The 72,089-nt window shown below is 40.5% G+C and overlaps 2 protein-coding genes across 2 annotated transcripts; both read left to right on the forward strand.

Annotated features, from left to right (window-relative positions):
• Nucleotides 1-27,416: 27,416 nt before the first annotated feature.
• LOC124149458 lies at nucleotides 27,417-33,256 on the forward strand. The gene is made up of 3 exons (XM_048394160.1): nucleotides 27,417-27,533; nucleotides 29,851-29,911; nucleotides 31,537-33,256. The coding sequence occupies exons 2-3, from the start codon at nucleotides 29,891-29,893 to the stop codon at nucleotides 32,485-32,487; spliced, it is 972 nt and encodes a 323-aa protein (XP_048250117.1). The 5' UTR covers nucleotides 27,417-27,533; nucleotides 29,851-29,890; the 3' UTR covers nucleotides 32,488-33,256.
• A 1,870-nt stretch (nucleotides 33,257-35,126) lies between these two features.
• On the forward strand, nucleotides 35,127-51,627 carry LOC124149459 (green-sensitive opsin-2-like). The gene is made up of 2 exons (XM_046521057.2): nucleotides 35,127-35,415; nucleotides 49,882-51,627. Exons 1-2 carry the CDS (start codon nucleotides 35,398-35,400, stop codon nucleotides 50,836-50,838), a joined length of 975 nt encoding a protein of 324 aa, XP_046377013.1. The 5' UTR covers nucleotides 35,127-35,397; the 3' UTR covers nucleotides 50,839-51,627.
• The last annotated feature ends 20,462 nt before the right edge of the window (nucleotides 51,628-72,089 follow it).

Below are 72,089 nucleotides of genomic sequence, written 5' to 3' on the forward strand. Positions count from 1 at the left end.
ACGTTTAACCCAATTTCACCTTACTTCGCCACACTCAGTAGCCCTGAAGGCAGTATTATGCATATGAGTAAATTTCGTGGTGGCACATTACCGAGGTACATATTCTCTCCCTAAAATCCCTCTACATGATTGGATTTGTAATTATTGTAGTAATGGCGAATCGAAAACGAAATTCATTTTCTAGGTAGTTGTGTGTTTTCTTCAGATTTGCGGTGTAATTTATGGAAGTGTCATAGCGACTGATTTACGACAACCATTGTCTGAATGAACATTTGATTCCAAAGCCTAATTACCCTGGATCCATGCCATCTACATGCCTTGAAACACTTAATTGCCGTTATTTATAAGATGCTAATCCCATTTGTTTATCACTACAAAGATATTCCGGGGATAAATGTTTATTCACTTTGTAAAACATTACCAGTTTTGAATTGTATCTTCTGTCTTTTATTGACTTACAATTTGTTTCATTGTAAATCTTCAGATGACTCGTACCCGGACAGCGCCACATAGGGTTCTAAGAGCATCTGAGTGTAATTTTTTTCAATAAGTTAGGGGGCGGTCGGGTAGCCTAGTGGTTAAAGCGTTCGCTCGTCACGCTGAAGACCCGGGTTCGATTCCCGACATGGGTACAATGTGTGAAGCCCATTTCTGGTTTCCCCCGCCGTGATATTGCTGGAATATTGCTAAAGGTGGCGTAAAACCATATTCACTCACTCCAATTAGTTAGCTTGTTCAATAACACAGTTGTCCCAAATATGACTCCAATATACAAAAATTGGTAAAATAAATGATTTGTACATAGTTTCTAAGGTAGTTCGGGATAGACGATATTTATAACTCCTTAAACAATTAACTGGAGGACAACATTTCCTTACAATATCATCAATGTGCATTTTCCATGTACAATTACTTTGTAAAGTAATACCTAGGTGCTTATGGCTTTGTACATCCATTCATATATATAAGTTAGGTTTGCGACTGAGGTTTACTGTACGGGTAAATTGAATAGATTCAGTTTTTTCGGGACTAAATTTAACTTGCCATCTAGCAGCCCATTCTGTTGAAATTCGGTCCAAGTCATTATTGAGATCACGAGCAGCTATATTAGCATCTTCTATGATCACATGCAAAGATGTGTCATCAGCAAGAAGTCTTATACTACTTTTTATTCTTTCAACAATGTCATTGATATAGATAATAAACAAGAATGGTCCCAGGGCCGAGCCCTATGGCACACAGGCTTATTCCTAATACAGTTTCGGAAAACACAAATTATGACTTAAGGGATAAAACTAATCTTCAAACTGTGAAGGTTAAAACAAAAGCTTATGCAGATTCATCTATACCAGCTACAACACAACTTTGGAATATGTTACCAGAAAACCTAACGGGGGACAGAGACCGTTACAGAATTTAAGAATTTGCTTCACGTAAAGGGAGATAATGGCATACAGTGTGATTTAACTTTAATTTAATGGAAGCAGATTATGTCAAATTATTCCTCAGGCTTGGCAGCAGCGATCTTAACGCCGATCAGAATGATAGATATATCTTGGATACAAAAACTTGTTCCTGTGGATATCATACCGAAGATGCTTTACACTTTTTTTTGTGTGTGTACAAATTACTATGTTCTTCGAAATGAAATGTATTTTTACCAACTTGGTTTTTTTACAAACAGTGCTATGCGGAAATTCGTATTTGAGTAAGGAAGCGCAAATCCTAATATTAGATTCTATACAAAACTTCTTATTTAAAACTGGCAGATTTTCCTTTAAATGAATTGTTTAATATAAACTGCAAATAGATTTATTATATTTATTACCCATATGGGCTCAAATATGCAGTGTAATAACTTTTTGATATTTGCACAGTGTGCAATTAGTGATTCTCGAAGCGGATTGGTCAGTGGAACAAAGATCAATTTTCATTGGACAACGGAACTATTGTTTTCTCATCCCATTCATTCACATTCATTCAGATGTTTTACGTGCTACAATCTCACTGATTCGAGATTTTTAAGGCAAGACACATAGTTTCATATTAACAACATGATTTCACATTATCATTTTTTTCATTTATTTCACATGATTTTCATTTTACAGTAAAAACCAAAACTACGTCCCCGTTTGTAAACAAACATGGCTGGCCATTTGAGACCTGTCAAAGTAAATGACCTCGTTAAAGCGGACGGAGATCTGACTGACATGAAAAGTTATTCGTATAATTCAACCTCTGAACACATTTAATGTCTTTGTTGTCAAAACTGCATATGGCCAGACTAAAGTTCCAAGATTCAGATTGTGATGTTGCCAGAAACTGTTTCTAGGGCGCCAAGATCATCACCACCAAGTCCTGGTTTGCGTCTGTGTTAGAGAGCTTGCTGTTTCATGAATTTTTCGACCACCCGGATCCAAAAACCGGACTTTGTATAGACAGGTTTGCCTTTGTGAACGATGATGACATCGATAACTGCCAATGAAAATGAAAACACAATGAAAAAGTCTAAACTTGACAAGTTGACATGAATTTGGTTCACAAATGTATAAAGGTAAGAAAAGCACGAAAAATATGACTACTCACACTTTCAACGATGGCATCAGAATAAATACAAATTCATTTTGCAACGACATTTAGACTTTCCGAAAGACATCATAAAGATACACTATTTCGTACAATTTTGTAACGTTGTGTGAAGAAATAAGGACGTGACACTTGTTTATACAATGTATACGTTTTTCGTAACCGCGACGTCTGCAAAATAGATTCTACGGCGCTGAGCGGTATGCAGGCTGACTGACGTCCGCTGACCATATGACTATGAGGGTTAATGACACAGGAAAGGTGCAACTAAACATTATTATTTGCAAATTTATCATTTCGACATGCACATCAGACAGTTCAGAATTCGAACTGTCTACTTTGAAGGAGATCAAGGGTAGCATAGAGTGTTACCTTAGCGAAATGATTAACAGCATCTGGTTGCGAAATCGATGCAGTTTGCTGAACTCGGAGGTTTTGAAATCAAAACAAAAATAATTAAAAATACAAGGAAAAGTAAAACTTACCCCAGCGAGCTGATCCTGTGTCCGATATTGAACTAAATGAACTCCGTGAATGCGGACAGCTTAGCACCAAGTCTCCAGATACCGTGTTTGTCTATCAACAGGTATTCGACCATTATGAATCACATCAAAATATCAACAAACTCCCGTCATCTGACTGTGTCCACTCCGCGTTTGACAAATCCTCCTGAAATCCCACATGCACATGTTTCCCATCAGTGACACTTGTCTTAAATCACACACGATGTTCATTAAACTTGCAGTCCGGATTAATTTATAACCGGTTCTCTTGTCATTCCTGGTTTCGGCTGTCTCATATCTGGGTCAAGTCGGGTCATTCATTCCGACACTGAGACAGCAATCGTACTTTTCAAAGTTTACCTTCTTTTCGTAACTTTTCTCTAACAAACAAGACTTCTGTACATTCCATCTATGTTGTTGTTATAGGTTTTGGCATTTTTGTCAAATGACACATAAAAAAATTGACAGGTTTTCCGTGTTTCCTCTTCTCAATGTGAAATGCATGTATCTGCCGATGCACGACGGGGGCTGTCTGTCAGTGACGAGATCTTGTCAAAACAAGCTTTGATTAAAAAAACCTGATGAACCTTTTTGGAAACCTGTCTTCTTTATCAATGCTAGATAGTGTACGCTGTGTAAATCGGACAGAAATATAACTGCAATAATTTGATCTTTTAATTACAATTTTTAACAGAACTATATTTTTCACGCGTAACAACATGTTAATTGAGAAATGCGGTTGGAATGAGAGGACGGTATTTTTTCACACGCGGATTGATACAAAACACCTGATTCTTGATCGGCGACAGTTGATTGTTTTTTTCTTGAAACATGTCTTTAATATGAATATGGGTAATAAATAGAATAACCCACTCGGTACGAGTGATTACGGAAATTATGTCACTCGTGAAAGCCACGCCTTTCAAATGTGCAACGTGAACGTGCCATCGGCATGTTACAGACGGGAACGTCCGTAGCTGAAGTCGCAAGGACGATGGGTTGTAGTCGACGGACTGTTTATGATTTACAGACGCGTCTACAGCAAACGGGTACCACCGCTGATCGCCCTCGGCCAGGTCGACCACGTGTGACGTCACATGCAGAGGATCGTCAGATTGTCTTACGTCACCTCCGTAACCGATTTTTGACGGCTACATCAACCCGAAATGAACTGTTTAGGGGTAGACTGAGTGCGCAAACTGTTCGAAACCGTCTGAGAACTGCTCACCTTCAAGCACGACGGCCATACTGCGGGCCGATTCTGACTCAATTACACAGACGTCAACGTCAATTGTGGGCACAGCGACACTTACGATGGACTCAGAGGAATTGGAACCAAGTCGTCTTCAGTGATGAATCCCGATTTAATCTTCGATTTGCTGATGGTAGGGCGAGGGTGTGGAGGCGCCGTCATGAACGTCACGCCCAGTGTTGTGTACAGGAAGTTGACAGATTTCGAGGCGGAAGTGTCATGGTGTGGGGTGCTTTCTGTGGCAATGCACGTTCCAGGCTTCATATCATCCGTGGCAACCTCAACGCTGCTGCTTACCGCGACCAGGTACTGGCACCAGAACTTCTGCCTTTTATGGCAGCATATGGACCCGGTTTGATCTTCCAACACGACAATGCCAGACCCCACACAGCAATTTTGACAAGGAATTTCATTCAGAATGCGGGAGTCAACGTCATGGACTGGCCGTCAAGGTCTCCCGACCTCAATCCCATCGAACACGTCTGGGATTCTCTTGGCAGAAGTCTGCGCACTCTCCAGAATCAACCACAGAATTTGCAAGATCTTGACACCATTTTGCAGCAACAATTGCGTCGTCTTCCCAATCATGTGTTCACAAGCATCACAAGGTCCATGCGGAGGCGTTGTGTGGCAGTTGTCAACGCACATGGTGGCCATACACGCTACTGAACATGTGTGCCATCAGATTCTCGTGCTTGGGTCTTATGATTTAAACTGTTGATGTTATTACCGAATACCGTAGGTGCTTGGAACAAATTATGGTTACCACCGTTAATTAAAATCCTTCTTTGGACATTAATGATTAAAAATTACCTTCTCTGATACGTTTGTCCGTTGTATATCATATATGGGATTACTTTTAAAAATGTTAAGTTTTTAATTTGACTCAGTATATATTAAAGATACTGGAATGTATATAAGGATGATGATGATGATTTATATATATATTAAAGTTACTGGAATGTATAAAATGATGATATACATATATTAAAGATACTGGAATGTATAAAATGATGATAGTGACATGCCATTGTCAGGAAAGTGTTTCTTATGTTGAATTGTTTAACTGCGAACTGGAGGTACTATGAGAACGGGCCTCAAACACCGCTGATACGACTTCCTGAGTCAGAAGGAAGATTGCTCGTCACATTGGATTGCATTGATACGCGTTAATGTGGTTTTACCTCCAGAGAGTTCGTAAAATAATATAGTCGGCAGTAAAATGAAAACAAGTAACATCACGTATCGTTCCCAAAAGCCCATGCACTACGGCAATTGGATGACTTTTTTGAGGCGCCGGTGTATATGTGTGTTCAATTGTAATAACTTTGGAATACTCAGAAAGTATTCATATATGTTATTTATTTAAGAAAAAAAGGTGAGTTGTCTTTCGTGCAATAAAACACTGCAGGGAGAATAAACCACGAGAGGCGACCACGTGTCGTCTATTTCTTATATGAGATATCAACATTATGTACAGCCTCTTTAAGGATTTTAATAATATTTATAAGCCTAAAAAATTACACGTGTTTAAATGATGAATAATAAAATCCGATCAATGTCGAACAAGTCCATTTCATGAATAGAGGGTTAAGTTTGGTATTTCCTGAATATTCTCACAAACACAAACAATTGACGGTCGTTTTCTGTAGCTTTTCTAACATTACACCTAGTTTTACCTTGTCCACATTTGGCTGCGATCCTTCTACCACCGCGTTTATCAGCGCTGCCCAGTTACATCTAAGGGTAACAACCCACTACCCTCTCTAAAAACAGCGTCGTCCCATTTGCGACAACACGTTGCTATCATATATCATATTTTGATTCATTTTCTTATTTACAATTAAAATGAGTTCCGACCTCAATCCAGGTTTGAGCAGAAGCAGTGAGACCAGTCACACATAACATAGTCCACACAGTCAGTGGCAATATCTGTGACTGTCTGCTTCTTGTTCTGGGTTATCATTTGCAGGAAGTATTTCAGAGACACCTGTTGTCGACGGCGGTGAAGAGGAAACGGTGAACACTCAACTGGAAGGGTTGTTGCCTACTAGGCTCCAGTTGAATGTATTGTGTCAGTCAAATAGTTATCGCCCCTTGAAGTTAAGTTTATAATGAACCCAAATGCTATATAATTTGCATAACATCTAACTGGCGAATGACATGTTTAGTGTATTATTTCATTTGAACCTATGTTTATTATCATAATACATTGTTTCAGGATGTGTTAATCGTGTGAATGGCATACACGTTGTCTCGCCGTAACCATTGTCCTGGGTCTTTGTTCACCTGAGCACCAACCCCTGACACAGACCGTGTTTCTCTTATCTCGCCATACGACTACAACAAATCACATAATACACATTTATTGTATTATGATAATTACAGTTGTTACAGTCTTTCATCACATTAATATGTTTCGTGATCTGCACACACGGCCTCGTGACAAATAGCATTGAGCGAGAAGCCAAAACCACCATACACAGGTAACCATGGTGATGAGCCACCACATCCAATATTTTGGATAATATAGAATAGCAGCACGCCAAGACACAGGACACTATGACGACACTGCATATTTGTGCCACAATGGTGAGGTGAGGTGAAATGGGGTTTAACGTCGCGTCCAAGATTATTGCACTTATATAGCGACGTGCATGCACGTGTATGTTTGTGTGTGGCTGCTTGTACTAGTCCGGACTGATGCCGATTTATAGTGCTAGCACACTGAGATACCATGCCGCAGTTTAACGTGAATACCCCACTGAGACACAGTAAACTGACTCAGAGCCGACCTGTCCTTGTTTTAGCCCCTTAATGCCGAGCGCCACACAGGGTAACAACAAGTACCATCTTTTAACGTCTTTTGGTATGACGCGGCTGGGGATCGAACCCCGGACCTTCCGCTCTCCGGGCGGACGCTCTACCTTAAGACCACGGAGGCGGTCGTGCCACAATGGACCCTTACCACCTCACTCATAGATGGGACAAATGACACGTAGACGAGTTAGCACAATCTGGACCACGTGAATCGAAATATGCAATTTAAAAGTATAGATCCTAAAACAGGTTCACTGCAAGCTTTCACTGCACTCAAAACAGTAATTAGATTTTCTCAATCAGCGTTATCAATTTTAAAACACACAGTATACTCATGCTTGAAACAGTAAACTTGCTCGAACTCAAGGTGCCTTGCCTCGGTGATGCTGACAATTACAGTCTATGAATTTACCTTAGTATCTATTTGGCACATCTTTATAATCACCTTTCAATGATCTCCCAACTGATCAATGATGACTTACACATGTAACGGCCCCAGGTACATTAACAACCTCGAAAATCTCTCGCGTTACGTTTATCGTGTCGGTCATTTTGACGTCTTAAACTTGACGTAAACTTATTACGACGCGCTGTCATTGTCTCAAAAGACGTTTCTCACTCAATGATATTATTTGAACACATTTCTTGTATACAAACTACAACAGCTGTTCATGTTAGGCAAGTTGAGCATACATACGCTCATGCCACTTCTCTTTTTTTGGGAACTATTGTATTCCGCGATACAGCTGTTTGTTGTATGACTGTCATTTCTTTGTTTGTTTGTTGTTTAACGCCGCACTCAGCAATATTCCAGCTATATGACGGCGGTCAGTAAATAATCGAGTCTGGACCAGACAATCCAGTGATTGGAATTATGAGCATCGATCGACGTAATTGAGATACGATGACATGCATCAACCAAGTCAGCGAGCTTGACCAACCGATCCTGTAAGTCGATTCTTATGACAAGCATAATCGCTTCTTAAATCATTGCTACATCCCTCGAGGTATAAGATAGTGACGTGAACAATTATAAGCTCCGACGTTCATACAGTTTGGCCCTCACTCTAAGACGGTTCATGCTACAATGAACTCACAAACAGTGAAAGTAAATTCTTAAGTACATCAAATAGATACGTGTAGGAAGCGGATCAGGACACAAGTGTTTATCTCAATTCAACGAGTGGTCAAAGTAGCGGGCTATATAAGTCATGCTTATTTGGGTCTTCATTCTTTGAATGTTAAGATATATCGTTAGAACACAGTAGTGGGAACTTATCATATTCAAAGGATAAATAAGGATCAGCTGGACAGTTCTTTTACCCATTTTCTGCAGAATTGTGTTTTTCTTGTTTTCGTGAGCAATTGATTTCTCGATCCGAAATTTATCAGTTAAAACTTCATAAAGTTATCAAATGAAAACTTTTGTTTTTCAATACTTGATACACGTGTATATTTTTTGTTTATATGATTTAAAAGAACATTGAAGCTGTAGCCAAGCAGAATATGGCATATTGTAAACGCAAATTGTTCGGTAAATGTTGCATTCAGAAAAATTCTACTTTGGTCTAAATTATGCATGAAATAAGCATAAGGATTCAGAATAAGCATAGAATATCATCACAATCTTTCATTTTTAACAGCTCTTTCTTTGGATGAATAATGCGATGAATTCACATGAAATGGATATCTGGTAATTTAACATCTTTATATATTATCTTCATGTTTTATATATGATCATTATTCACAGAAAACTCTTTCGCAACAAGCAGGAACAGATAGGAAGGCAGTGGGGCTCCTTGTTTGCACCCCCTTCGTTATAGAAGCTTGAAGATGCATCTCTATTTTTTATGACTCAAACTCAAGCATCATTTATGAGTATGTATTTCAAATTTAAATATTAGGCCCATAACCCAAACATTATCAGTGTCAATATCGTACATTGTTTTGAAATAGTGTTAAAAATGTTTTTCAAAGTCAATAAGTAACAGAAGGCCAGGCTTATTTGTAATTTTCTTTCCTACAAGATATCATATGGTAGACTTATTCTTCCAGGAATATAACCGGTTAATATTATGACCATATTTATATCTATTGTGAACATAGGTTCGGTACTGTCAACCATAATCACCAACTGTGGAGCTATATATTTGTTTTAATATGAGCGAAGTTATTACAATGAACCACTCTGTTATCAGAACTTGGATTGTATGATAATTGCAACGCAATCTTCTTGTAATATGAGTCGACTACAGATAGTAGTTACATATACCAGTATATCAGTATATTAAACCTCAGTTAACCTCAGCTCAATCGAACAGCTGTTTTCTATCAATTTTGAATTTTTGTATTTATTTTACAATGGGAGACTAAAACATGTTGGTAGGATAAATCCGTTGTAGCAGTTTCACTCGAGAAACATGTGGTTTATGCGTCCCCGTTAGGGGTTTAATACCACTCGCCTCCGGCTCCAGCTCATATTATCGCTGTTATTTATATGAATCTGCATATGGGATGCATTCAAGGTATTGAATATCAAGCATACAAACCTACGGGGAAAATAAAACGTTATAACAAGTACAACTTGTTAGACTTCGTTAGACTCGAGGGAATTGAAGTTTCAGCGGCCAAAGGAGTGTGCATGTAGATGTACACTGATACCGAGACAGATCTTAAAGAAAGTTAGTATAAACAGATTGCTTTGTGAAAGATGCTGAACCTAACTCAAATAACAGACTTGTGAAGGGCCATGGCAAAATTACTGACATGTACATACCTTGTCACCCATGATGCCTGTGTGCACGTAAACAAAGAAACAACGTAGTGAGTGAGGTGTGTTTAACGCCGCCTTTAACAATATTCCAGTTATATCACGGCCTAGAAACAACGTAACGGATGGTTGTGTTGTACTTGACCATGCATATGGCTCAGGAGGCCTACGGCTGGAAACAATAATAATATTGAACATTATTCATTGACAGCATTTGTCAAAGGACAAACACCCGGACTTTCTATGATATGGGGTTAAACGTCGCGTTCAAGAATAGTGTACTTATATAGCGACGTGCATGCACGTGTGTGTAGGCTATTTGCACTAGTACCGACTTATGTCGATTTAATAGCGCCAGCACACTGCCGCAGTTTAACATGAAAACCCAACTCGAACACAGTATACTGACTCCGAGCCGACCAGTCCTTGTTTAAGCCCCTTAATGCCGAGCGCCAGGCAGGGTAACAACAAGTACAATCTTTTAACCCCGGACCTCCTACTCTCCGGGCTGACTAGACAACAAACTGAGTGAGTGAGTGAGTGAGTGAGTGAGTGAGTGAGTGAGTATGGATATACTTTTAGCAATACTCCAACGGAGGACACCAGGCCACAGAGGCGATCGTCACAAATGTAAATGACATGCAAGTCTTAAGAAGTTTGTCACAGGTGTGACTGCCAGACAAGCCTTAAGAAACTTGTCATAAAATTGACGGAAGTGTGACGCCTCAAAGGTTGTCAAAGCTAACGCGCAATAGCGAGTTCATAGTTGGATGCCAAATGGGTGAATTTACACACTATATTTTGTCAACACTCCTAATTTAGATTATTTGCCACTCCACAGAAGATTTCTACTTCATGTCACTGCTTTAGTTATGTTACATACCTCTGTACGAATAGCCATTATTTACATAGTCGTTATCATGTTTGTTGTGCCGCAATTCCTTCGTCGCAAGTCGCTCATTTTTGGCAAGCCTAACTCCACATTTATTCGTATGTGTTATTTGTCGAGACTCTAATCTATTAGGTCAAACCCCGTATGTCAGATACCCCAGTTGTCAGACATTCAGCTTGTCAGACGGTGGAGTAGTGATGGCTTGTCAAAACAGGAGGTGTACCTTTTGTGGTAATGCACCAGTCCTAATAGACTTAATCTTCTGTATAATTAAGATCAAATGAATAAAGACGTATAAATTTTATGGGCAAAACTACTGATTTCCTGATTTAAAGGTATTTCATTTTACCATGATATGAAATAGCGATGTTAAACACTTGATCTACCCTGACACAATAGGATTGTATATTTTTTTTTAATTTTCTACGAGAGCTCGTCAAAAACTTCTAAGCCTAACAAACAAAACCAACAATTGTGAAAGTGTTTTAAATCATATTTTTCAACATAAGCTCCGTCCTTTTCACAACACTTCTCATATCGATAGTGAAGCTTTTCAATTCCAGTCTGGATGATGTTTTCTGAAGCCACCCTGAAAAACCCATTCACGGCAGCTTTGAGGTCATCGTTGTCGTAACAGTGCTTTTCACGAAGGTGCTCTTTCAGTTAAGATTAGTAGCGGGTGATGAAACATGGGTCTACTACTAAGTCAATCCGTGGAATGGCACCATTCCACTTCTCCGGCACCAAAGAGATTCAAGTCTTCAAGATCGGTGAAGAAAGTTATGGCCACTGTATACCGGGATGTAAAGGGTGTGATCCTTGTTTATTACTTAGAAAGCCAAAAGACGATTACCGGTACCTACTATGCTGATTTGCTGCATCGCCTGAGAGATTCTATCAAAGAAAAGCGTCGAGGACCAAGACCAAACCATCACGTTGGAGTCAGTGAGTGAGTGAGTGGGTATAGTTTTACGCCGCTTTTAGCAATATTCCAGCAATATCACGGCGGGGGACACCAGAAATGGGCTTTACACATTGTACCCATGTCGAGAATCGAACCCAGATCTTCGGCGTGACGAGCGAACGCTTTAACCACTGGACTACCCGACCGCCCCCCATCATGTGGGAAGCTACCTACCCTATCCAACTGGATTCCATTTGTCAATTATTAATCACCAAACAGCGCCATTTCATTGTTGGTTTCCCTTAAGACTTCTTATTACTTTTGTTTTTTTTACATGTACATATATATGGTCTCTGCATCCTAGCATCCATTCACATGATGAAGGAGTAACCATATAATCCGAAACGTTGTGTTCCTCACAAGGAAGTTGACATCCATCAATTTTCCTCGATTATTTCCAGGTAGTTCCTATAAAGCAGGAATATAGCTGCGTGCGTCGAACAAAAGAAACAAAACAATTCTTATCCATAAAAAGAATGCAGTAATCAGAGAGGACTAATGCAAAAGTGTGGCATCGAAGTGGATAAAATAAAACGATGAAATTCAGACAACTCTGAGTTATACCTGTTTCGGGATGGAGTCCGTGTCACTCTACAACGATATAATTTTGATCGTATTTGGTGATATGCATCTCATGTGAAGGGAAGATCAGTCTGACACATTTTTCTTGACTGTACAAATATATATAAGTTTGAATAAAAAAATGAAAATGGTTTCAAAGCGTCATCTCTTAAGTAGCTTAGTTAATCTAAGAGAAGAAGCTTGCGTTTACTAATGCAAGAGAAATTCAAAAGATCATAACTGTGGTTGCGTTTGAAAGATGCGGTTTAATAATGAGTGACTGTCTTAGTTACATTCTGTTCCGTAGAAACGGACGCTATTTCGCCACGGTTGGGGGAAGAAAATACATTGAACCAGTCACGATGTGTATTAACGTCGTTGATTTGAGAGAAAACAAACATTTAAGGATATTCAGTTGACGATGTCCCTGTTTGATCGCAACAGATATAGTACATAACAGTTTCTTTATTTGTTCCTTCCACGTGACATGTTGGGGTTATCCAAATATTTTAATTATAAATAAAGTCACTAAACACGGACGAAACTGAAGAAGAACAGTTTTGTCCCCCGCCCAAAAGAAGTTTTGCAAGGGATATTGAAATAGGCGCCGTCCGTCCGTCACGTTTCGTTCAACGATCATAAACCGTTCAATATTTCAGGGGGCACGGGTGGCCCAGTCGTCTAAGGCGCAATGATTCGCTGTGCAGAGTTGCGTCCCTTTGGCGCGCCAGAGATCTATGGTTGTGGGTTCGAATACTGGTTCGCCCCGACGTGATGCAGGTGTTAGACGTTTTAGACGTTTACCACTTCGGTGAAACCCACGAGCACGGGTATGGTGCTGACAAACCTAGAAACATAATCGGGGCGAACCGGGATTCGAACCCATAATCAAAGGTTTCTGGCGTGCCCAAGGGACGCAACTCTGCACAGCGAATCGCGGCGCCTTAGACGACTGGGGCACCCGTGCCCCCTCGTACCCTGAGAGTGCGGGAAGTGGCTCACAGTGCAGTATATATATATATATATATAAAAAAGAAAAACACAGCATCACACATCATGTGGTTGAGATGCGGTGAAATGGCGTTTAACGTCGCGTTCAAGCTTATGATGGTGTGAATGGTTGCTTGTACCAGTCTGGACTGATTTATAGCGCTGGGCCCCCGATATACCATGCCGCAGTTGCACATGAACACCCACTCAGACACATTTTAACGACTCCAAGCCGACAGGACCGTCTCCGTGGTCTAGTGGTAGAGCGTCCGCCCGGAGAGCGGAAGGTCCGGGGCTCGATCCCCGGCCGCGTCATACCAAAAGACGTTTAAAGATGGTACTTGTTGTTACCCTGTCTGGCGCTCGGCATTAAGGGGCTAAAACAAGGACTGGTTGGCTCGGAATCAGTATACTGTGTCTGAGTGGGGTATTCATGTTAGACTGCGGCATGGTATCTCAGTGAGCTAGCACTATAAATCGGCATCAGTCCGGACTAGTACAAGCAGCCACACACACACGTGCATGCACGTCGCTATATAAGTGCAATAATCTTGGACGCGACGTTAAACCCCATTTCACCTCACCTCACCAAGCCGACAGGTCCTTATGTTAGCCCCTTAATGCCTTAACAACATGTAACATCTTTTAAAGTCTTCGGGTATGACGCGACCGGGGATCGAACCAAGGACCTCCGCTCTCCGGGCGGACACTCTAACACAAGACCAGAAGTGGTTGTATGGACAAAGTAAGTAAATAACTTTTCAAAATGATGCCATGTCGTTACTTGAATCATTATAACAATAAGTGATCATTATTTATGCAACATATATTTGAATATAACATAACACGTGTGTGTCTTCGTTGACATTTTGAACTCTTTCCTACGTATCCAGGTGAGCTACAGCGCGACGGCACTACTGTTTATGAACAACATCCATCATTTACAATTCTTTGTCCGGTAAATCTTGACTAGAAATTATTTTTTCTGACAGTTTCGGGAAGAAACGCAGTCGTCCCCAGAATATCACATGGTTCATACCCGCTTTGATAGTATCACCGGTCATTGTTCACTGTACCTTCAATATAGGCCCCCCGATGCTGAGCCCTCTTATGGTATCCTGCGCACCCAGTGAGGATGGAGCCTGGAGGACACTTCGCCTTCATCAGTCTGCGCCTAATCGGTGGCGAGCCGATGGTGTACACGACATGAGAGACCCGGGGCTGTGCAGCAGCTGGTAGTGAAGGCAATCACCCCTGCAACAAGAACACTTGCGATTAGTGCCACACAGTTGCGTTCTTGTTTGATTAGGTGTCACAACGTAGCTTTTCTGTTGTGGCAACTTTTGAAATAACGTTTCCACAACGTTATGTTGTACGGTTTTCTTAATGTTGCGACAACGTTATAGTGTTACGTTACCAAAACACTTTCCGGCAGCATTCCTCCAACATTACATCATTAAACACTTTCATAAATAAGTGAGTGAGTGAGTTGGGTTTAACACCGCTTTTAACAGTATTCCAGTTATATCGCGGCGTGTCAGCTCAATGTTGGAGGAAAGCCCGAAGTGGTGTTGGTCTCAGAGGTTTACCACTTCGGTGAAACCCACGAGCACGGGTATGGTGCTGGCAAACCAAGAAACATAATTGGGGCGAACCGAGATTCGAACCCACAATCATAGGTTTCTGGCGTGCCCAAGGGACGCAACTCTGCACAGCGAATCGCGGCGCCTTAAACGACTGGGCCACTCGTGCCCCCTCTTTCATAAATGATTGACATGACTCTCATATATTCTCTTCATCTCTTGACAGAGCTAATATGTGTATCGAGTTCGTATTAATTTCCATTTAATTACTGTTGATTAAGTAATCTTGTTCTCTGAGCGGTCTCTCTGTACTTTGAAACTAGCGGTCATGAGACAGCTGTTGTCCTCTGTTTCGAATATCCGCATTGTTTTCACCTGTAGGTTTTTGGTTTGAAAAAGTATAATTTCGTACCCAGGACTTGATACCAAAGCTAAATAACGGCCTTCATTTTCAGTGATATTAGCGCTTGTATTGCAAGCTCGGCACAAGGTTACTGAACGTTGTGCTACGTCACATTCCCACATTTATCCACAACGTTGTGATAACGTTGTGTGTTTCTGGGAACATACATTATAGATTCACGAGTCTAGAAAATTGAATCATCTGTGTGACCAACTTGACGGAGTTTTTGGTTTGTAATTAGGCACCAAATCTGTTTCCCTCACCTACAATTACACAGGCGTTTATCTTATGCTGGTGTTTCCTCTGCTTGCTTGCTTGATATGCTGTTTACGAATGCTTATTTATTGCATGTCGCATGTTATGACACACAGTAAGCCAATAAAGAACAAGCAGTCTCGATTTCATTGAGCGTAAAAGGCAAAAGAGCGGTGAACATTACATGCATACGTCAGTGATGACATACCGTGTTTGCAAAAAGGGAAAGCTAATCCTGCCCTACCATTAGCACCCGCCACTCACACATTGATTTGAATGCCCTTTCTGTTTCCATGAAAGAAAGGTAGTAATGTAAATAAAGTCATATTGTATAGTGTCTCTTGATACACCTTGAAATACCATCCGTAAACTTATTTTCTAAACTAACAACTAATTCATTGATAAATATAGAAAACAACATTAGGCTAAGCGTGCAGCCTTGTCTAACACCACATGTACTTTCAAAATATGGACTTAATTTGGTACAATAATTAAATGTTACAGTTGCGTTAACGTTTTTGTACATACTTTTCAAAACATTAAAATGTTTGCCATGTATACCATTTTTGAGGAGAGTGTACAACAATTTCTTCCTATTTACCATATCGAACGCTTTTCGAAAATCATTGAAAGCACAATACACTTTACCATTTTTCTAGAAATATATTTTTGAATTATAGATTGAAGAATGAAAATACTATCGATTGTTGAGTGGTCTTTCTTGAAACATCCCTGATATTCACCAATGAGTTCATGCACGTCAAGACAGAACTCATTTTTTTAGGATATATGCAAAGATTTTACTAACAACATTCAACAGAGAAATCCCCCGATAATTATTCGGATCATTTTGTGGGCCTTTCTTATACAAAGGTAATATAATAGCACTACTCCATGATTCTGGATAGTATCCGCAATGGAGAATTTTATTAACAGTTTTACTAGGTAAGGCGTTATAAGTTCTTCTGCAAATTTAAAGAATTCTGAATTATGTCGTCATCACCGAGTGATTTATCATTTTTTAAATGTCTAATGGCATTCACTACATCTTGTTCAGTGAAATCATCTGATAGTAAGTCGTCCTGAGAAAGACACTTATCACAAAGGGAATCTCCATGATTGCTTAAATAGGCTTGTATGTGTTTGGAGAAATCTTTATCTGCAGATACAGATGGATTAAGAAGTTCCTTGAAATAATCAGCCCATGTTGATGAATCGATATTCGGTTCTTTTGATCGCGTCACCAGATATTTCTTAACTAAACTCCAGAATCGAGTACAGTTACTATCACCAGCTGCTTCATGAATATCCACGATGACACCATGTTTATACTGCTTCGGTTTAAGTTTACAGATTCTCCTGAAGTCCTTCCTAACTTCGTTATATCTTTCATAATTATTAGTGGATGAATTACTTCGGAATATTTTGAGTAGTTTATATTTTCTTCTCTAAAGGTTTTCACATTCGTCGTCGAACCACTCAGGTTGTTTGCATTTAGTTTTGTTATAACAGTTTTGCCGCATACAGTCGCCACACGATTGTAATATGAATTGTAATGTTTCCCTAGATTAATCAATGTCAATATCTAACTCGCTCAAAAAACGATTGAAAAGTTCTTGCGTGGCCGAAGATTATTTAATAAACAGTCGCTCTTGCTACCATTCCATTTGAATCTATTTCTATTAACACCTCCATCAGCCTCCTTAAATATCGTTGTTGGGTTTCAAAAATGTCAATGAAGGATGCACATAACGGCAAGTGATCAGACTCTGTGCGAGAAATTCCAATAAAGGCTTTCACGTTTCCAAAAAGGGAATCAGATACTGCAATATAGTCTGGGGTACTAAAACCTGATGGTCCTACATATGTAAGGTCTCCTTTATCAGAAAACCTTCCGTTAAACAGATAAAAACTAAATAATTTACACAAATCTAAAAGTTCTTTTCCAAAATTGTTGATAACCGAATCTTTGTTTTTACGGTCTGGATATAATGAACATCAACCCTGTCATATACCGCATCATCAAGTGGGAGATAGTCAGAATTGTCAAAATATATAAAATCAGCTTCAACGCATGTCCGACCATTAAAGTCTCCACAAAGGATAAATTCACTGTTTGGATATACATCTTTTAAAACAGCAATTATATAATTTTCAATAATTTCTATGCCATCATTCTTGTACTTATTTTCTGGTTTGACATAAACACACCCTATGATTATTCTTTTACAAACATTAAATGGAACTTGAGAAATTACAAAAACAACATCAGTCCATTCATGATGGATTTGCTGAAATAGTGAGAAAATATTATTTTTCAAATAAATGGCGACACCTCCGCTGAATCTACCAACAGCCTTTTCACGTGGACGGATAGAAAAGTTATTAATTATATGTTTAAATTCATCAACTGACTTAGCCCATATTTCTGTTAAACAGATAAGGCTGTATTAGAAAGCTTTTTATGTAAACAGTTTACATTCCAGCACAACTGAAATGTCTCTTCGGCGTGATGCGCGTGCTGAGACGAGTGATGTCAATATCAGAAACTGGGTCACGGCCGTGTTGCTACAATTCCGTACTGTCAATGGAGGTTTGCGATTGTTGTCCATCCCTTTTCTTCAGACGGCTTTGATAGTCACTTTTGCTTGTAACTCGAGTTAATGTATCTGTTGACTCTTCTATAAAGTACTTTACAATATCAATGAATAGATAATCTTCTTTAAGAAACGATGTTTAATCCATCTCCCGAGCGCGCTTCAAAAACGGAATAAGTAGTTTTCTTCTTGATCTTGTTCTAGGTGAAAAGTCCTCCGCAACACGAAGATTCTCATTTCCTCATTGCCAGCTTTTTTCTGGCTGTCTTCAGAACGTGATCCCTATCATCTTTAGAGATAAACCTCACCAAAGATTGGAGGACACGTCGAATTGTTGTTGTTTTCTTCCCCAATCTATGTACTGTATCGAACTTGTTTCTATAGTCCACATATAGTTCTTCATCGAAAAGGGGGCACGTCTAAGGCGCCGCGATTCGCTGTGCAGAGTTGCGTCCCTTGGGCACGCCAGAAACCTATGATTGTGGGTTCGAATCCCGGTTCGCCCCAATTATGTTGCTAGGTTTGCCAGCACCATACCCGTGCTCGTGGGTTTCACCGAAGTGGTAAACGTCTGAGACCTGCATCACTTCGGGCTTTCCTCCCACATTAAGCTGACACGCCGTGATATAACTGGAAAAATGTTCAAAGCGGCGTTAAACCCAACTCACTCACTCACTCTTCGACGAAAAACTGTTTCACTTTATGAATAGTGTCACTATTATCTTCTTTATCTTCCATGTCTATTCTAAATATAAGTAGGTTGTTTTCCCTAGAAAAAGTTTCACTTCGATCGAGTCTATCTTCAAGTGATGAAATGGTCACAGATTGTTGGGCAATTGTCTTTAGCTCGTTGTTTTCTTTTTGGATAGCTTCTAATTTACGACTTTAAAAGGAGAAAAAACCAAATTACTAATACGGTCCTAATGGGCTTTCGTACATATCAAATCGGCCAAGTTTTTCTGTTTTTCAAGGAGAGGTTATTCAGAATGACCAGTGCATTTAGTTTAAGTGTTGACAAAAACAGCAACCCTGCAGAATTCTTTGCTTGGATGAAGTTGGCTGGCCTGGCCTCAAAAGACTAACACTGTTTGGACTTGTGACGTAACATTTCAGTCGCCTCATGATTATTTGCATCATCGGCTGCCATCTTTGGGCTTCATTCGTCACTACTCGACTCTTTCCGTTACCTGCAAGAAGACTCGTACCCTCTATCGTGAATGTTATGTGCGAAAATACGACAAACCAATCGGAATGCTTCTATGATTTCAAATTCTTCGTCAAATCCCTCAGGAATAATTTTTGATTTAACATATCTTGCATGTTCATGCTTTTAATCAAGATGCTCACGTGATTTGATGCACTTTGCGATGTAAGACCCATTTTATCACATGATATATCTTTATTATCGATCAGATCATCTTGATTAGGCGCCGCCATTTTGTTTGACTAAAATGCAAGTAAAACGATAGGTGGAATCTGATTGGTTCATAGGAGAGGACATAACTCGTAAAAGCCACCCAGAAATTCCAGCCTGGTCGGCAAGGGTGAAAACTGTACTTCTGTTGTCAGTGACCTCTCTTCCCTCAGGAAGATGGTAAAGTAGGAGAACCAGATAGGACATGTGTGAAGCAATATGCACTCACAACAGCTAAACAAAGCGTTACGTACGATAGCCTTACGTGTACAACAATAAGGATCGATTGGTCAAACGTGTAACCTGACTTACTGTCGGTCATCATACACCAACATAAACAATCAATCTGTGTCCATGAAAGAGATGGGTCTGACATTAAAGTGCAACCAGTAATCCGGCGAATAGGTCTCCATTCCTCACCCTTGTTGTACGACCCGTGCACTGGCCGCCAAAATGAGGTGAGGTGAGGTAAAATGGGGCTTATAGCGTCGCGTCCAAGATCCTTATTTAACTACGAGGATGCACTTGTGTGTGTGGCTCCTTGTACTCGTCCTGACTAATGCCGATTATATAGTGCTAGCCCAATGATATGTCATGCCGCAGAAAAACACGGGCACACCACTTATACTGACTCTGAGCCGACAGTCCTTGTTTTTAGCCCCTTAATGCGAGGCCCAGGCAGGGTAACAACAACTTCTGGCGTGACGCGGCTGGGGAACGAACCCCGGACCTTTCGCTCTCTGGGCGGACGCTCTACCACTAGGCCATGGAGGCGGTCGGCCGCTATGATGAAGCTGTGGTAATGCTGACTGCTAAATAGCTCACTCACTCACTCAGAGTATCAATAGACTTCTCAAACACCTTGGGTATATATGATATGTGAATTTACTGTGCACAAAGTACTGCCTATATTCTGCTGTGTTTTCAAGTGTACGGGAAAACGACTGATGTGTTTGTTTGTATAAAATTATATATTCCACATTTTATTATAAATGCCTATCAGGTTATGTCTACAGGTGTAATCGTGTCTGAATACCTCCTAAAATATAACATGCTGTATGTGTAGTTAATATTGCCTACGCACTATTTTATGGTGTGCGTTGGCCACACACAGAGTGCTGTGATCTAACTGTAGATTTTATGAGCGCTTACCGCAACAACAGCTTTCGGAAGAAATTGAAACACGCACTGATCATTTTGTGTTTAATATTTTCCATATTAGTACATACCTGTGCAGTTGTGACAGATGGGTTTACCTTAAAGGTGAGATTATCTTGAGGTATTGCATAGTGTCAGGTAAGATTATCTCGAGGCTATGTAAAAGTGTCAGTTAAGATTATCAAGCACCTTGGTCCACTTGCTCAAAGCGATCTTAGCGCTAAGATGATCGTAACTCCTATACTTTAACATAAGCTCACGATAGTCTTAGCGCTAAGACCGCTTTGTGCAAGTTGGCCCCGGTACCCAGTGTCACTGAAAACAGTCCGTTAGGTGAACATTAATGGTGTACACGTAGGGAGCCTCGTTGAAAGTGTGTACTTGCTTTGTTTTCAGATTTAATAAAGAATTAACTTGTGTGTGAGTTTGAATCTTTATAGAGTTGGGGCAAGACTGAACGTCGGAGCTTGCAATGAACGCATACAAAGTGAATTCAATTCATATAGGTTTTTACATGCACGCTTTGTATTTAGAAAGATGTATAGTAACGCATAATTTTATTTTCAACAATTGGTTATCCACCGGAACAGATTCCATTGGGCGTAAAATGCATAAAAGCCGTGAACATTGAATGAAAGGATCGCTGGAAATCAGTGATGAAACCAGGTGTTCGTAGAAAGGGTAAGTATGTCCTGCCCTCACGGTTGCTCTCGCCACTCACATAATTTGCATAAAAAAGTAAACGTTTGTTTGTTGCCTGACTCTGCACATCAGTTCACCCACCAGACAGCAGCCCGTAAACAAACCAGACAATCAGGTGATTGAGCAAACAATGTGACAAAGACATGTAATTCATTCAACCATGCAGCTAACAATGTGACAAAGACATGTAATTCATTCAACCATGCAACTAGCAATGTAGCAGGGATATGTAATTCATTCAACCATGCAACTAGCAATGTAGTAGGGATATGTAATTCATTTAACCATGCAACTAGCAATGTAGCAAGGGTTTGTAATTCATTCAACCATGCAACTAGCAATGTAGCACGGGTATGTAATTCATTCAACCATGCAACTAGCAATGTAGCAAGGATATGTAATTCATTCAACCATGCAACTAGCAATGTAGCACGGGTATGTAATTCATTCCACCATGCAACTAGCAATGTAACTAGGGTATGTAATTCATTCAACCATGCAACTAGCAATGGAGCAAGGGTATGTAATTCATTCCACCATGCAACTAACAATGTAGCAAGGGTATGTAATTCATTCAACCATGCAACTAGCAATGTAGCATGGATATGAAATTCATTCAACCATGCAACTAGCAGTGTAGCGAGGAAATGTAATTCATTCAACCATGCAACTAGCAATGGAGCAAGGGTGTGTAATTCATTCAACCATGCAATTAGCAATGTAGCAATGGTTTGTAATTCATTCAACCATGCAACTAGCAATGTAGCATGGGTATGTAATTCATTCAACCATGCAACTAGCAATGGAGCAAGGGTATGTAATTCATTCAACCATGCAACTAGCAATGTAGCAAGCATATGTAATTCATTTAACCATGCAGTCAGCATTGTAACAGGGAGATATCATTCAATCAACCATATATTCAGCAATGCAACGGGGACGTCATTTGTTCAACCATGCAGTCAGTGTCAAAAGGAATTAGAGCGCGACAATGTGACAACGCGACATTTTGACCATTTGTGGTATTGTCGCGCTGTCACACTGTCGCGCTTTGAATACTGTTTTTTTTTTTTACTTTACCAAAGGTCAACAATGCGAAATCTTTCAAGGTCAAAATATATCGCAGGGTCGCAGTGTCGCCCCATCTAAAATGTGTAGAAAAAGTAAACACCACTATTGTTGTAAAGTTCTGAATAATCAGCATTGTGACGCGTTAGGCATGGCTTCACAGCACTTGGGAAAGTAGCGCCAAGTTGAGACAGAGACAGACGTTGTCAAGCCGTGTTGTGATGTTACCGAATCGTACAATACACTCTCTAAGTATTTGTTCACCCCCAAAAAGCATGGCAAATGTAGCCTGCTCATTTCACCACTTGCGGCGTAAAACAAACCAACCAACAATTTCCCCACTTCTTAACATTGTTGTACACCTGTATCATGACTAGTCAGCTAAACTTTGCTGTCTGCTGTACAGGTATGTAACCTCCATCTAATAGGTAAATAACATTGTATGTTTCTTTATCTGAAAATATGTAACATCATATTGTGAATTGAATAAAAAATATTTTAAAAAATAAAAATATATTTGTTCGTCATGTCTTCCGCCTGAAATATATTGCCACACTTACTATAAATAATTCGAGAATCACAAGACAATATTTAACAACTTTATAGAGGTAAGATCACTACTGAAAATTGCCCAAAGGGTGGGCTTACGAAGGAGCTGATTTTGAATAGATATCTTCTTTTGCGTTAATGTGGCCATCAGCAATATCATGATCTAGAGTAGCATCGATACCTCTGGCGGACCAATCAGAGTGAAGGATTCTACAATACCATGGTAGAATGCACAATAAACGGATCTTTGTTATGGAATTATGGTATGGTTATGAGATTTCATCATGTGTTCATTATGTTTGTTTGTTTATTTTGTTGTTTAACGCCGCACTAAGCAATATTCCAGCTATATGATGGCGGTCTGTAAACAGTCGAGTCTGGACAAGGGAACTCAGTGATTGACATCATGAGCATCGATCCACGCAATTGGGATACGATGACATGCATCAACCAAGTCAGCGAGTCTGACCATCCGATCCCGTCAGTCGCCTTTTACGACCAGCATGGTATGCTAAAGACCTATCCTACCCCAGATCTTCACGGGTCTGTTCATTATGATTAAACTTAAATATGTATAAATGATGAAGCATCATCCTAATTTCTAGAAAGTGTATGCACTTGTGTTACATAAACTTCTATGTTGTGAAAGTAAATGTTAAATCGCTAAATATATGTTTTACACTTAATGCTTCCCCACCCCTCCAAAAGAAATAGAAACAAAAAATAAATAAAAAAATAAAACAAAATATAAAAAATATATTGTGTTTCAAACCTATCTAACGACCAAAGCAACTGTAGTAATTTATTCCTCACGCACGTTTTCCATGTTATCTAATTAAACCTTGAAAATGATATCAACGGTACACGGATGGCCATGAATATCGTGGCTGGGGAGTATATCACTGACCGCTCATTCTGCGACCAGGCAACATTGTGTCAGCTTTCCCCGGGCACTCCGTGTAGTTGCACACCACGTGTCCGTTTGCATCAAGCTAGTTTCCTTCTATAAGAGGTGGCACTGCCTGACGATCGAGTCTTGTTATTTGGGATATTTGATTTTCACAGCATATGATGTGAAAGTTATGACATTTCGCCGTAAATACCTTTAAGCAACATTCATATTGGAGCACCAAGATTCACGAAGCAAGTTATACCTCGGTAAACACACACATCCAGGTGTTCCATTAAGCACATTTATCCAGTATTTCAGTGTCTGTTGAGACTGCAACTGCCTGCGCTTCAAGATGCGTCAGTCTGTGTTATCATGTAACCTGTCCAGGTGATAACTTACAACTGTGCACTTACAAGTTACATCTGTCGGTGTTACCAGGTAGTGTGTCTAGGTGATAACTTACAACTGTGCACTTACAAGTTCCCTCTGTCGGTGTTACCAGGAAGTGTGTCTAGGTGATAACTTACAACTGTGCACTTACAAGTTACATCTGTCGGTGTTACCAGGTAGTGTGTCTAGGTGATAACTTACAACTGTGCACTTACAAGTTACATCTGTGGGTGTTACCAGGAAGTGTGTCTAGGTGATAACTTACAACTGTGCACTAACAAGTTACATCTGTCGGTGTTACCAGGTAGTGTGTCCAGGTAATAACTTACAACTGTGCACTTACAAGTTACATCTGTCGGTGTTACCAGGCAGTGTGTCTAGGTGATAACTTACAACTGTGCACTTACAAGTTAAATCTGTCGGTGTTACCGGGTAGTGTGTCTAGGTGATAACTTACAACTGTGTCCTTACAAGTTAAATCTGTCGGTGTTACCAGGTAGTGTGTCTAGGTGATGAGGTACAACTGTGCGCTTACAAGTTACATCTGTCGGTGTTACCAGGTAGTGTGTCTAGGTGATAACTTACAACTGTGCACTTACAAGTTATATCTGTCGGTGTTACCAAGTAGTGTGTCTAGTTGATAACATACAACTGTGCACTGACAAGTTATATCTGTCGGTGTTACCAGGTAGTGTGTCTAGGTGATAACTTACAACTGTGCGCTTACAAGTTACATCTGTCGGTGTTACCAAGTAGTGTGTCTAGGCGATAACTTACAACTGTGCGCTTACAAGTTATATCTGTCGGTGTTACCAAGTAGTGTGTCTAGTTGATAACTTACAACTGTGCACTGACAAGTTATATCTATCGGTGTTACCAAGTAGTGTGTCTAGGCGATAACTTGCAACTGTGCACTTACAAGTTATATCTGTCGGTGTTACCAAGTAGTGTGTCTAGTTGATAACTTACTACTGTGCACTGGCAAGTTATATCTATCGGTGTTACCAGGTAATCTGTCCAGGTGATAACTAACCACTGTGCACTTTACATGATATATCTGTCGGTGTTACGACGTTATCTGTCTACGTTATAACTTACAACTGTCCACTTTACAAGCTATATCTGTAGGGGTCAACAAGTAATCTGTCTGTGTGATAAATTACAACTGTGCACTTTACAAGTCATATCTGTAGGGGTCACCAAGTAATCTGCCTGTGTGATAAATTACAACTGTGCTTTTTACAAGTCATATCTGTCGGTGTTACCAAATAATCAGTCTAGGTGATAATTTAAGTTTCAACTGCCTTAGCTACACGGTACAACTGCCTACGTTTCAAATTACATCGCTCTTTGATTTCTTCTAATCTCCGACCTGCGTCACTGCGGTCTTTTCCTTCCACATTAATATTGCACACAAAGATATAACAGGAAATCTTTCCGACGACGTTAAATCCAACTTACTCAATCACATATCAATCCACAGCGAGGAAGTCCAATACGTTCACGTCGTAATTTCAAGCATCAATTCTCCATTCGTGTATGTTCAAGGAGTGTGAGAATTAGGTTTTGCTCCTGGCAATATTCCAACAAAATATCTGGCGCCGGGGGACACCAGGGATGATGTGTTTTTCTTATCGTGAACTCCGGTTCATCACTGAGCTAGCAGGTGCCCCATGGGAACGAGCATTAAATATTCTGAGCGGGAGACTTTTTGTTAGAGACTGTTTAAAAATATTTTACTGGCCCTTGCTTCAAGATGTTCAGTTGTTTCTCTGAAAGGACGAGCCTAATAATTTGTTTCGGACCCACACCATGACCCCTTGTTTGCTACTGATTGGGCAGGACAACCTTTCCTTTTCCCAAGACCACCTGTTGTCATCGCGGATTTTCAATGATTCATTCATTTTCGCGGCTATATTCCTTCTTATGCCCAGTGGAATCTGTGTCGTCGGATAATCACAACTGGTTATTCTCATTTTATATTTTTCATAATATCCTTAAAATATCTTCCGATGAAAACAGAGATCAAAGTTATATTTTGAGTATTTACTGAAACGAAACAATTTTGTTTCCTTGAAATATGACAGGCAGCAAATAGTTCGACAAAATGAAGCGGGTGTATGTATTTATTTCGGTGATGAATGGAGGTTCTCGACCACACACGTCATACTTCAATATTGCAGTTTGACTTATCGATAGAATCTGGTGTAGCATTTATAAAGAGTGAGTGAATATGGTTTTACGCCGCTTTTAGCAATATTCCAGCAATATCACGGCGGGGGACACCAGAATTGGTCTTCACACATTGTACCCATGTCGGGAATCGAACCCGGGTCTTCGGCGTGACGAGCAGCGCTTTAACCACTAGGCTACCCGACCGCCCCGCATTTATAAAGAGCCCCGTGCAGTCTTTGTGCACGTATGATTGTTTATATAGAAAATCTCACCCAAGTGTCTTTTGATATCAACGAGTGTTGATATATTTGATATCAAAATAGACGAGGGTGAGATTCTATTATCATCCAACATCATTGTTCCAACTTTTTCAGTTTTTAGACAGTAAAAAAGTGTATTGAGTGTAAAAAGTGCTGCTAACAGCTTGAGTAGCAGAGCCATTAGTGATGTCATTTGATTGCGACGTCATGGTAACCAATGACGTCACAGTGGTCTGCAAAGCATTGTGATGCAATTTCATTGCAGCGTTATCTATAGTGTAGATATAGCTTGATCTCACCCAACCGATATCTAGTGTGGGACCCAGTTTTGGGTGATAAATGTCTCTATGCTCCATTTTGTTGGCAGCACATTTGCCTGTCGGCTTTAAATAACAATTGGTAAAAACATGTGACACATAAGCAAGTTATTAAAACTGTATTTTGTTGGGTCGTCGGCATGGATGCAAAGGTAAGCAACGTTAAGACACAGACTAAGAAACAAAGCTGTGAACTCTTTTTTCTAGCTCTGTATGTATATTTAATCTTACGAGCTGACATGTAGAAGATGGAATTGCAGCAGCCCGGGCTTGCGCTCCAAGTATTCATTACAGTCACTTTTTTTCACGGTAATCTATTTGCACCAACACCGGTACCTAAGGCTAAGTGGGCCATGTTGAAGTGTTTCCAGTTGCGACCCGAGTGACTAGGGGCAGATCTTCGCCACTCACACGATGCTGGGCAAATGTCAGGTAATTTACTCATCAATTTGCAAAAGGTTACGTTTGTACCGCTCGTTGTTTTTTGAGTTAGAAGTGGCTGTTGTATCCCTGTTCGCCTGTAACAGAGCGGCTGATGCATGGGGAATTGGGATCTGGCGGCGGGGAGTCCTCTCTCGACTGTGTACTGAGAAAGACCGCACTAAAGGAAGTATTCTGACATTTAAATATAATACAACTGATTCTATCCTCTGACTTAAAAAATAAGCATTTATCAAACACTGTGGACTAACCCAAATGTCATGATATAAATCAAATAAGCAATGTAATTGATTTTACTTTTATGACTGATTTTGACTTATCGATTACAGGTGTATATGTCTTGTAAAACAGTTCATTCGTAACATATATAGAATACTAAACAATTTCCTGTGTAATACCAATTTTATGAAACGAGTGAATAGTTGTGGTATCTGACGAGCGAAAGCTCGTCAGATACCACAACTATTCACGAGTATTCATTGGTTTTACACGGGATCGAGTTTAGTATTTTATTTATTACTTGCCATTTATAACGTTTTTAGAATAATACTGTTGAGTATGAATAGGCTGACACCTACACGATCCACGGCATAGTCAAATTTAGTTTAACAGAATAATACTTCAAACACGTCAAAAGTTGAAACGTATGAATTTAATACCATACAACGGTCCACCTTAAGAATTCACAACATTTTCGTAGGGCTAAGAATATCGCAACTCTCATACTTTACCTTAGACTAACGACTGTCGTTGCGCTACAATACGATCGCCTTGAACGGGTCTTGCACCTCAAAGTTTACAATAACGTCACAATACCCGATCTCGTTATTTGTGGAATTTTGTTGCAAGATCCATCGGCGAAACAATGTCATGTGACGTTGGCCTAGCAACAAGGTTGCTGGGGTCATCGTGTGTGCATAAGCTCCTCTCAGTGATCTATCAACTCCACACGCAAGGTCGTTGAATAAGCCAAGGGATGCTGAGAGCTTTCAATATTTGTTCATGGAACGTGTTCCGAGAGTACATAAGCACGCGTTTTGGTTTTACACAATGTGTAATACAGCTGTATGTTTATTAAACGGGTGATCTCTTCACGGGTAAGTGAATAAATTGAAGTTATCATACGGGCGATGTATGCATCCACCCGATAGAATTTTACAACATGGAATTGAACTAAATGTTAAGGAATGTATATTCTTGTAATATTCAGAGCTGAAATTCATGAAAATGTTATCAGACCAATAGTCGGAAATCCATTATCCGAAGTAGGTTATTTCGAAATTCCTGACCGCTGTGTCAGCTGTGTGTTGATATGGTTGCAGACAAATGTGTAAATAATACGACAGATGTCACCTTCGATATCGTTTTTTATATTATTTGCCTTTTGAACTTACCACTGTAAAATAACAATCAGCTGATATTACATTTGTTTAACACCAAAGCGCATGCTTATGCACTGCCGGAACTTGTTTGTCATGAAATATTGAAAATTCTCAACATCTCTGCGCTTATGCATTGACTTGCGCGTGGAGATGCTAGATTACTTTGAGAAGCTTATGCACACTCGATGACACCAGCAGCCCTGTTGCTAGGCTGACGTCACAGGGCATTGTTTCGCCAGTGTAGCTGGAAATGAAAATTTCACAAATTACCTTCATAGGGTGTTGTGACGTGTTTGTAAACTTTATACGGAAAGCTAAACGAGCTGCCGTGTAATACAAATTGAAACACGTGAATAGTTCTGGTATCTGACGAGCGAAAGAGAGTCAGATACCAGAACTATTCACGCGTTTCATACAAATGCTCAATACGTGTTGCATACAAACATGAATACTGTTGTGTGATACGTGTTATATTCTAACAACGATATTGTTGTGTGATACGTGTTATATATATTCACTTACATTTCACGACTGTTGATTCCATTTTTCGCTGCCCCCAGTGAATTCGTCCTGGAAACTTTATTTTGAGATGGTATTTGGGTGATGTTATGCATACAGATGTTGCAAAAAAACCCCGGCCTTACGCTGTATACATTAACATCTGTATTGCTGAATGATGTGGGTTATTATTTTATTATGTTTGCAATGAATACTATGAATTCGGTGTCCTTCGGAAACCGGACATAAACATTTTCATTAAATATAACACGTGCGTTACTCGGGAGAATGTTACGTCCGCCTCGATGACAATGTTGTTGATACGCTGTAGAACATCGACCAGTTGTCTTCGTTGTCAAATGACTGATGCCGCCACATGATATAACAGTTTGGTCGCTCTCAATATCGCCGTGCGTTGTGTCTTCCAGAGACTCCGCCTCTAAGGGTAGATGACCTAAGTCGCCTGGCATGGATCTCACCACAACCTCGGTAAGTACTTGGTGTGACAGATTTTCCACAACAGCCTAAGTAGGTCATGGGTGTAGCATGCATCCCACCACCGCCACAATAAATCCTTGGTGTAGCAACCATCCCACCACCGCAACAATAAGTCCTTGGTGTAGCAACCATCCCACCACAGCCTAAATAAGTCCTTGGTGTAACAACCATCCCACCACAGCCTAAATAAGTCCTTGGTGTAACAAACATCCCACCACAGCCACAATAAATCCTTGGTGTAGCAACCATCCCACCACAGCCTAAATAAGTCCTTGGTGTAGCAACCATCCCACCACAGCCTAAATAAGTCCTTGGTGTAGCAACCATCCCACCACAGCCACAATAAGCCCTTGGTGTAACAAACATCCCACCACCGCCACAATAAATCCTTGGTGTAACAACCATCCCACCACAACCACAATAAATCCTTGGTGTAGTAACCATCCCACCACAGCCAAAATAAATCCTTGGTGTAACAACCATCCCACCACAGCCAAAATAAATCCTTGGTGTAACAACCATCCCACCACAGCCTCAATAAGTCCTTGGTGTAACAACCATCCCACCACCGCCACAATAAGTCCTCGGTGTAACAACCATCCCACCACAGCCTTAATAAGTCCTTGGTGTAACAACCATCCCACCACCGCCACAATAAGTCCTCGGTGTAACAACCATCCCACCACAACCACAATAAATCCTTGGTGTAGTAACCATCCCACCACAGCCAAAATAAATCCTTGGTGTAACAACCATCCCACCACAGCCAAAATAAATCCTTGGTGTAACAACCATCCCACCACAGCCTCAATAAGTCCTTGGTGTAACAACCATCCCACCACCGCCACAATAAGTCCTCGGTGTAACAACCATCCCACCACAGCCTTAATAAGTCCTTGGTGTAACAACCATCCCACCACCGCCACAATAAGTCCTCGGTGTAACAACCATCCCACCACCGCCACAATAAGTCCTCGGTGTAACAACCATCCCACCACCGCCTAAATAAATCCTTGGTGTAACAACCATCCCACCACAGCCTCAATAAGTCCATGGTGTAACAAACATCCCACCACCAATAAGTCCTTGGTGTAGCATGCATCTCATCACCGCCTCAATATGTCCTTGCTCACACATGAATCTGGAAATAACCTAAATAACGCCTTGGTGTGGTATGCATTTCACGACACCACAAGTTGGTCAATGACACAGCATGTATCTTACCACAGCCTTTGTGGTTCCTTGGTGTAGCATGTATCTCGCCAAAGCCTTAGTAAGTGTTTGCCTAAGGAAGCATATCACCAGTCTCAATAAAGATCTGAAGGACGAGGATTCTCATCTCGACGTTGATGTTGTGGGATAGCAGAAAACGTTACCAATAATCCCCGTATTTCCTCTATAATAATCTCAATTGCATGTGTAATAATCCTTCTTTGAGCCATTGTACTGTCATAGCTTGCAACACAAGCCCGTGCAAGAGCCAGACAGATATTAAACCTGACTGTTGCTTCTCTTACCTTTTCAAATACATTCCATTCGCACGTTCTCTACGTTATCTACGTTTTTATTGTTTCCAAGCATTATTACTTAATACAACTATGATATCACGATTTCAGTCAGATCCGATCACGGAGGACTCATTCGGACCGGGGCTCTATGACGTCATCCCTCGTAGCGTCTTTATCACATTTGGGGTGATCTTAGTCGTCGCCGGCTTCACCGGCAACATCTTCATCATCCTTATCTGCTGTCTTGACGCTGAACTGAGACGTTCATCTAAGCATTTTATCATCACCAGCCTTAGCCTTTTGTGTCTCTTGGAGCAATGCCTCAGCGCCTTCATCGTGCACACTCACATCTACAACATCGAAAACATTGCTGGGACATACGGATGTGCTGTGTCCTACTTCATCAGTGCCGGTAGCTATATCTCCGTGTCTGTCACCGTCCTTTTGGTCGCTACTGTTGCCTTTGACTCTGCCCTAACCTTATGTTTGAACCCTCCAGTGAAAGATACCCTCAGAGTCTGCATCGCCCTGGAATGTGTTGTGTTCATCGTCATTGGATCAACGTTCATGCTGCTGCCGTTGATGAACGTCAGCGCCTACAGTGACGTATGTAGTGTGCACATGAAGGAACACTACATGCTGGCGTTGAACCTCATCCACTTCATCCCCCAATGTCTGATCCTCTTCCTTGCGAACCTCATCCTGTTCATGTGCTACAGCCGTAAGGTGAGGAGCTGCCCTGACGCGACACTGCCTCATCCCACGGATGTCTATCTGGCATCTGCCCTCGTGGTCCTGCTGAAACTACCGGACTTTACATTCTCACTTGGGTTCAAAACATGCAACGACGATGATGGTAATGGAATGTCTATATTCTGGATAGTGGCGACCTACACAAGTACCTCCATCTATGTAGCACTCCCCTACCTGTGGCTTTCAGGCCAGGACACCAGGCAAGGTGCTAAAAGGGTACTACTAGGGCGGTGTCTCAGAAAGACCTGCACACAGGATATGTACATCCTCACGAGCCCGGAAGAGTTCAAGGAGCCATATTGCTGACATTATCTATCTTATCTGTCGGAATAGTAACTATAGTAACACCTGCAGTAGTGGCATTACTATCCATACACCGGTCTGCTCATACGCATTAGAGTGTGTCCTTATAACGTACACAGTTGCATGTACATAAACTTCAGCAAAAGATAAAAAATACTAGATATTTACAGTCATTTATAAACACGTTGTCTGTATGAACAACAAAGGCGGCACATAAATTACCCATACACCAGCAACGAAGACGTTACATGCATGGACTGTGTATGCTCAATTCTAGCAACTGTTTTCCTGTAACAAATAGTCAGTGTTGCTTATCATATATAATGAAATTGGCTTGATCAACAACAGTATTTGGAGTATGTCATCAGTCCACTTTTAATTTTGTGACTTCAAGTGGAACGTTACAAAAATCCTTATTTTGCAAACAGCCATTTTCCCGGACATTAGACTTGAAAACATTATTTATAGAAGCGTCACGCTAAGAACTATCTTTATAAATACATACTAAGGCCACGTTAACTGAATGTTAAGGGCTTTTGTGTAATGTTTTAATATGTAATCTTGTATATTTTTATACATATAAAACTTATGGTTGCCTTAAGAATAATTTAATTCATTGGTAATAACATTTACACATAGTTTTTAGTATCATTATTACTGTATCGGTGCCTGGTGTTTTCATATAATTATTTATGTACGCAACTTCTTCTTGCCCAACTAAGCATAGACCCTACTACACTTGATGGATATTACAATAAGAATAAAGTCGTGATAAAACTGAAAAATGTGCTTTTGAGGTTATTATTTCTGTTTTCTGTTTGAATCGGAAAATATCACATTTCCGTTGTGCTGCTGTGAGGCGTCGGGCAACAAACACATTCTTCTTCATGCAAATTGTGTGAGGGTGGGTGCTACTAGACTAACATTTAGTCTCTGAAATCTTATTTTACACAATATCCTTCTTGACTCTAAAAATATAAAAAATCCCTATGCTGATTGGAATAGAGCTAGCTTGAGCTGGCTAGACTTGCTTTTGTATGCATTTCTAGATTATTTGTTTCATAAAATAAATATATTCCACGGTCATGGTGCAGGACTAGGGTGCTATCGGCATTGCAGGATATGTTTATCCTTTCCGCGGACATCTGGCGTCGTCATTGGTTTTCAGTGATCCATTCATATAATTTCCTACGCTGTTTTGCTTGTTACTCCCAATGAAATTCATTGGCGTTGACCTTATATATTTGGAAGGAATTGAATTGACCAAGGAACATATGCAACTTAAAATATTGTATTCTACATTCCACGTGTGAGGTTGGATGGGGTCTGGTGGTATTAGTTACAGTAGGATATTTTGCTGCTGGAATGTATGTAATTAACCTTCGATAATTCTTTGTATTGGATGACATAAGAAAGCGGTTTACCACCTGACACAATAAAGCATTGTACCGAATGGAACATTAGTTTCCGATGACATCACCAAACATTGTATGCGATGACATCATGAAATATATTATATAACGTCTACGCCAGAGAGCACCCAGTCTCGATTATCCACCGAAACAGATTCCAATGGGCGTAGAATCCAAAACATTGCAGTAGATGATATAGTGAGTGAGTGAGTATGGTTTTACGCCGCTTTTAGCAATATCCAGCAATATCACGGCGGGGGACACCAGAAATGGGCTTCACACATTGTACCCATGTCGGGAATCGAACCCGGGTCTTCGGCGTGACGAGCGAACGCTTTAACCACTGGGCTACCCGACCGCCCAGTAGATGATATAAACAATATTGTATGAGATGACAAAATGAAGCTCTGTGTCGGATGATCACAAAACCAAAGTTTGCAGCCGATGATGATATAAAACATTGTGTCCGATGCATATCAGCATACTGCATCCGGAGACAAAACAAAACATCGCATCGGATGGCAAAAAAATCTCTTATCAGGAAGATTACAAACATGTTTTTTCTTATGACACAGTAAACCACTGTGTCTAATGATAAATACATATTGAATATTGTGCCTTAACAAAGCTTTGTATTTTGTCTCACTGATAACTACTGTTGAATGTGTCGAGTCGTACATTATGCAGACTGGCGGTTAGATGCCATAGAAAACACACAAACTGCCGGTGCATAATGGATGAGGACACGACGTCTGTCAGCTTTAAATTCACAATCAATACACGGTCTGAACTCGGCCACGGCAGACTGTAGCATTGCTTTGCAGATAAATGATAGCGGTTCACTGTAAACAAACCAATTTGTTTGTGAATATTAAATATTCCAGTAATGGGTTATCGTTTCAGCTGACAGGACAGGAAATTACTCGTCAATTAATATAATTATCTTTAACACCCTCCGTATACCCCAAAAGCACACACACTATTTCCATTAAATCCAAATGAACCTACTAACGATAAATAAAACGTTTGTTTACTATTACTACCGAATACATGTTAGACTGCGGAATATTCGTAATGGTACATACATGTAAATTCGCTATGAATAATATTATTGTTGTTCAACTAATGTCACGCCTTATTGTCTGTTGGTTTATTTACATATTGCTAACCTGTTAGCATTTTACACCACAGCTGTTAAAACACTACAGCGCTGTTACGCGTCTGGGAGTGGAAGCTAATTAGACTGCAACTGTCCTGTCAGGGGCAGCGGAGGACCATCAGCCGCAGCGAACTCTTTGCCAGTACACCGCCTCTGTTTCCTCGCTCACAACGTTGGGCTGTACAGTCCGTCAGTGGAGCTGAATATTATTTGACAATTTTGAGAGCGGATAAAAAGCCAGGAAGTGAAGCTTGCGTATCTAGTCAGGGAGATTATGGAGCCGCCATCTGCTCCCATCGTTATCTGCGAACAGAAATAGGACCATCCTCAGGACCGTTCAGCATGGCGGAATCAACAGAGGTAATCTGATGCGGTAGTTTATCGTATTAATGTGCCTGTATATCAGTATGCTTGTCAAGGCTGTTATCTCATTACTGGTGGTGGAAACATCGTTTATCTTTTGGGGTTACGCGTAGGACGTGTGTGTGTAAACATGAAAGAAATGTGTATTTTCGATAAATGTTGAGAAGCGTGTCTAGCGTTGCACCTGTCCTCATACTGAAGCTCACCTGGTCTGGCGCCGCCGTCGACTTTCAGTGATGAATTCAAGGTGTCGCAGCGCGTCTGATTCAATCCCAGTTTAAAATTACGAGGGAACGTTTAAAGGTTACTGAAATGAGAGTAGATATAATAGCGTGAATTATTATCAAATGCAGCTGTAATGGGGAACATACCATTATGAGCCTAATAGGCTAATTTACAAGCCAGGTAAACCAGTGCTAAACTTTACTGTCATATACAGACAGGTGATGCTTGTTTCTGCATTTCTACTTTCTGATTGAATATTACCATTCACTGTGTTTTGATGATGGGAGCCCAAAACACCCATGTATCCGGTACAGTATTTAATACTGGCATTCATATAATATTTTTTAAGGATTTGAACACCTTGGATTGTCTGAAAGGATATAATGCAACGTCCATGCAGACAGAAAGCCTTAACCATACGGCGTGGAATTAGATTTGTGGTATGCAATCGACGTTCTGCACATTTAGACGTTTAAGGTTCTCATCTACCACGCAGCATTATTCTCATATCGATTTTTGTGTTTGAACATTGTCAGTAAGACAGGATCCAAAACTTTCTCTGCATCCTTACATATATATACACATATATAGAGTTGTGACTTCCCTGGAATAATTCAGTACAGCAAACATTTGTAATTTATTAAAAGCCATGGACAAGAGTTTCAGAAACACGTCAAGTCAGACACAGGTCCGGGCTTCGCAGTTTGATTAGGAGGATAAACTCGGAATGACATTACCGACACTTATGAGTATGTTTTTTTGTTTGTTTGTTTGTTATCACATGCTGCATTCACTATATATGACCTGCGTGTAATCGAGTGGTTGTTATTGTCAGCAACTATCACATCGTCGGAATACGATGACATCAAGTAACCAAGACACGGTGCCTGGTCGCCCGATCCATTAAATCGTCTCTTCCGACTGATAATTATGATAGATACAACACGGGTCATGATGCTAAGAAATTCATACATGTTTCTAGTACATCAGGACGTTTACCTTGGCATTATCAGACATTAATGTCACGTTGCTTTCAATTTAATTTATTTATTTTCTGTTTTGGTTTTTGATACTAACACAACACGTTTTGTTTTGCAATTTGTAGATTCTACCTTCGCGCAAAGCTTGTCACTATTTTAAATGTGAGTTTGAATTAATTTGTTTGATTGTTATAGGTAGTGTGGTAAGTCCATTGATATCTGACTTCTTGAATTCCACACTCTAAGGCTGAAATGATCTACGTGTATACCGACGCCGTGTCAAGTGACACCGATTGTAAACAAATAAGGGGTTCTTGTTACCACCTACCTCTATTATATCTGCAAATTTTGAATAAAAATTTCCTATGACTTGTGAAACAAATACTTTAAATACTTCATTCAGCAGTCTTGGCGTTAACTTAAATTGAATTTATAAATTTGTACTCCAGTTTCCGTCAAAATATATCATATAATAGATCTGTAAAAACTGAGCATTCCTCATTAACTGAAGTTTGGGCCTATTTGTCCGGAAACATATTCTTCTCTGAAGCGACTGGCTTAATCAAGATGAAACCTGGTATCTACGTTCTTCTTAAAGAGTATTCAAATTGATTTTCCATCTATTAACGTATTTTAAGTATTCACAAATTAAAGTTCAAATAACCATGCATTGCTCGTCATCTGTCCGTTGGATACAATCTCAACATGATATTTGAAACCGCATGAAAATGATGCTTTGCTGTTAATGATTCCTGCAAACGTATCTCCTAATTATAAATGTGAACACACAATTCTGATCCGATTATGAATATGCCCTTAGTAGCAGCCTATTTGTTCATCGTTTTTATTGGGACTATGCGTGTCCATATTTGCAATATTTTATGCTCTGTTATTAACTTTGTGTGTAATAGTGCTCCAAGCTATGTAACAAACGTGTTTAGATGTTAACATACAAACATTCATGTTGACACTGTCATAACATTTGATAGCTACTTGGGAGAAAAGGGTACTATATTTTCAATGCCAAAGTGTCAAATGTTGTAAATTTGGCACCGTTATGTCTATGTACATGTAATGGCTCCACATTAAGAACACGGTATATGCATCTCTACACTGGCATGACAAAATAAAACGCGAAAATAATAACAACTATAAGTTGATTGCCGATTTGAATGAAGGAATTACTGACAATTCTCTCTGAACAAAGTACATGTTTGTCGCTAAACATTTACTCAAATATTAGTCGTAGTTAATAAATGTATTGGTGCACGTTTTTTTCTGATAGTTGCAGTGTGTACATTATGTTGCATACATTCTAGGCATCTGATTAGCTGATTGTGAACAATAACCCCAAAGGGACAACTTTCGTTCATTCGTTCAAACCTTCGATCAAACCAACTGAAATGATTATTATTTGAAAAGTTACATTTTGATCAAATACTTAAGTACTTCAGCAAAACAAACAATATCTCGCATGCATCTGATGATCTCCATCGCTGAATTAAAGTGCGCCTGTTCATGATCAAAGAATGTGGGATGAGGCTACTCACATGATATGACTGTTTCTTCTCAACAGACATTATGAAAATTACCCAATCAGAAACCAAATTGTTTCTTGAAATGTTCTGAAAAGTACCAAAGAGAAATATATAAGTGTTGTTTGATATTACTGTTTTTAATACAGCAGAACCGGGACTGTCGCCGCTCCAAGTTCACTAGACGCTTCGCGTTCAGAATGAAAGGTCGCAAGTCACCTTAACGATAAACCGTGTACAGCGCATAGTCATTTGGGCAAGAGGCGACTCAATAGATCGGGTGGTCAGGCTGGGTTGATTGATGATGTGTCAACGTAGTCCGAAGGTTCAGATCGTTGCTCATAACATACTTTAACTTGATTGTCTGGTCCACAATCGACTACTTACAGGCCACCGACATATAAATTAAATATTGTGAGTGTAGCGTTAAACACACACACACACGCACACGTACACACACACACACACACGCACACGCACACGCACACGCGCACACGCACACGCACACGCACACGCACATGCACACCTTGATACATGGTCGTTTTCAGTCGGCCATGCAGCGGGTAAAATTGGCAGCGTAAGACATTTGTGCGTCATTTCATCTAGTACTAGGCTGAACCACAGATATCCTCTTGAACATCCAACCGACCGTGAAACACATTTCCGAGAGTTCATTCTGTGGTAGTGTGTACTGGCACAGTTGTCTAGTGAATGAGTGAGTGAGTGAATGAGTTGAAATTTTAAATCACATCGGCAATATTTCAGACATATCGTGACTATCAAATGTTAAACATAATAAATACTTTGAGGCTTACATACAAACCTGCCAACGAAAGACAGTAAAATGAATAAACTTATCACAGAAAAATATTTAAAACTAGTATGGAATCATGAAATGGATACATAACATCACATACAAACGGGCTATAGATCGCCAGCAACTGAAGGTAGATCACCCTACTGGGGACAGAGTTGTCTTGTCTACAAAGCACTTGAGCTTTGACAGATAACTAGTTTCAAGGGACAGCATTAAAGAGAGATACGTACATTCTGTAAAAAGGACGTTTCGTCAGTTCTGATAAGGCATTACTGCATTGTTAAAACACTTGAACGCCCTTTACTGGAAACCTTTGTTCAACTTTACTGGTTTGTTAAACACAATGACGTCACTGACGTCCTCTGTGGTTTGGTCAGCAAACGTAACCCTTGACGTGTGTCTCGCAAACGTTAACCCTTGATGTGTGTCTAGCAAACGTTAACCCTTGATGTGTGTCTCAGTTGTGATATAAACTGTTTGTCTATGTTGAATCACCTTCAAATTATATATGTGCTAATAAATATAGAAAATGTGTGTCCCTTGTGAAAATATTTCCAGTTTGCCTTCGTTAAACGTCGGGCAGACTGAAACTTATTTCCCTCGGAATATGATTTAGTTTTTCAATTTGAAGTTTGAGTGATATTTTACATACTGTTATAATTTACGCGTATTATGCACGTATGTACGTTTTATGCATTGATCTTGGAGGTGTAAATCATGTCCGTGATGTTGTGGAATCCGAATTAGAAGATTAACATACTGTAGCTTTATATTTGAAGATGGACGTGTACATTCAATACATGCACATTTAATTCGTAACCGATCACGTCAGCCTCTGACTTCACAATTTGAAAATATAACAATATTCATAGAAGGTTTAATTTCCGAATTCAGGAATCAATGGAGACTTCTTTTAAACCACATATATTAACTTTCATATATTGAAACCATTTTTATCATTATACATAATGGCTTCAACAAGATAGTTACAAGAAATCACTCTATGCACAAATGATCCTCCTAATACTCGGAGAAAATGAAGTGAAGTACATACGATTATTACGACAGACTGATTGTTTGTTTTTAACGCCACACTCAGCAATATTCCACCTACATGTATATGTTAATACATCTGGACATCAAATACATCAACTCTGGACCAGACAGTTCAGTGACTGACACCTTGAGCACCTGGGACGTAATTATGATACGACGATATGCATCAACCAAGTCAGCGAAGCCTGACCACCCGATCCCGTTAGTCGCCTCTTATTATCATAGCGTAACGCTAAATGGCAACTCCTGTTAATGCTAGGCAGAATTCAAGACTAATGTGCGTGCTGTGCATGGGATAATAATTAAATTTTCGTTGTGTTCATTGAAATTCCTGTATTCTGATTAGCTGAATTGGTCACGTGTTATTGCATTCATTTCCCAATGAATGTAAAAAATTAAGCCACGCCCACCGAGGCGCACTACTTTTATTACCGGAATGTCGGGGAATCCCAATATCAAAGCCGAGGGATTCCCTTTCTGCTCACGTGTATCGTCATGCACAGGACATTTAGCGACTTTCATGCATATGCATTGTCCAAACTACCCATTGAAACCGATGGCCGAGAATGAATGAAACAGCAAACGTGCAGGCTCGCTCGCCTGTTTTTTTCTGCTCGCCTCGGTTCAACTTTCATGTCTTCGGGTTTCCTTTCTAACTAGCATTTTTCCAACTGTGTTTTACCGTTATCAGGGAAGTAATGTTTGAATCTGGCGGTAACTGACCATGTAATTTGAAACAGCCGCCTTCTCCCGGACATATTTCTTCCAGTTCGTTACAGTCTGACTGTTGCAGTTCTTTTTGCCTCTTGTCTTAACTGACAGGTCCAATGAACATTGTTTTGATCCTGCTCTCCGTTGATTGGCTACTGACAGTGTAGGCGTGTCAATTTATGTGCATAAATTAAACAATCACTATTCATGTCACGCACAGTATGTATTCCTACACCTGGAATGTTTATCAATCTCGTCATTTTTGTCTGTTTTGATATACAAAACTGTTTTTGGTTAAACTATTGTAGATAAAACATGTTTTATGCTGTCGAATTTAATTATAAGCATTGACTGTGTATTTTTTTCGGTTCATTGAGGTATGAATCGAAAAACCAATGTGCAAACTTTTGTAAGAATCCGCTACGCGGATTCATACAGTTTGCACATTGGTTTTTCGATTCATACCTCAATGAACCGAAAAGAATACACAGTCAATGCTTAAATGATAAATTATGTTTAACATCAGTGTTGTTCAGTTGCAAACTTATGGTTTTCCACTGAATGTGTGCTTACAAAATACCAGTGTGAAGGGTTAACGTCGCGTTTAATATTGTTGCACTTATATAGCGACGTGCATGCATGTGTGTGTCCAATTGTATTAGTACGGTGAGGTGAGGTGAAATGGGGTTTAACGTCGCGTCCAAGATTATTGCACTTATATGTATGTATGTGTGTGTGTGGCTGCTTGTACTAGTCCGGACTGATGCCGATTTATAGTGCTAGCTCACTGAGATACCATGCCGCAGTTTAACATGAATACCCCACTCAGACACAGTATACTGACTCCGAGCCGACCAGTCCTTGTTTTAGCCCCTTAATGCCAAGCGCCAGACAGGGTAACAACAAGTACAATCTTTTAACGTCTTTTTGTATGACGCGGCCCGGGATCGAACCCTGGACCTTCCGCTCTCCGGGCGGACGCTCTACCACTAGACCACGGAGGCGGTCGTATTAGTACGGACAAATGCCGGTGTAATAGTGCCAGCCAAGTGAGATATAATACTGCTGTTTAACATGGATTCCCCACCCAGACATAGTATACTGATTCCGAGTCGACCAGTCCTTGTTGTATCCCCTTAATGCCGAGCGCCAGACAGGGTAACAAGTACCATATGTCAACGTATTTCAGTAACACGCGCCCGGGGATCGAACCACCAACCTCCCGCTCTCCTGACAGACGCTCTATCATCTTGACCATGGAGGCGATCTCACATACACCTCATCCTGTCTTTGTTTTCGTCAAAAAAGATTTAAGCTTTTAAACACAAGAGAAATATTATAATTAAGATCATATTAGATATTGTTTGTATCATGATCGGGATTAAAGTTTTCCCCTTGCATACGATGCTGATGACAAAATCTTTTCTACATCTTCTGGGAACATGTGTTGCGAACATACACGATAACATTGCTCACCATAGGCAAAGTGAATTTTGAACGACTATAAAACAACTGCCCGTTCTGTAAATACATAATGGGATTAACATCTTCTGTGAATAAACTGACACAAACAGATGCTGTGGGAATGTTTCAGGCTATATTCATGTATCAATGTGTCAAATCAACCTGGAACAGAGTTTGCCTGTTTGAAATTACGCGGGCATCTACGGCAGCAGTAACTTCACGCAGGAACGGGTACTTAAGGGCAGTGCAAGGCAGGTTTTAATAAATCTATTGGCATCGTCGGCAGCGATTACTGAAGCTGCGGTCATTTACGGACATCTTAGGGCAGTTTTTAGTCGGGATGTGGGCAGCTACTCAAGGCTTTCAGTGGGTTGCTTTCGGGGAATTTAACAAGCATCCCCCTAATTTGGAACTTGGATTAAGTATAGTCCCCTCCGTCAGTTCTGATTAAGGTGGTTACATACGCGGAGTGAGTGAGTGAGTGAGTTGGGTTTAACGCCGCTTTTAACATTATTCCAGTCATATCACGGCGTGTCAGCTTAATGTTGGAGGAAAGCCCGAAGTGATGCAGGTCTCAGACGTTTACCACTTCGGTGAAACCCACGAGCACGGGTATGGTGCTGACAAACATAGAAACATAATTGGGGCGAACCGGGATTCGAACCCACAATCATAGGTTTCTGGCGTGTCCAAGGGACGCAACTCTGCACAGCGAATCGCGGCGCCTTAGACGACTGGGCCACCCGTGCCCTCTACATACGCGGATGTTGTGCAACGTCCATCACGGCATCAGTAACAGGTGCTATGTTTACCCCTGCATCGTCTACTGCCTCGATCAATACAGCGAGCTACATGCACGCAAGTTATCCTTTTAATAGCTACAATTGAAGCAAAACATGCTGTTTGAGTAATTCAACACTGCAGTTCTACTAGTGTGATGAAGTGTCCCTCGGAAAGTGCCGTCACGTGGCACAACGTGTGTTGGGTAACAGTACAATGCAGATTACATTTCACTGTCGATATAATGAATCATCTGTTGCAAGCCTGTTCTTATTGCTACACCAATGGATCATTGCTTTGCTGCACTGGCGCCGATTATATTTGCATTTTAAGTTTCACTTGCAAAACACAATTGAACATAGTGTATTCTATACGAGTTCCACGTCGATCAATACCTCGCTCTGTGGCAGGACCGTATAGCGTTAATACCTCGACGCTAACGGCCAACAGATAAAATTCGAAACGATGACTGCGTTTTCCTGGCACCAAAAGGAAATGGTATTGATTTATTTCTCCTCTAGTATGTCTACATAGATGGAAGATAATCACATCTACTGGCCTCACGGAATAGCTTGTTATATGCGGCATGTACTTCCACTGATCGGTTTGGAAATTCTTAGTAAGTGCAGAGTATCGATGAGGTTATTCGTTAAGGGTGTCAATATGTTATAGGTGTCTACATGTATAGCAGGTCTTGATGTGTAGGATGTTTACAAAAGCATGATGTTCACATTTGTATGGTGTTTGCAAGTCTCGGGTGTCTATACGATTAGGATGTCTGCATGTGTAGGGTGTCCACATGTCATAAGTGTCCACATGTACAGGAGGTCCAGATTCAAGGATGTTTACATAAGCAAGATGTTCACATGTGTAGGGTGTTTACATAAAGAAGATGTCCATGTGTAGGTTGTTTACAAGTATCTTGTGAATACATGATTAGGATGTATGCACGTGTAGGGTGTCCACAAGTAATAAGTGTCTACATGTATGGGAAGTCTAGATGTGTAGGATGTTTACATAAAGAAGATGTCCATGTGTAGGGTGTTTACAAGTATCTTGTGAATACATGATTAGGATGTATGCACGTGTAGGGTGTCCACATGTAAGAGGTGTCTACATGTATGGGAAGTCTAGATGTTACAGGAACAAGGTGTCCACATGTATAAGGCGTTAGCATTTACAGGTTTTCGACATGAATAGGGTGTCTGTCATATGAATGGGGTGTCTACATGAAATGTGTATTTACATATACATGTGGTCTATGTGTAAGGTGTGCTTACATAAACAGGGGGTCGACATGAAAAAATGTCTAAGATGTCAACAATGTAACTGGTGGTCTGGTGGACTATCTCCCGAAAGGTCAGACCATTAATGGTCAAAACTATGCTAAGCAAAAATTACACAGTTAAAAGTCGTGGAAGATCACTAAACGTGTTGTTCAAACAAGGACAATGCGCATGTACAACGGTCTGTTGTAGCCATGGCTGCAATGCATGGCATGGTCTTTGAACTCGCCGAACATCCTCCATATATCGTCAGATGTCCACCTCTTCCCAATCTTGAGGAAATGACTGTATGAGAAGCATTATGCAAATGATGTTGAAGTCATTCCGCTTTAATTTGGTGGACGTTTTACACCACCAGGAGAAAACCTTCTAGTGGGATACAGGCACCACAGAGGTGCGTGGACCTCGGAAGGGATTATGTCGAAAAATAATTAGCAACCAACTCCATCAACGCATTTCATCATAGATTCGCTCAGAAAGTTTCAGCCTCCCTGGAGGTGCTGTAGGGTACGTGTGAGTGTCTTAACTGTGTTTCTTCTCGAAAGGTAGAAGAATAATGATACCTGCGTGCGTACCGACATGTTGTTGCATTTGTTATTCAATATATCAACACACGTCGTCCAAAGTGTAAAGCTTCGCGTAATGCCGAGGAGTTTTGATCTTTTCTCGACGAGTATTGATATATATATATATATATATATATATTTATTATTTACATGTATCATCCAAAAGCTTTTTCCCTACTCTTTCAGTGTGTAGGCAGTTATAACCACTTTCTTCATGGTCATGAGTAAAATCTACAACTACGACTTAAGTGGCAGATAGGTTAGTGATGTCAATTGGTTGTGACGTAATAACGATGACGTCACTATGGTCTGGAAAGCATTGTGATTTAACTTCTCAGACGAATGATACCTAGATTTTAGATGATCATTTCCAAAACTGTCAGTGTACGGTGGTGCGTGTGGTTCCAATTGTCACTGTAATGGGATGGTTTCAATGTTCAAAGTCGTGTTACGCGGGCGTGTTAGTGTGTGTATCTTGGTGTGGTAATCGATACGTGGCAATCGTTAGTGATTTTATAGGGATATATGTGTTTTACATCAAGAAACGAATCAGAGGTGATGTGCTGGGAATACAGGAGTTCTCTCTCTCTCTCTCAAGTGTTTGAATGGCGTCTCCGAGTAGGTTGTTCAATTTACTTAGAGACAACACACAACTGAATGCTACTCGTTCGAGATTGGATGCCATATGGTCATTATAATGAAACAAAAACCCTGTTACCATGGCGTTCGGCAACTTTAGACAAAAACTCGGACAGAAAACGATTAACGTCCTCCCAGATGCTACTATTATGTCGCTAATTCAACGTGGGCTGTAAATATATCACGTGTTCCTCTCCTTCAGTCGTGGTTGTCTCATCATCATGTAACAGAATATCTCATGGTTTTACTGTAAGAATCAATTACTTCGCCTAATAGCGTTCCTATTAATGTTATACATAATGGTAGTATTATACTGATATTGACTAGTGCATTGTTCCTAGACCTAACTCATAGCATATTGCTGTTGTTGTGATTGATTGTTGTGTTATTTGTGTGTGGTTTTATATGCCAATGAGCTTATGCTATGCTGTATCCGTCTTTCTGCTAAACTACAAAACATGCCAATGTCATTTTCACATAACATGTCCCTCATGCATGGCTACAATAAGACAGCTTTAACAGCTCATGAATGTTCTTCAGGACATTCATAGCTCCAACCTTATGATAAGTGAGGTTTGAATTGTGAACAATATAAAATTGTTTAAAAAGGTTGAATATCAACATTTGTCTACCACATGCCCACTGTACTTTTAACAAGCCTTGTACAATGTATAGATGATCATTCGGCCATATCATTGGTTAACTTTGCTTATAAGATAAACCTTCCAATTCTATTAACTAGATCTTTTTAAGATGGTCTTCACTTTCCAGTCGCATTGGCTTTAGTTCAAGGACAAGGTTATCATATTTAAGAGGGCAATTATCATAGGCAATTATGTAAGAGTCAGTGAGTGATTTGGGTTTAACGCCTCTTTGACAGTATTCCAGTTATATCTCGGCGTGTCAGCTTAATGTGGAAGGCAAGCCTGAAGTGATGTACGTAAAGGTCAAAGCTATGGCTCAAGGTCAGCATCGCCGCAGCGGCACTGCCACAACATCTTGACTCGACGAAACCACTTGTCGGTGGTTGAAGACATTTTGCACTCGATATTTGTCAATCATCTGGCGTGTTTGTATGTTCCTAAACTTATTCTGCCAATTTCATTCCTATTGTTAAGAAAAATATACCACATACCAGCTCGAGCTTATGGCGTCTATATTTCTCAGTTGCTTTGGTACGTTTCAGCATGTATAAATTATCTAATTTCACGGAAAGACTTTTGAGAACAACTAAGCATTCCAGTCAATGACTCACCACATAAGGCCTGGTTAACTTATTTCAGAAATTGTATTTCTACCCTTTTCGCGAACACCTGGTGTCATCACTGAATTTCAGTGATCCATTACGCCCTATTGAAATCTGTTTCGGAATATATTCAATGCTGATTATTATCTTGAATTCTCTTTTGATGACACGCTGAATGTTAACAAGCGGCTGCAGGTATGTTTGAAAATTACGACTGATCTAATTTCAGTACATCAGTTCGCTAACAACTGCTTTATATTGCAATTTGTTAGACTTTCTTACGCATCACATACTCTTCAGGTTATGAATATCTTTGTCACCAGTTTGAATCCATCAAATAATTTTGCAATTTTTGTATACCATTTCCCGCAAGTCTTTAAAGTTATTTTTTAATTTTAAATTTAATTTTATTCGTATGTAAAACCTGATATGAAAGTGTTTCGATTCGAGCACTCAATTTGAAAAGTATGTTCACGCAGAAACAGCTCGAATTTATCTTACATAATTGGTATAATATTTGACAATGATAAGATACGTTGTTTCTCTGTAATGTGGTTAGAATTGGTATTTTTACCACCATTAAATTACCTCCATACTGTATATTCCTCTTAGCTAACATTTTAAGATTATCGGAAAACACCTTTGTACGTTTGATCAGCATACATGTAAATGATTACGCTCATTAATTTGGCTATTTCTACAGCTGAACATCATTACATTTAGACGTTAAATACATTGAAGCATATAACAACATTGATCGAGACAAGTATAACTTGTGATAAAGTATATTTTCACTGCAAAAGGGTCACTCTCATGTTTAATGGTGATACATATTCTCCGACCCCTCTCTCTTGTTTGGTTGTACAGTAGTATCGAAATGAATATGTTGTATAAGTTTAGAAACGCGTTATTGAACTCTGCCTCTCATTTTCATTACAGTTATTTTTTTTGTATAATTTAATTACCCCGAGAAGCTCCTGGCTAGAACGAGTCTTCAGCAACCCATGCACGCGGTCATCATCGTGTCATCGTATCCCAATAGCGGAGATCGATGTTCGTGATGCTAATCATGGAATGTCTGGTCCAACCTAGATTATTTCATATAAAAAGTACGTTACGTCAAAATACCCGTGAAGATCCGTGTCAGAATACTTCTTCAGCAACCCATGCGTGCCGTAAAAGGCGACTATGTTTGTCCTAAGAGGCGACTAACGGGATCGGGTGGTCAGGCTCGCTGACTTGGTTGATGCATGTCATCGTATCCCAATTGCGTGGACCAGTGCTCATGATGTCAATCACTGGATTGTCTTGTCCAGACTCGATTATTTAGAGACCGCCGTCATATGGCTGGAATATTGCTGAGTGCGGCGTTAAAAAATAATCAGACAAACAAATAAAAGTTATATTTTATTTACAAACCTTCATATGACATGTTGGACCAGGGAAAATGTTAATAAAAACAAGAAGAAACACAATCAAGCACTTCTTTCTCGTGTTGCATGGTTGTTGTTGTTTTCCAAAAATAGCGAATGTCCAGCAGTTGCTTCAAATATTCTCCATAAAATGCCAAATATCTGATCCTATATCACTGCCACTCTGTGTAATCTGCGGAAGTGCAGAGTTCAGAAAACACTTTTGATCGTTTCAATGAGATTTCACCACGCGACAACTAGTGAAAATGACAGATGGCGAGCCATATGATTGATTGAATCCAGTATCTCGCAGCGTGACGTCGCACGTCAACTTAACGTCCTCAGGAACACCCTAAAGTTCTTGAAAATAATAATTATGCTTCAGACTGGTGAAAAGAAAGAGAAATTGCCTGCTACAAAACAAATATCTGATTGTGTAGCTGTAACTGTAACTGAAAAGATAACTCAACGGGTACTATTCTGAATATTTTAACGGGGCAATTGTTACTATCACATTTTGTTTGATATATCCGTGGCTGTTTTTCCTTCATATGGTTGTCAACGCCATGAGGTTAACTCATTGTTAGAAACTATTTCACCGATCCAACAAATTATGTAGATGCGCCATCATGATTGACAGGAATGACAAGACATGAACAGGGTTACCAAGGATACGTAAGATCACCTGGAGGGGGATAATTTGAACGGTATCAATACGTCAGCCCTTTATGACGTAACTTGTTTGTTTGTCTGTTAATTAACGCCGCCCTCAGCAATATTCCAGCTATTTGACGGCGGTCTGTAAATAATCGAGTCTGGACAAGACAATCCGGTGATTGACATCATGAGCATCGAGACACGCAATTGGGATACGATGACATGCATCACCTAAGTCAGCGAGCCTGACCACCCGATCCCGTTAGTCGCACTCTTAGGACAAGCAACAAGCACGAGTTGCGGAAGACCAATTATAACCCGGCTCTTCACGGGTATTTTGACGTAACTGAAAAAGCGTACTTTCTTCCTTTGATCTTTCAGAGAAGCATTATGGTAAATAAACGTGATAAGGTCCTATACAACTTGAATTGCCCCTGATATAGTGAATGGTGTGAATACTACGTGGAAAGTGAATAGCTAGGACAACATCGCCTTCATGTTGACTAGCGGCTTGTCATCGGTCGTAAATTCCTCTGAATTCACATCATCACCTGTTTATATCACTGTTTAAAGGACCGCCTCCGTGGTCTAGTGGTAGAGCGTCCGCCCGGAGAGCGGAAGGTCCGGGGTTCGATCCCCGGCCGCGTCATACCAAAAGACGTTAAAATATAGTACTTGTTGTTACCCTGTCTGGCGCTCGGCATTAAGGGGCTAAAACAAGGACTGGTCGGCTCGGAGTCAGTATACTGTGTCTGAGTGGGGTATCCATGTTAAACTGCGGCATGGTATCTCAGTGTGCTAGCACTATAAATCGGCATCAGTCCGGACTAGTACAAGCACCCACACAAACACACACACGTACATGCACGTCGCTATATAAGTACAATAATCTTGGACGCGACGTTAAACCCCATTTCACCTCACCTCACTGTATAAAGGTGAGCTTCTGTACATGTGGTATTCATGCTATTTGTTTCTTTAGTTGTTTAACGCTGCTGTTAGCAATATCACAGCAACGTGTAAAGAATGGAGTCTTGGCTTGGCAACCAAATCAGATCGTGACATAAAATAAACTGTGTTTTGTTTCAGCACTTTGGTGGCGAGGACGACACACCTGTAAGCATGTTCCACTACATCAACAGGAAAGCACTGGCTTCATTCGAGCTCATCTTCTGTATATCTGGCCTCGTGACAAACTTTGTAGTAATCGCCGGCATCCTGCTGGAGCCCAAACTACGTCGATCCTCCAAACACTTTATCATAGTGAATATCTGCATCGTTTGCCTGATCCAGATCGGGGTGCTCGGAACGACCAACACATACAGCTCTATTACAAACCATTACATAGTGGGGCCAGATAACTGCTTCTCAATCGTATTAGAAGCTATCGGTTACTTTAACGTGTCAGTGGTATTAATGTTGGTAACTGCTTTGTGTATTGACGCATACCTAGACATGCTCCTCCCGCACACGACGGGCAAGAAGATCCGAGTGTGTGTTGCCACCGAGTTGATCCTGTGCAGCTGGTTCGGGAGTGCCATCCTCATCGTGCCCCTCGTGGTGTACGGAAAGATCCAGCCGACTTCCTGTGACTTCGACCTGAAGGAGAAGTACCGCACCATGCTCGGCCTCCTCCACTACCTACCCCAGGCAGTCATCGTATTCTTCCTAGGCATGCTGCTCTTACTCTGCACACTAATCAAACGTGGCCGGGATTCGCTTACACAACGACCTAACGAGTTCCCGATCGATATCCTTGTGGCTTGTCTTATTGTTATTACTCTCAACCTCCCATTCTCTGTGTTCTCCACGGCCTTCAACTACTGCTCCAAGGAGGAAGGCGACGCTTGTGCATCAATGTACACATTCTGGGCGGTGTCCTCCAGGCTAAGTTTCTCCACGTTTGTGGTGCTTCCTTATGTATGGATGCTCAGCAAGGCCATCAGACAAAGCCTACATCGTGTTTTGTGCTGCTGCTCCAAACAACCCAACGTAAACAGAAACAGCTACGTCAGCGTTTACACTGACAACGACCTAAGACTGTAGATATATTAGCAACAACAAATGTAAGATCATGATTGACCATACAGACTTTACATAAGGTAGTTATATGAGGCAATGACTGTTCTGCTGTGATTCCGAACATGCTATACTGTCCGAAAGGAATCTGACAAAGATCACCCTTTGGCATGGCAAGGTCTTGCATTGACAGACATCATTTTTAAATATACACCCCTCATCATACCTTTATGGTTTAGAGCTAAGTCGACAATGAATTACTGAAATAGTGAGCCTTTACATTAACAGCCACTCAGCATTGTCTTTATACACACACTAACCTATGATTGTGGGTTCGAATCCCGGTTCGCCCGATTATGTTTCTAGGTTTGTCAGCACCATACCCGTGCTCGTGGGTACCGAAGTGGTAAATGTCTGAGACCTGCATCACTTCGGGCTTCTCCCACATTAAGCTGACACGCCGCGATATAACTGGAATACTGTTAAAAGTGGCGTTAAACCCAACTCACTCACTCACTTATACACGCACTGCTTGTCTATCAAGATAGCTTGGACTTAGGACAAGAAAAAATGTTTTTCAGGAAATACTGGAAGATATATTAAACTGTAAGTAGTCGCGGTCATCGGATCCTGGCACGCAACGCTGTACAGCGAATTGAGGCGCTTTTGGTCACTAGGCTGCCCTTGTCCTCAAGTGCAAAACTATTGTTTATTGTTAAACGCCGCACTCAGCAATATTCCAACTTTCTGATGGCTGTATGTAAATAATCGAGTCTGGACCAATTAATCCTACGAGTGACATTGTGAGCAACGATCTTGTGTTTGTTTGCACTCAGCAATATTCCAGCTATGAGACGGCGGTCTGTTCAGACAATCCAGTGACTGACATCATGAGCATCAATCTACGCAATTGGGATACGATGATATGCACCAACCAAGTCAGCTAGTCTGACCACCCGATCCCGTTAGTCGCCTCTTAGGACAAACATGGTCGCCTCTTACGGCAAACATAGTCGCCTCTTACGGCAAGCCTTGGCTGCTGAAGACCTATTTTCTCCCCAGATCTCCTCGGATCAGCGATCTACGCAATTTGGATACGATGACATGCATCAACCAAGTCAGGGAACCTGACCACCCGATTCCGCTTATCTCAGCATTGGTTGCAGAAGATCAATTCTAACCCGGATTTTAACTGGGTCACATGCCTAAATGAATTATGGTTGGGAGCAAAGTGAATGTACAAACAACGGGGTACATATACTGTTCCATTTTGCTATTTAATGTGTCTGTTGTTCAGAAGTTTCAGTGTGTTTAAGCGATGTGTACTTTTAAATATTCATATTTAACCAATGCTATTTTATCTTATAGCAATCGTATTTACGCCATCGAATTTGTACATATTGTCGACAACTATGTGTCATCTCCCACAATGTACAGCCATATGTCGTTTCATACAGTTCCGATTATCATCCTCTAGTCTCCGGGGCTCGCATTTCGGTTAACCTACTTTAACCCTTGGATCCATTCACGTGGTTCTCGCTATCTTAAATTACCCGCCCTTGTCATTAACATGGTACCGACCAATCCAACGTCGAGATTAGGAAAGAGGAAATGGGTACCGGAAGTGGACATGAAGACATCCTTTATTAATGACATTGTAGATTTTTTGCAACAAGATAAGCAATGGTGTATTAGTATAGGTACTCTACAGACTGAGTTATTTATGCTGCTTTTTACAGATGACATCGTAGTAATAGATAGTACAGTTATTGGGCTTCAAAAGAGATTTGATAAACTTTCCCAATTTTGTGATAAATGGCAGCTGCAAATAAATAATTGTCTTTCGCAAAGGTGGTCTATTAAAGAAATATGCAATATTTTCTCTGAATACATGTCCGCTTGAAATTGTTTCAGTGTATAATTATTTAGGTGTACATTTTTCAAGCTCTGGTTCATGGTTTAATACACAGAATACTTTAACACTTCAGTTTTGCAGTCACTAAAAACAAACATTATTGATTTTCATAAGTTACCTTTACATGTTTTGACTCATCTATTTGATGTCAAGCTTCTACCAATCTTCTTGTATGGCAGTGAAGTCTGGGGGTTTCATCCTTCACCTGATATTGATACATTCCATGATAATTTCTGTAAACAGCTTTTACATTTAAGACGGAGTACCCCTAATATTGTTGCAATGGGGGGATAGGTCGTTATTCACTAAAAGTAAACCAATATATGAAAATTATTAAATATTGGACTAGATTAAATATTGATATTTCAAACTGATAATCCTATTTTGAAACATGTTTACGATTATCAAGTATATATCCTTGGCGGATAAAGGTATTGAATGTTGGGCTCTTCATGTAAAAACAATTATTATCATCATATTGTTTTGGTTCTGACTGGTGTAATCACGATGTTCCAAATGTAAATAAGTTTATTGTTTGTCTTAAGCCAAGATGTATAGATATAGACCAGCAAACTTGGTTAAGTAAATTAAAAACATTTTCCAAACTAACAATATATATTAATTAAAAAATTAAACCATGCATTGTATTAGAAAGATATTTAACATCAATACCTGTTAGAGTATATCAATTTGCTCTTAGTTCTTTCCGTTGTTCTAGCCATAACCTAATGCTTGAAGAAGGCGCAAAATATATTTTTCTTTCTTTTAAGAAACGACAACAGTTTTTTCAAATGTATGCAATAATTTAATTGTTTCACTATGTATATCACTTATATTATCTGGCGCCTGCTATTGCTGTAATCCACTGTGTCCATATTGTATAATTGGCGGGCGGCCTCTTCACTGAAATAAACTCACTCTCATTTGTAAATCAAACGTCGAGATAAGGAAAGAGGAAATGGGTACGGGAAGTGGACATGAAGACATCCTTTCCATCAAAACTATTTTTTAGGGCTTTCATTTTCATGTAAGTTTGTCAATGTTGAATTTCTCGCAAACTTCATCGTAATTATGTGACTAGCTGCCATGTTGTTGATTTACGCAACGCAACATCGAGGCTGGTATGAAATTCGCTTTTTGATTGGTCCGTTAGATTGAGTAGCGTACCAAATCCAACTTTCTAATGAGATCCATGAACGGGTTATTTGAGATTGCGAGAATCACGGGAATGGATTGGTTAAGGGTTGGTGAAGGTTTACCAAAATGCCAGCCCAGAGACTATAGAGTATGGGACAAGTTTCACAAACCGATCTTAGCGCAGCGCTAAGATGATTGTAACTCCCATACTTTAACATAAAGTAGCGCTAACATTGCTTTTTGGAACGGGACCCAGTACCGTAGCTCGCCAGTCTGCATCTAAGTACTATTGTTGTGAATTTGCAATAATGTATATGTCGGAATGAATTAATTTGACACCTCAATATGTCTTGTCCTCGGTCACAACAGCAGTGTCACATGTTTGTTTGTTTGTTTTTTAACGCCACACTCAGCAATATTCCGGCTATTTGACGGCCGTCTGTAAATAATCGAGTCTGGACCAGACAATCCAGTGATTGACATCATGAGCAGCGATCCACACAATTGGGATCGATGACGTACGTCAGCGAGCCTGACCGCCCGATCCCGTTAGTCGCCTCTTGCGACAAGCATAGTCGCCTCTTACGGCAAGCTTGGGTTACTGCCGACCTTTTCTACCCCGGATCTTCACGGGTCTGTCACATACGTCGAGACCCGTGAAGATTCCGGGGTAGTATATGTCTTCAAAAACCTTTCAGGTGTAAGGCAGCGGTGTGTAAACCAGACAATCCAGTGATTGACATCGTGAGCATCAATTAGGATACGATGACATGCCTCAACCAAGTCAGCGAGCCGGTCACCTATGTCGCCTCTTACGACAAACATAGTCGCCTCTTACGACAAGCATAGTCACCTTTTACGGCAAGCATTAGGTTGACCTAATTTTACCCTGGATCTTCACGGGTACGAATTGATTTCAATACCTTCATTTCCCTTATGTATATCGTTGAACATTTTGTTTAGAACAGTATCTTTTCTACATTCAATACTGAACTAATCCATTATAGTGTTGTTTGTTTATTGAGGAAGTGAGCATGGTTTTACGCCGCCTTTAGCAATATTCCAGCAATATCACGGCGGGGGACATTCACTCATTGACCCATGTGGGGAATAGAACACGGGTCTTCGGCGTGACGAGCGAACGCTTTGACCACTAGGATTCACCACCGTCCTGTTTTTTAATTGAACACCCTGAACGTTTTGGTATACTCCCCTCTCAATACCTTAGCGAAGCCGTAATGACAGTTACATCTGTCTTGCCTTTGGAACACAGTGAGTGAAGTGAGGGCAATGTCATTTCATGCAGCAACACTACAACTGTATCAGGGCGGTGTGACAATAATCTGGACCTGGATTCACACAAACGGGGTACGATGCCAAGCAATGAGGCAAGTCAATCTGACTAACCGATCACCAATTTATTCGGCTCCAGGGACATACAAAACGTAACTGACCCGCACTCCCCAGAGAGCAACTACACAGATATATGGTCGAAAATAGACAATCAGCGGCCATGTACTCGTAAAGCCTTTGATTCCGTTAGCCGTTTAATTTGTTATTGGTTGTGTTTTTACGCATCTGCAAACCGTAAGAAAAAGGGTAATATTAAAAAAAACATCTTCCAGTTTGAAACATCTTTTATTAAGCCGAGTCTGATAATCACGCTTTTGCATTTTGTTACCCTGTCTGACTACGGTAAGTGGCAAATTCGACCAAAGATTATGATAAAATGTCCGTAAACCAACTACTAAAACACAGCCTTTATAGGACACGAGTAAAAAATCAAATATGCGAACACGACATGAGCAAATACATTGTAAACATATTGGAAGCCTTACAGTCGGAGTGGTAATGGTTCCCTGCCACCCAGCGACAATTAGAATTCAATGATTGTTAATCTAAACCTCGTGGTAGTAGAATGACTGGATTTGGCCTCAACACAGGTCCATAGTAGTGCTGGGTACATCGGTGTGCTGACCTGGCTTTGCTCTCAAAACAGTGTCATAGTTTCGGCTAGGTACATCTAGGAACCAGTGCACTGACCTGGCTATGGCCTCAACACAACTCCATAGATTCGGCTAGGTACATCTAGAAACCAGTGCACTGACCTGGCTATGGCCTCAACACAGCTCCATAGATTTGGCTAGGTACATCTAGAAACCAGTGCACTGACCTGGCTATGGCCTCTACACAGCTCCATAGATTCGGCTAGGTACATCTAGAAACCAGTGCCCCAACACAGCTCTATTGTTCGGCTACCTACATCACGGAACCGTTGTTCTGACTTATCTTGGTCTCAATATAAACTCAACAACAAAAGTCCCTGTGACACCAATATTTTAGTGTATTTTCCAAACAAGTAAAGTTTGGTTTTCAATATTGTAGTACATGTATGGAATCAAGTCACAAAAAACGCAACAGTTACTGCTACAGAAAAGCATGCATTCCATGCAAAAGTTTACTTTTATGCAAGCCCCATGCATTTCACTACCCAAGAATGAGTATAAAACCATGTGCGTTAACGGGATTCCATATGCATTGTTAAGCATCGTGCTGACAACAACCACTCAGAAAAACAACAAAATTACGCAATTATTCAACATTACGAAATGCCACGCCTGTCTGCGAGCCATTGGTATGCTTGAAGCAGGATCGAGTCAACGTGATGTTGCAAGACAATTTAACGTCCACAGAAACACCATTTGGTGTTTATGGCAACATTGGCAACAGACGAATGCAGTCAGAGACCATCCTCGGAGTGGCAGGCCACGCGTAACCAATAATCGACAAGACAACTGGATTCGAACAACACACCTACGAAATCGATTCCAGCCAGCATCAGTGACTGCAAGAAGCATCCCTGGCCTTCGACAAATATCTTCACAAACCTTACGTCGTCGCCTCAGATGTGCAGGGATTGTCGCACGAAGACCCACCAGACGTCCCATTTTGGGGAAACCACCGTCAAGCACGTCTACAGTGGTGCAGACAGCGTCTACGCTGGACGATCATGCAGTGGGGACAAGTTCTATTCACTGACGAGTCGCGTTTTCACCTCCGCCACAGCGATGGACGGATTCGAGTGTACCGACGCCGAGCTGAACGTTACGTCATCGGTTCGGGGGCGGCAGCGTTATGGTATGGGGTGGGATTACAGCAAGACAGAGGACCCGTTTGATAGTGGTAGAGGGAAATCTCAATGGACAGCGCTACCGCGACGAGATCATCGGCCCTGTTGTTCTATCGTTTTTGCGTCGTCATGGCCCAGGCATTACCTTTCAACATGACAACGCCCGGGCTCATATTGCTCGACTTGTTAAGGATTCCCTTCAACAAAACAACGTGAATGTCATCCCCTGGCCGGCTCTCTCACCAATCGAGCACATGTGGGATGAGATGGATCGGCGCCTTCGACGTCAACCACATGTTCCACAGACACTCCAGGAACCTCGAAACATGCTCCACCAGATATGGACAGATATCCCACAGGACTTTATGCGATGCCTGGTCCATCCCATGAGACGAAGATGTGTTGCTTGCATCGCAACCAGAGGTGGACACACACGCTATTGATTTGTAAATTGACATTTTTGCATGTTCATGGTTTTTTTATGAAATCAAAATCAAACCACTTGAACACTTACAGGACTCTTTTGTCTGATGCAAACCGAAATTGTTTCAGATTTGGCACAAAACATAACTTTGCATTAAATCTTATTCAATGTCACAAGAACTTTTGTTGTTCAGTATATATGTAGCTCCATCGATTCTGATAGGTTAATCGAACAACCGCTGTACTGACGTGTCTTTGGTCTCAATACAGCTCCATTATTCGGCTACGAAACCGCTGTACTGATAATCTAACGTTGGTCTGAACATAGCTCCATAGATTAGCCAGATACATCCCGGAACCGCTATGCTGAGCATCTGACTTTGGTCTCAAAACAGTTCATAGTCCTTTAGATCACACCACGGATTCCCTGAACTGATCATCTGGTTTTTGTTCTCAATACAGCTTCATGGTCCGACTCGATACGGAGGCACGGGTGGCCCAGTCGTCTAAGGCGTCGCGATTGCGTCCCTTCGGCATACCAGACACCCTGTTCGCCCAGACTATGTTTCTTGGTTTGTAAGCACCATACCTGTCTGTGCTCGTGGGTTTCACCGAAGTGACAAACGCCTGAGACCTGCATCACTTCGGGCTCTCCTCTCACATTAAGCTGACACGCCGTGATATAACTCGAATACTGTTAAAAGCGACGTTAAACCCAACTCACTCCCTCGGCTGGGTACATCAACCGTAAAAAGTTTAAAACAAGCAAATAAACTAATGAGTATTGAATTTTGGCTGTCTCTCCAACTACACATCAGTTTGTTATTCACGAAATCTGCATACAGTTCCGTTGGAAATGTTTTAATAACTGTGTATTTAGAGATTCCTCAAGAAGATATTCCTGTTAAACCTGTATATGCAGGTCATTTATAGAAACGACATGCTTAAGCTTCCTGCACGTTACACCTGACTGTTAAAGATGTGATTGGTTTGGTTTGGTTTGGTTTGTTTGTGGTTTAACGCCTCACTCAGCAATATTCCAGCTATATGATGGCGGTCTGTAAGTAATCGAGTCTGGACCAGACAATCCAGTGATTGACATCTTGAGCATCGATCCACGCAATTGGGACCGATAACATGCATCAACCAAGTCAGCGAGCGTTAAAGATGTGAGCGCGGATAAGGTGTCTATTCAGTGTGAAACACTTGTCAACAGCAACATATCAACACTGTTATCATTTGTTGCAAATAATACTGACCTGTTCGACCTTCCAGAGAAGGAAAACAAAGGATGTTCAATGTTTCACTTAGTCTAAGTTCTTGCCAACTGTTTCAGTCACTGGTCCACTTCAAATGACGATTCGTAAATATGCATATACAATTCCGAGTGTGGTTATTATGGGAAATATCAGCCGAGTCTTCGTTAATACGTATTTGCCGAGCCCTAGCCTTAACTCCCACAAACACGAGTGGTATATCCTATTGATAATTTTCTCCTTAAAGCTACCCCTTTCAGATACAAGTTTGTTTGTTTGTTGTTTAACGCCGCACACAGTAATATTCCAGCTATTTGACGTCGGTCTGTAAATAATCGAATCTGGATCAGACAATCCAGTGACTGACATCATGAGCATCGATCCACGCAATTAATTCTTTGTTTGTTATTTAACGCCGCACACAGTAATATTCCAACTTAATGACGACGGTCTGTAAATAATCGAGTCTGGACAAGATAATCAAGTGATTGACATCATGAGCATCGATCCACGCAATTGTTTCTTTGTTTGTGTGTTGTTTAACGCCGCACACAGTAATATTCCAACTATATGACGGCGGTCTTCTGTAAATAATCGAGTCTGGACCAGACAATCCAGTGATTGACATTATGAGCATCGATCAACGCAATTTGGATCGATGACATGCATGAACTAAATTTGACCACCAGATCCCGTTAGTTGCCCCTCACAACAAGCATAGTCTCCTCTTGCGGCAAGCATGGGTTGCTGAAGACCTAGTGTATCCCGTATCTTCACGGTTCGTTTTTTTTTATAGATTGTAGATGTTTGGCTGATTTTTGCAACATGAACATCACCCACGGGGACGCTATGAAACTTGGGAACTTCACGAATGTTGCTAGGTGGGATGGAATATTTCCTGGAAATAGTTTGGCTCTTTGTTTGTGCTGATCATGATCGGAATCTATTTGACAGTAAGTATTAACAGATTAAATGTTCTTGTAACCAATATTCTGCATTTTTGGATTTGGCGGAACATTGTTGGTATTCAACTTCTGGACATTGTGTTCACGCACATATCTATTTTTATCTAACAATATTTTGACGTTTGAACCCTCTTTACTCCACGCCGGCTTTTGGTGAAAAAGGATGGGTATTTATTTTTGAAGATTACCAGATGGTGGAAACACGAATGCGTTCATACACTAGAAACACCAGAAACACACTGTCAGGACATGTTTTACTTAAATGATACATTACTCTTTACCCGCAAGGGCAGTGCTGAATTGTGAGTAATTCTCACTCAGCATAACATGTTTGTTTCATTCTGACTAGTTAACACCCCGTGCTCAAACGCTTGATTGGCTGTCCTGTAATCTCTCTTTTTCTGAAATTTGTAAAACAAGATTTGAGCATACTATTGAATAAACTACTTTGAATGACAGATTGCCTCTGTCTGGTGAAATGATGTTTCAAGACCCTCCCCAAAGGCGAGGGACTTGCAAAATGAATTCGCTGGATTTAATCCGCATTTCCTCAGGTTATTCTATACACAATCACTTCCGTGAGATACTTTCTTATCACACAAGATAATTCCTGTAGAAAGTAGGTATCAAACTGCGACCATACACATTGCCAAGAGGTACATTGCCAAGCGTTGTATTGCTTTAAGTGCTACCGAGTCCAATATTAAGTCATTGATCGTTTTGCGTGGAACATCAAGAAGACCATGGTCACGTCATCAATCACAAATGCTCGAAACATCCTAGAGCCATCAGTGTAAATTTGCATGGCATTTAACCACTGTAAACTTCGGATATGTTTCTCAGCTGTAGCTTTAACTCGAGGTGCTGGCTCACATTTATTTACCTGCTCCAGGACATCAAGATAAACTGATGGCAGTTCAAGCAGCCATGGCGGCTTTTCAGGCAGAACAGTAGTGTCATCTATTGCAGCATCACGCACAGTATGATTGAAAGCCGTTCTCTGAGATTGCACTACATCAGGCCCCATACCATTTTTCCAAGTGTCATAAAAATATTCAACACAATCATTCAACACACTTGACGTTGAGTGTTTACTCACAGAAGATTTCAATTTTAATATATATCTAACGTCTAACATTTCACGCCTGAGATCTAAAGGCATTTCACCTGATTCAACTTGTAAAGCCTCAACAGAGGTGGTCCTGAACGCCCCAAGACATTATCTTAGGGCTTTCGACTGAACAACTTCAAGTTTGCTTTTTGTGTAGCACATGCAGATCCATAGGCTAGACAACCGAAATCAAGGCGAGATCTAATGAGGGCTCTATATAACATTAACAAACACTTCCTGTCTGCATCCCATTTGGTACTGGAAATACTTCTCAGAAGGTTCAGGACTTTATTGCATTTCTGAATCAGATAGTCCATATGTGGTTTCCATGTGAGCCTCCTATCAAAGAGGCCTATCTAAGTGCCCAGTGTCTGGTCGTGTTGGTGCTGGTATATTCATCGTTAATGAAAAGAGAGAACTTTCTATCCGACTGGCTGATCACGTATCAGTATTTTCTGCTGAACTAGGAGCAATCATTGAAGCATTGCGTTGGATTAATTGTTTAAGGCCTGTTTCAGCGGTTATTTTCAGTGACTCTGTCAGTGCATTACAAGCAATTCGGGTAGGTTCTTCCTCAGCGAGGCAGGACTTGATCAACATTATTCTCGTCCTTTATAATGACTTAAGTAAAGATCTGTTAGATGTCGAATTTTCATTGATCCCTGCTCATAAGGGATTACTTGGAAATGAGAAAGCTGATAAATTGGCTAAAGCTGCATTAGAATTTGATGAATAAGAACAGGATGAAACAATTTTACCTTCTCCTGCAGAGTTAGGCACCGTCAGTATGACCCATGGTAAAACCAAATGGCAGCAAAGATGGGCATCATCCTTAAAAGGGCGTAATTTCTATGGCATCGATCCTTTTATCACTAAATTAAGCATATCTAGAAATAATCGGAGAGAGGAGGTTCTCTTAACCAGACCTCGTCTTGGGCATTGTGGTCTTGGTGCTTATCTAAATGTTATTAATAAAGACATTTCTGCACATTGTACAGTGTGTAATCAGCTTGATAACGTAGGTCATTTTTTATTGCATTGCCAAAAGTATGCTAATCAGCGTAATGCAATGGTGGAGTCTTAACACTTCTCAATACTGACTTCTCATTGTCTGGTATTTTATGTTCTAGGAATATTGTTCACCATGATGTTCAGAATGTCATTCTCGCTTATATTAAAGCGTGAGGCAGTTTTGATACTTTATAAAATATCTAGATACTTAGCAAACCTTTATTATGGGCAAGGTGTAAATGGGCCTAGTTGCCCGAACACTTATACAACGTTTTACTAATCAATCAATCGAAACATCCTAACGTCAAGACCATTTCGTGCATGCAAGCTCTGAGACTGTCAGGAGCAGACAGTTAAACCCCTTCCAATTAGGTAGGACAACAACAGATTGAGCAATGGTGTCTTGCGACCATGTGCGATTTATTCATACAAACGTATGTGCAGTTGAATTTTAGGCCACTATTAACTGGTTCAAACACTGTCATTAGGCATATCCTGTTGCATTTAAAACATGGTATTCTCCGCATAAATAATGCTCGGCTTCAAAATGCACTGTCGTACATCAACAATGTCCTTTTTCTCATGTCCAACGTCATGTAAAAGTTCTTATGAATTAACTCCACATACGCCATGTCTGCTTCAAGTAAGCCAGTTCCTTCTGAATATGAACCATATCCTTCTTCGAATGCCCCTTGCGGACCGGGGTCAGAATCGATTCACAAAGCCCCATTGCTGCTCGAAAGAGGCGACTATAATGGAAAGACTCTTCGACCTTTGGCTGATTGCGTGTTCAAATAGCATTGACAAATGGCGTAGACATTTGTGCCTATTGAGACTAGATTCATTTCATGCGGCTGTAATATAGCAGACAGATATCTAACTGAGGTCTTGGTGTCTGAGAAGTCTAGCCGTCGCAATGCATGCCATAAGCGCCTAGAAACCAATGACCATGGGTTCGAATCCAAGATTATATTGAAAATCTATGACCTGCATCACTTTGGGCTTTCTTCCCACATCAAGTGGTAGCATTACGTCTGTTCAAAGCGGCGTTAAGTGAGTGAGTGCGTATGGTTTTACGCCGCTTTTAGCAATATTCCAGCAATATCACGGCGGGGGACACCAGAAATGGGCTTCACACATTGTACCCATGTCGGGAATCGAACCCGGGTCTTCGGCGTGAGGAGCGAACGCAAAGCGGCGTTAAACAAAGTGCCCTGTTTCTGTGGTTCACGGAAACCTTGTATGTCGTCACATGAACTTTGACCTATGGCGCTTAACCCACGCCATATCAGTTATAATCTAACTCTTATTAAATCTCAGGTGACAAGCATTGGGTTCTCGTGAAAGGCATTAAGCAAGGGGCTTTTCACTCGCTATGCAATATTTATAAACATGCGAGTAGTATTTTAAATCAGTGGCGCACACTGACGTATTTTATGAGGGCTTCAGATGATATCGTCCATATTTTCATGTTTCACGTTGAAAGTGTCATCGATTATTTGTCTTCAGAATTTACCTGCTATGTATTTCAGAAGCCCCTGTAACTAGGATGATATGTTGTAACAAGACGTGCCAACAAATACCAGCACACTGACATATTTAAACAAGTAGGGCCCTGTTTGACACATAGCTGGAATATTGCTGAGTGCGGCGTAAAACAACAAACCAACCACCCAACGTAGTGCTACGACTGTTGCACGTGTCGAAATTATACCACAGGGAACACAGGATACAATCAAATGTACATTTATTCCACTTTCATAAGCTTACATTGCAATCGACAGATACATTGTACATATGAAAATAACATAATTAAAATACACAATCTGCTCAGCCCTGCGTAACACGCCTTCACTCTCACAACCGTTACATTAAATCTACGTGAAAAATTACATCTGTGGATGTGCTAGTACCCTGGCAGCCATGCGTTCCTCCTTTTCCATGTTTTGGCGCTATGTCAATCCTTCAAATCGTATTTCTTGCTGTGACTTGAAGCTCATGAGCTGCTAGTATGACAATTAATATACTGGCGGTATGCAGTTACAGTACAACAACAGTATCACGCTAGTGGGTTGGTACCGTACAACAACAATATCGCGGTAGTTGTAGAACAACATTATCATGCTGGTTAAAGTACAACAACATAGTGTTCATCCAGGAGCAACATCGTGGAGGTTACAATGCAACATCAACGTCGTGGAGGTGGGTGTTTACAATACATCATCAAACTCGCACTGGATCCAGTGCAACGGCAACGTCAAGGTGATTGGTGTAGTGTCTTGCTAACATGAAACAAAGTTCTTTCGATGACACACAACCAAGCAGATATTGGTATTACTAATGTACATGTAGCTGTTCAAGCTTTTACGCACATCCACAGTTGTCCGCCCTGTAATATTATCAACATTTCGGGCCTATGTGTGTCAATTCAGCTGTCATGTTTTCGTGTTCTTGAAGGAGATCCCTCGCGGGTTATTAGCAATATTTCCGAATGTTTAGCGCTTTCAAAACAACAACAGACCGCCTCCGTGGTCTAGTGGTAGAGCGTCCGCCCGGAGAGCGGAAGGTCCGGAGTTCGATCCCCAGCCGCGTCATACCAAAAGACGTTAAAAGATGGTACTTGTCGTTACCCTGTCTGGCGCTCGGCATTAAGGGCTAAAACAAGGACTGGTCGGCTCGGAGTCAGTATACTGTGTCTGAGTGGGGTATTCATGTTAAACTGCGGCATGGTATCTCAGTGAGCTGGCACTATAAATCGGCATCAGTCCGGACTAGTACAAGCAGCCACACACACACGTGCACGTGCATGCACGTCGCTATATAAGTGCAATAATCTTGGACGCGACGTTAAACCCCATTTCACCTCACCTCACCTCAAAACAACAACACAGTCTTGAGCAGTAATGTAATATTTTCAGAATCCAATTTATCCAAGTCAACTGTCAACAGTTTCTTGTTAGATTGCACCTTGCTTTGAAAGGACTGGTTATTGCATTATAGTCGTGCAGATGACATCACAGAAGAGAATATTTGTCTTTTTGCCCTACGTTAATGAAATGTATTTTAAAGGTGGTGCAATTTAAGTTACATATTCATCAAGAGAGTTTTTAATGACGGATATGACCATCTAAGGGATTAATATTGTTGTGTCAAGGGAAGACGTCCATATTTTCCATATAAAAAAAATTATGCAGGTATTTCGTCCACCTGATGGTCGGGTTGTGAGAAATATGCACAAATTACATTGTTTGGGATATTATCTAACCAAGGGCTAGTGTTATAATTATCCGAAACGGTGGAAGTGACCTCCAAAAAGTTCATTAAAGTTACTGTTTTCATCTTGGATAGCCAGTTTGGAGCTTTTGCACCATTTTAGTGCGTCCAATTGCGACACATTTGATGTGTTGGATGACTGAATGCCGGCTTTGAATGCAAGTGCTCTGACTTTGTTTGCAAGCCATCGTATTTGGTTAACATCACAACGATAAACAAGGTCTTTTTCAAATATTCGAGACCAGTGAAGATTCCGGGGTAGAATAGGTCTTCAGCAATCCATGATTGCCGTGAAAGGCGACTATGCTTGTCGTAAAAGGCGACTAACGGGATCGGGTGGTCAGGCTCGCTGACTTGGTTGATGCATGTCATTGATCCCAATTGCGTGGATCGATGCTCATGATGTCAGTAACGGGATTGTCTGGTCCAGACTCGATTATTTACAGACCGCCGTCATATAGCTGGAATATTGCTGAGTGCGGCGTTAAACAACAACCAACCAATCAAATATTCGAACAATCTCTTAAAGTTCCCTCTTCATCTTGGGGCTATAATGGTAGAATTTTGATATCTACTTCAGTGTATGTCGAAAATCATCAATTTCACATTTATTATCACTGCATCTAGGTCAGGGAATTCAAGCTTGTGTGCAACACAATGAATTATCAGAATATAAGGCGCCTCTGCTTTTATTTTGGCTGCCACTCTTTGCGTCGCATCCTTACAGACCATCAAAATAATTGAAACCAGTTCGTCACCAAGTGACATAAGTTTTAGGGACGGCATGTCTCTGTGACCAAGGGCTGCTTTTATTCCATCTAGGTCACCATTGGTGTGGGCGTGTTCAAGTTGAATAATGCCGACATGAAATGACACAGGTACTCCCTGACTAACAAAACGTACTCAACAGTTTCTTGTTCCTTTACTGCAGAGCCAGTACTGCAATCACTATGAACGTTGGCATTCTGCATTTCAGAAAAAAAATCCTCAGGTTATTGCACCATCTATGTTTCTAAAAGTGTCTTGATCTTTTTTCACTGTCATACTGGCAGATGGAGTTTAGTCATTATCGACATATGTACGCTTGTCACCCACACGTGGCTCTGACTCACCACCACAATAAACGAGCAGGCAATATACAGATGTTTGCGACATAATAGCAGATTAATACGTTTCCATTTCGACTGTCAGTTCATTTGTTTGTTAGCGATATTTTGATTTTGTCGTGCTGTGATTGGTTGATAGCTTTATTAATAGTTCAGATTGCCTCAACGATATACCCCAAAGCCCCAATTCAGCATAAATTATAGTGCGTGTGGAAAGGGATGGAACTCTTGTCAGTTTTGGTAAGGCGAAATTTGGCCTATTTCGTGATTAATATACGTGGTTTGATCTAAATATATATCCGCTTGTTGTAAATCTGGATATTATTATAGTTAGATACAGTGGAATCTGTCCAATTCGGACTCGGTTGGGACCGGTAAAAAAGAGAATTACACAGAGAACAAAACGTTGGAAAGAGTGAGTGAGTGAGTTGGGTTTAACGCCGCTTTTAACAATATTCCAGTTATATCAAGGCGTGTCAGCTTAATGTGGGAGGAAAGCCCGAAGTGATGCAGGTCTCAGACGTTTACCACTTCGGTGAAACCCACGAGCACGGGTATGGTGCCGACAAACCTAGAAACATAATCGGGGCGAACCGGGATTCGAACCCACAATCATAGGTTTCTGGCGTGCCCAAGGGACGCAACTCTGCACAGCGAATCGCGGCGCCTTAGACGACTGGGCCACCCGTGCCCCCACGTTGGAAAGAAGACAAAACGAAAGACCATAAGTCAGTGCCAAAACCGAAGCAGAAAGATTCAGCCGAGAAGTATGGCATCAGTGAGCAGACTGTTCTTAAACTTAGTGAAGACTACCAGCAGCAGCAAATCAAGATGGATGATCGTTGCTTTTCGTTTTGTCACAGACTTTCTGTAAGCGGTTGAACCAGTACTTGAACTATTACTAATTTAAAAGAATAATTGAGTATGATTACCGTCGCTGTGCAACCCGCGGAGTGTGTGACGTCATTAATGATGCACTCCACGGAGGCATAAGTGTATTAGTGTTGTGAGATCTGTACATCCCTTGAATGATTTGGTTTATCTAAATTATTTTACAGATATATCCCTGTGCTTTGCATGCACACAATATCCGTTTCATTATAAATGAGGCGAGCTCATAAAAGCCCCACGCACTGATCTGACATAATCATATCTTTGATCTTTGACTTCAAAATACCCTCTAGGGCTTTACATCAAAACATCCATTATTTATGGCTATCCAGAAGTACAAGCACGACAGCGCTTTGAGCTGCATTATTTGTCATCGTGATGCCAGCTAAATGATGGAAATTGTTAGCTATTAACTTGTATAAAACGTAGATATTTGTCATTTTGTGACACCTTTCAATACGAGCAAGGGTCAAAAGAAAGGTACAAATTGAATGCGAGCCTACGACCAGCAGAACCAGTTTGCATTGGCCTTATCCTTTAAAACGAATAGCCGCTCATGTCACCGAAAAAGACGTGGTCATGTTACTTCCACCGTAGTGGCATCATTCCGCATCGTCTGGATCTCAGCTGGCTCCACGAGAGTTTTCAGTTAGCATGCGGGACCAGCTTGGGCAGTCGTGACAACAATGCCAGGGTTGGAATTTCAGGCGTCGTGAAACAAAGTGTGCGAGGAAGCTGTTGTTTGTAGCGTTGTACACTGCACTCACACTCAATACATTAACATCGACTTTCATCGACGATATGCTTATTGCCTTATGGTCAAGACCCGAAGGCTCAGAGCCTGAAATAAAAACAATTACAAGACTTAGAACATATGATGAGAATCCAGGTAATAACGAGGCTGGGCCCGTGGTATGATTCCAACAAGCTACACTCTGCCCACCGGTGTCAAATGTCGGTGTCAAGTGACCCGATAGGTAAAAGTGATTTTGATGAGGCTGAAAACGTGTAGTGCTGGTCCGCATCGCGCAAACCCCTTCACCCCAAAAAGGGGAAAAAGAGCGTCTAACACAGTTCCGATCTGATGCCAGATCTGATGGGGAAGGTGATGTAATGAAAACCACCGTTTTTACATCGTGGCAGGGAAAACGACTCGTCCACTGTTCTGGTTGACAACGTTTACACATATTAAACCGAAATACCACTTCGATCTAAATCGTTGACGGCCTTTGACGTCAAAATCAGAATGGGATACTGTAGGATAGTTACTGTGTGATGGATTCTCATCTATGTATAACGAAAGTTAACTTGGTCTTACCAAGTTCTGTAAATCAAAGCATGCTCTCGCCACTCGTCCACCTCACCGACTCGCAAACCCATCCACCATGCATCAAGACGTCCGACATGATAGATGCAAAGAAAGAGATTTTATGACGCTTCGTATTGTTTGGTTGTGCAAATCGTGTTAGGAGTTATCTCCCGTTATATAATAATATTCTTTGAGATTGACTGGTCAGATAAGGTGGCATGGGGTTAAACGCCGCGTTCAAGATTATTTCACGTACTAGGGCATAGCAACGTGGTAAGACGCGGCCGGCGATCGCACTACCGACCTTTCGCTCTCTGACAAACATCATCCACTAGACCATAAAGGGTATACTTGAAACTAAAAACATCATTTACTAAGTAAAGTGACAGGAATAAAATTTTAGTCACCTTAATTCTAAATATAGAATAACGGTCATTCTGGATATTGTGCCGTGTTGGTTATTTCATCAGTAACGGTATACAGTCTCGTCAATCTGACAATCGGCTTTACCCGACACAAATGATGGGAACTGATTTAATCAGCGCTATTTAGATCCATTAATCCGACAGTCACGACTCCTGCGCGCCTAATTTGCAACGAATTACCCAAATCAGTCTCGTTAATCCGACGCAGTGATCAGCGTGCTCCGTGGTCATCTGCCAGCGAGTACACAGTCTCGTGTTTTGGGTGAGTGAGTATGGTTTTACGCCGCTTTTAGCAATTTTCCAGCACTATCACGGCGAGGGACACCAGAAATGGGCTTCACACATTGTACCCATGTCGGGAATCGAACCCGGGTCTTCAACGTGACGAGCGAACGCTTTAACCACTAGGCTACCCACTAGGCTAACCACTTGATGCCACACGAGTTGGCTCGTAGCTGCATATGACAACGGCTGCAAAGATAAGCTTGCTTAACAATTAACAATTAATGCTTTAAATAAACAAAGCAGGGTTTAAAAAAATCACATGTGAAGATTACCTCAATCTCATAAAAATCAGATGCAGGTTCTCGCTGCCACTGAGAACATCCCGTTACAAGTCACGTCAGAACGACCTTTGACGAACTTGGACCGACCAATGACATAACGAACAGGAAGAATACAATTAAAGCTACATTCATGCGCTCTGCTGCACTAGTTTCAAACTGGTGACGTCCAGTCCACAATATTTATCAAAAGTATTTTAAATCAGTCAACAGTAGTTACATTGTACATGATCATGTATCAGTTGAACATGTACATAACATACATTAGCATGTATCAGTTGTACATGTACATAACATTCATAGGCATGTATCAATTGTACATGTACATAACATATATTAGCATGTATCAGTTGTACATGTACATAACATACATTAGCATGTATCAGTTGTACATGTACATAACATACATTTGCATGTATCAGTTGTACATGACTTTGTACATAACATACATTAGCATGTATCAGTTATGCATGTACATAACATACATAGGCATGTATCAGTTGTACATGTACATAACATACATTTGCATGTATCAATTGTACATTTACATAACATACATAGGCATATATCACTTGTACATGTACATAACATACATTTGCATGTATCAGTTGTACATGTACATAACATACATTTGCATGTATCAATTGTACATGTACATAACATTCATAGGCATGTATCAGTTGTACATGTACATAACATACATTCGCATGTATCATTTATACATGTACATAACATACATTTGCATGTATCAGTTGTACATGTACATAACATACATTTGCATGTATCAATTGTACATGTACATAACATTCATAGGCATGTATCAGTTGTACATGTACATAACATACATTAGCATGTATCAATTGTACATGTACATAACATTCATAGGCATGTATCAGTTGTACATGTACATAACATACATTTGCATGTATCAGTTATACATGTACATAACATTCATAGGCATGTATCAGTTGTACATGTACATAACATACATTTGCATGTATCAATTGTACATGTACATAACATTCATAGGCATGTATCAGTTGTACATGTACATAACATTCATAGGCATGTATCAATTGTACATGTACACAACATACATTTGCATGTATCAATTGTACATGTACATAACATACATTTGCATGTATCAGTTGTACATGTACATAACATACATTTGCATGTATCAGTTATACATGTACATAACATACATTTGCATGTATCAGTTGTACATGTACATAACGTACATTTGCATGTATCAGTTGTACCTGTACATAACATTCATAGGCATGTATCAGTTGTACATGTACATAACATTCATAGGCATGTATCAATTGTACATGTACATAACATACATTTGCATGTATCAATTGTACATGTACGTAACATACATTAGCATGTATCAATTGTACATGTACATAACATACATTAGCATATATCAGTTATACATGTACATAACATACATTAGCATGTATCACTTGTACATGTACATAACATACATTAGCATGTATCAGTTGCACATGTACATAACATACATTAGCATGTATCAGTTGTACATGTACATAACATACATTTGCATGTATCAGTTGTACATGTACATAACATACATTAGCATGTATCACTTGTACATGTACATAACATACATTAGCATGTATCACTTTTACATGTACATAACATACATTTGCATATATCAGTTGTACATGTACATAACATACATTAGCATGTATCAGTTGTACATGGCGATACCGAATTTCCAATTAATTATTGTCAAAACATTTCCACGAAACCAAAAGTGTTATTTCAGGAATAAAAAATGGATTGTATACGAAAGACAATAATTAAGTTTAATGTACGCTACTTACAGCTGCAGTGGTTGAGATGTTGTTTTGGTTGGATAACGGAATATGTTACACAGATGTATTGGATATGTCATTAAGAAGGAGAGGCGTTGCCTTTAAAGCAATACATTAGAAAACATACTTTAATGACTTAATTTAATTTGTGTAGAAGGTGGCCAACATATTCACTTTGACTGCGAAACAGTCCTTATTAATGAGTTTACTTATTTTTGTTCAACATATTTCTGTACTGCATTACAGGCTATATAGTCTTGAGGACACATTTCAGCTGCTGCAGAAGACAAAAGCGTGAGAAAAGTACGTGTTGTAAAAAATAATGTAACCGTTAACAAAACGGTAAACTAAGACGCAACAGCGATTGATCACAGTACCAGCTTCCTACCGCACTCGGTTCTATCCGACATCTTACTTATAACGTTGTTGTGTACAGCAAAACCAGGTATTCCAGTATCACAGTGAATTGGAAAGTAAGGATCATCACTTTAAACGGTAAAAAACATTTAACAATTTCCAGTTATGTTTTACAGCAGCGTAACGGGCTACATATTACCTTCATTAAGACTTAGTCTGTAGTTTCTTACTCTGTTATCAAGTCTGTCCAGATGTATCGTATAAGGGTTTGTGAAGAATAGCTTCTTGTTAAGACTCTTATACCTCGGAGATGGGGATTTTATAAAAAAAATGAAAGCTGTCTTTTCCGATCCATCCTCGACTATAGTACAAGCTTACGTACGAACAAGTTTTAGTATCACTCTTGCCTTTCCTTTGATGTATGGAATCAGTAGAAGCGGATGATGCAAGATGAAAAAAGTCACTCGTTTGATTTTTTAATCAAATATTTCATCAAAGTTTACTTAGTTTAGTAAATTAAGTACCTGGCAAATCATTCCTCCTTCAGGCACAGGCCAAT

Source organism: Haliotis rufescens, unplaced genomic scaffold, assembly GCF_023055435.1.
Source record: "Haliotis rufescens isolate VD_foot unplaced genomic scaffold, xgHalRufe1.0.p SCAF_1, whole genome shotgun sequence".
NCBI classification, from domain to species: Eukaryota; Metazoa; Mollusca; class Gastropoda; order Lepetellida; family Haliotidae; genus Haliotis; species Haliotis rufescens.

Bases quoted from the DNA above. Each gene is read 5' to 3' on its own strand.
- LOC124149458 (XM_048394160.1), top strand. From the start codon at position 29,891: ATGGATCTCACCACAACCTCG. The intron at 29,912-31,536 runs GTAAGTACTTGG...TCACGATTTCAG, and splicing joins TGGATCTCACCACAACCTCG to TCAGATCCGATCACGGAGGA.